Source organism: Bufo bufo, chromosome 11 (assembly GCF_905171765.1).
Source record: "Bufo bufo chromosome 11, aBufBuf1.1, whole genome shotgun sequence".
Classification (NCBI taxonomy): domain Eukaryota; kingdom Metazoa; phylum Chordata; class Amphibia; order Anura; family Bufonidae; genus Bufo; species Bufo bufo.
The window spans coordinates 91376015-91435256 of record NC_053399.1 but is presented as its reverse complement, the minus strand read 5'-3'; the positions used below and the strand labels follow the sequence as shown (position 1 = coordinate 91435256).

Below are 59242 nucleotides of genomic sequence, written 5' to 3'. Positions count from 1 at the left end.
GCAGGAATCAGCTTGGCCTGCCCACATTGTCTCGTTTGTGATTTGATTATTTTTTTTTTATATATATATTTCACCTTTTGTTTTAGAAAGAACTTAGGACTAGGCAACCACTGGCTCTTGACCAGTTTGGTCCCAGAGGCCAGATCCCTTTAAATCATATCTTTATGGCATATCCAGTAAATGTGGGAACAATTGTGGAAAATCAATTCAAACATTTGGAAGAAGACAATGTCTCAATCCCCTTGAGCTGTGGAGAATATTTTAACCTGCAGGTTCTGCAGGGGCGGAGCTTAGCTACAGTGCAAGCAGCAGGATTCTGCTTAACCTGCCCACATTGTCTAATATGCGAGTTGATTTTTCATGATTTTTATGTTTTGTTTTGGAAAGAACCTAGGACTTCGGTCTCTTGACTAGTTTGATCTCAGAGGCCAGATCCCTTTAAAGTCTATCTTTATGGAACATCCAGTAAATTTTGGAAATTTGTGGAAAAACCTTTTAAACATTTGAAATAAAACAATGTCCCAACCCCTAGTTCCCTTTTAGCTACTGATTTTATTTAGTCTAAAAAGGTCTAAAAAGTCCCTGCAGAAAAAATATTTAAGGAAGAAGATGATACAATGTGGTCCTTCATCAGGTTTTCATGATGTGGGTCTCATGTGATTGTCTATCAGATAACATTGTGACTACATCACATGATGTTTTAAATAAACCCGAGTTTCCTTGCTCTCAATTCTTCAAGATGATAACATATCACTTAACCACATAGAACATTATAACGGCTTTTTATTAAGTTTTTACCCAAAAGTCGCCAAATCAGACTTTTGAGTGAGTGGTAGATACCATGTGGACCTAGAGTGGCACACCAGTGGTGAAGAAGCTGCATACCAAACAAAGACTTAGTTCCTAGAGTCCATTATTTCATTGGTGCTGACTAACCTGAGGTGCAGGGTCTAAGATCCTCCCATTCTTCACACTTAACCAATGCAAGCAGTTGAACATCTAGTTCACAAGGGTAATCCCCATTAGAAGGTAAGGCTGCAGGTAGCAAATAGCAAGCTTGGTTAGGGATGTGGTCTAACAGTCCTAGGCAGTTGGTAAATGAATCAGTAACAGGGTTAGGAGTCAGGGCAAAGAGCATCTAGGAAACACATCAAGGGGACTGATAACCAGGTAAGGAACCTATGGAGCAGACCTTTTTAAAGGTCTGTGGACAATGACATCAGACGCAACGGTCAGGTCTCAATCATGTGGCAGGAGCTGCCTTAAGTACAGTTTAAATGGGGTTGTTCAGAATTTTTTTGAATACTTCCCCTAGTATTGCTCTACCTACTTGCTCCCTGCCACTCCATTCAGGCTCCATGTCACCCAAGCTGTCTTCACTAGACTTTCAGTCCCTGCATGGACATTTCCTGCATAGATAGGGTCATAGTGCAAGTAAGTATAGCACTGTTCACAGGTCCCATGGGGGCGAATGCAAACAGAAATCCTGGAAAACCCATTTATATTGGCAAGTGGACAAAGCACCAGACATCTGGTAGACCCCCACAGTCATAGCAGATTATCAGAGACTGCAAGCAGAGGCAAACACAAAAAAGGTGCAGATATTCCAGTTTTCACACCAGCCACTAGAGGGCACGCAATAAGCTGACTTTTCCTGTTTTCTGCAGCTAACTTGTAAGCTTTGCTGTGTAGACTGGGACACATCCAACTAAGGAGGGACAAATTCATCACAGCTATGGAAGCCTGTAACGGAACGCCTAGCACCCCGACCAGGTACCTCCGTCGATAGGTGCTCCTAGTGCTTCCAAAGGACTCCAAGCACTCCACTTGACACCGTCAGCACTGCAGACCCCACGAACCGCCGAAGCTTGGTGGAGGTCTCGCCGTCTCCTACCCACCCTGGACCTACGACAAGGCTCCAGGCTCCAGTGGGTGAACCTCTCCTAAATCCAGAGACAGGAACCAGGAGCAAGCTCTTACAAGAGCTTATACTCAGGGGAGTCTGTAGTTATTCCATCCCCCAAACATGAGCCAAGACTTCATGAAGGTATAAAACAGGAACACTTTATTGAGGGCTACCCGCCCGTATTTATGCAGGTCCCCATCTGGTGGACACACCCCTAGGGGACCAGAAGGAAGACGGTGACACAGGACAGATACGTAGCACTCAGGATACACAGACACAACACATCCCCACAATGCATCATGGTTTCCTCCTCTCTGCCCTGGAGACACCCGAGGAGCAATTCAATTATCTCTCAGGACAAAGGGAAATCGCCAATACACATGTGGAGACAACAGGACAGAAATCACCACCCAAACACACAATGTCACACCCCCACAGCAAACACAGACATTTAACATAGCCCCAGATAGCTCAAGTCTGAGTGCATATCATTAGGTGAATGGCATTCAGAATACACGAATACAATACAATTAGCTATCTGGGTACCCTCACATAACAAAATACAATTACAAAGACAGATTTAAGCTGTGCGGCCGGTCTGTCTTCTCCTTTAAAGTTAGTATGGGCCATAATCCTGAGGCAAGAGGCTGGTAAACAGGCCTCTCCAAAACCCAGTGGCGAGGTTGGTTTCGCCACACATCTCCCCCTCCCAGGGAAGACTAACCAGATACCTGACCTCATGCCGGTTGGTATCTGAGTTAGTCTGGCAGTCCACCCACAACCCAATACTGGACCTGTTGAATTTTGGGGCCTGGCTCTGTTATGTATGTCCCCAGCTGTTCAGGGGGCATCTGCTACTCCTTGCTTCCTTGTTGCTCTCTAGCTTGGAGCTGTAGGTACTTGGTGGGCAGAGGCCGACTGCGCCCTGCCCAGATGCCAGCTCTTCCGCTGGGGTAGCCTGTGGGAAGTCCGGCTCTGGAGAAGAGGATAGGGGAGGGCAGAGGCCGACTGCGCTCTGCCCAGATGCCAGCGCTTCCGCTGGGGTAGCTTGTGGGATGTCCGGCTCTGGAGAAGAGGATAGGGGAGGCCAGAGGCCGACTGCGCTCTGCCCAGATGCCAGCTCTTCCGCTGGGATGTGGTCAGGGAATCCTATCCCCAGGACCTTGTTGCAGATCGGCTGTGGAGAAGAGGATAGGGGAGGACAGAGGCTGACTGCGCTCTGCCCAGATGCCAGCTCTTCTGCTGGGGTAGCCTGTGGGGAGTCAGGCTCTGGATAAGAGGATAGGGGAGGCCAGAGGCCGACTGCGCTCTGCCCAGATGCCAGCTCTTCCGCTGGGATGTGGTCAGGGAATCCTGTCCCCAGGACCTTGTTGCAGATCGGCTGTGGAGAGGAGGAATCACTTACCTCCTCCTCCTGGCATTCCTGCAGGGTTGGTGGGGGATCTGAACCGGCCGTCCAGCATCCCGGTAGGCCTGGTGCAGAGACCGCGGTCGCATCTGCACCATCGGAGTTAGGGGTGCTGTCCCCCTGTGGTTGGGGAGAGAGATCAGTGGGTATCGCAGGCTCATCCCCTGCCCCCAGAACTCGGTTGGGAAGTAGCTGGGAAGGGGAGGGCTCGCTTACCTCCTCCTCCTGGTATCCCTGCGGAGATGGCTGGGGATCTGGACCGACCATCCAGCATCCCTGTAGGACTGATAGAGAGACCTCGGTCCCATCTCCACCTGCCATCTGTGGGTCCTCCCAGGACCAGTCTGTGAGGTCCCTCAACATTTGCGAGTAAGGACCACCTGCGTCCACACCTGGCAACTCCGGCTGCTGTTGAGGGTCTGGGCCAGCTGCCCAGCATCCCGGTGGAGAGACCTCGGTCCCGTCTCCACCTGCCTGTTGTGGTTCCTCACAGGACCAGTCTATGAGGACCCCTACTTCGGGTTCCTCTGGCCGCCTCAGGGGGGGACTGCTAACCTCCTCGGATGCAGCCTCTGCTCGGCTGCTGTAACACTCCTTCCGCTGGGCAATTTCTCTCTCTTTCGCCAGTCGGAATTCTCGTTCCATCCTTGCGTGTCGCTTGGCTGTGACCTGGTTCCAGAAGGCCTGGTATATATCCATGGACACATTATCTCCATACTGGGCCACCTGCTGCCTCACCTCGGCCAGCCAGTCATCTTCAGAGCCTTCCATACTTGTCTGCTCGAAGTCGCTGGATACCTCTGCTCCCAGGGGCGCTGCACGAGTGCTAGCGTTGCCCTCAATTTGTAACTCCACACGTTACCAGTGTCTCTGAGCTGCTTCTCCTCGCACTAGGACGCCATCTCACTGCTTGCCACCAATGTAACGGAACGCCTAGCACCCCGACCGGGTACCTCCGTCGATAGGTGCTCCTAGTGCTTCCAGAGGACTCCAAGCACTCCACTTGACACCGTCAGCACTGCAGACCCCACGAACTGCCGAAGCTTGGTGGAGGTCTCGCCGTCTCCTACCCACCCTGGACCTACGACAAGGCTCCAGGCTCCAGTGGGTGAACCTCTTTAAATCCAGAGACAGGAACCAGGAGCAAGCTCTTACAAGAGCTTATACTCAGGGGAGTATTGTGATATAGCAATCCCCAAGTCTGTAGTTATTCCATCCCCAAACATGAGCCAAGACTTCATGAAGGTATAAAACAGGAACACTTTATTGAGGGCTACCCGCCCGTATTTTTGCAGGTCCCCATCTGGTGGACACGCCCCTAGGGGACCAGAAGGAAGACGGTGACACAGGACAGATACGTAGGACTCAGGATACACAGACACAACACATCCCCACAATGCATCATGGTTTCCTTCTCTCTGCCCTGGAGACACCCGAGGAGCAATTCAATTATCTCTCAGGACAAAGGGAAATCGCCAATACACATGTGGAGACAACAGGACAGAAATCACCACCCAAACACACAATGTCACACCCCCACAGCAAACACAGACATTTAACATAGCCCCAGATAGCTCAAGTCTGAGTGCATATCATTAGGTGAATGGCACTCAGACTACACGAATACAATACAATTAGCTATCTGGGTACCCTCACATAACAAAATACAATTCCAAAGACAGATTTAAGCTGTGCGGCCGGTCTGTCTTCTCCTTTAAAGTTAGTATGGGCCATAATCCTGAGGCAAGAGGCTGGTAAACAGGCCTCTCCAAAACTCAGTGGCGAGGTTGGTTTCGCCACAAAGCCTATGCGAGGCAAGATAGCAGCACTATATGCCCAGCTATGGAAATGTATACAACTCACCCATCATTACGTGGTCTCAAGGGAAGGGTCTGTACTCCATCACTTTTTGGAGACTGTAATAATCCTTGAAACTTCTCTGTCAGTTGACTCCCATTCTTTGCAGCTGCCATAAAGTGCACACTTCTATACTGTGAACACAGACAATATAGGAAGGAAGGGAGATTCTCCAACATGGCCATCCCCAGGAAAGTCACTAGATGGAACCTGGCTATCCAAGGAGATAAACAGATCCACTTACTAAAAACCATCTCCTGGAGGCTAATGAGATAATTGAGCGCACATCAGCTACCAACCATCTGGGGCTCATTATTCCAGGATATCACACAGATTTTAGTTGTCATAGTGCCGAAGCATTAAATCTGCTACAGGAAGAGGGGGAGGGGGGAGTCCAGACCGGTCATGCCATGTAGAGAAGAAAAGCAGGAAATTGCTACCCCCACTTTGTGGTTACAAGAAAGCAGTCATAACAGTACTGTGCGGTGGGCAGAATGTTTTCTGGAGAGGATATACCCACGTGGCACGGCGGCATGTCAAGATGAGCTCATTGATGCCTCTAAGCTGATAAACCTGGCTGGAGATAGTTAGCTAAATCTGGTTTCTGACAAATTTGGACACCACATGGACCTTCTCGCGTAATAGTGATATATTGAGAGACTTGGCACTGCACTGCCAGAAGGAATCCTCATGTTGAATTCAATAGGTTATATGAGATTAGAACAACTTGGCTGTGTTCTACCAGAAACGTTGGTGCTCTTGTCCATACCTTTGTGCCTTGTTAGCTGCAGTACCGGACGCAGCCCATGGACAAGGGTGGCACTGTTTCTGGTAGAATGCAGCTCAATCTCATACAACCCTTTAATATAGGCAGTTACTATAAGTATGTGTGACCCACCAACCCCTCAAAAGTTTGGTCTTGTGTGAGACCTCAGCTATACCCCACCTCGCCGACCAGGAAATGATTACATCATTATGCCTATTGAGTTAATTGAGAATTGTGTAATACCTCATTTCTCCTGCGGCGGCGCTATCGGGAAAGTGAACACTTACTGCCAGGTTCTTCCACAGATTGCAAATGTTCTTGAGATACATCTCCCTTTATTGTGCAATTGACCTTACGTGCGCGGTGAAGGGAGGTATACCGTCCTCGCCTTCTTCAGTGTAGCACCTGATGGAGAAGAGTCCTGGACTCTTCCCCTAGTACATTAAATTTTCATTTTGCTATTCTTCAGTGGAGGATGGATAGGCTTGATTTGGCCATGTTTGGGACCCTAAATCCCAGTTGCATAATAGCATACTGGTGACCCCAAATCTGTTGACAGGTCCCTTTAAAAGGAACACTCCAGGCTGAATCTCTACGCGGTGTTATGGTTAATGCTCTGTTCCCTCAGGCCCTGCACTAGGCATAATACTTTGTATTAGCCCTGTCTGGAGTGCCCCTTTAATTGAGGGATGGAATCATTTCTGATCATTAGGGTAAAATGGTTTGGTAGAATCCCAGGAAACTTCAGCCATCGATTGTGCTGAGGGTAATTTCCTTTGCTTGAGGCTTCAGTCTTGTATAATGGATGCACATTGATCACTGCTGGACATCTCAGAGCACCTAGCAGAGCTCTTAATGGATGCATTATTGAGGAGCAGTGACGCATCTCGACCTCGGTTTCCAGGAACAGACGTCAATGGACATGAGGAGGCCTGGACTGCTTATCTTTCCGTATCTGGCAGTGGAGCTTTAATAATTTACATGAAATTCCATACACAGAGCAGGGTCTGGCACTAATGCTGGAGCGAGAAGCTCTGCAAGTCTCTGCAAGATAAATACTTACACAAGTGGCCGACATAGCAGCTGCAGTGGGGCCTAAAATCTAAATGTGCCCAAATTAACAAAGGAGATACAGATGTGTTCTTGTGGCATCACTGCATCTATTATATGTACTGTGACATCACTGTGTTTAATATCTCTGCACTGTGACATCACTGTGTTTATTATCCCTATACTGTGACATCACTGTGTTTATTATCTCTGTACTGTGACATCACTGTGTTTATTATCCCTGTACTGTGACATCACTGTGTTTATTATCTCTGTACTGTGACATCACTGTGTTTATTATCCCTGTACTGTGACATCACTGTGTGTATTATCCCTGTACTGTGACATCACTGTGTTTATTATCTCTGCACTGTGACATCACTGTGTTTATTATCTCTGCACGGTGACATCACTGTGTTTATTATCCCTATACTGTGACATCACTGTGTTTATTATCCCTGTACTGTGACATCACTGTGTTTATTATCCCTATACTGTGACATCACTGTGTTTATTATCCCTGTACTGTGACATCACTGTGTTTATTATCCCTATACTGTGACATCACTGTTTATTATCCCTGTACTGTGACATCACTGTGTTTATTATCCCTATACTGTGACATCACTGTTTATTATCTCTGTACTGTGACATCGCTGTGTTTATTATCTCTGTACTGTGACATCACTGTGTTTATTATCTCTGTACTGTGACATCACTGTGTTTATTATCTCTGCACTGTGACATCACTGTGTTTATTATCCCTATACTGTGACCTCACTGTGTTTATTATCCCTGTACTGTGACATCACTGTGTTTATTATCCCTGTACTGTAACATCACTGGGTTTATTATCCCTGTACTGTGACATCACTGTGTTTATTATCCCTGTACTGTGACATCACTGTGTTTATTATCCCTGTACTGTGACATCACTGTGTTTATTATCCCCATACTGTGACATCACTGTGTTTATTATCTCTGTACTGTGACATCACTGTGTTTATTATCTCTGTACTGTGACATCACTGTGTTTATTATCTCTGTACTGTGACATCACTGTGTTTATTATCTCTGTACTGTGACATCACTGTGTTTATTATCTCTGTACTGTGACATCACTGTGTTTATTATCTCTGTACTGTGACATCACTGTGTTTATTATCTCTGTACTGTGACATCACTGTGTTTATTATCTCTGCACGGTGACATCACTGTGTTTATTATCCCTATACTGTGACATCACTGTGTTTATTATCCCTGTACTGTGACATCACTGTGTTTATTATCCCTATACTGTGACATCACTGTGTTTATTATCCCTGTACTGTGACATCACTGTGTTTATTATCCCTATACTGTGACATCACTGTTTATTATCCCTGTACTGTGACATCACTGTGTTTATTATCCCTATACTGTGACATCACTGTTTATTATCTCTGTACTGTGACATCGCTGTGTTTATTATCTCTGTACTGTGACATCACTGTGTTTATTATCTCTGTACTGTGACATCACTGTGTTTATTATCTCTGCACTGTGACATCACTGTGTTTATTATCCCTATACTGTGACCTCACTGTGTTTATTATCCCTGTACTGTGACATCACTGTGTTTATTATCCCTGTACTGTAACATCACTGGGTTTATTATCCCTGTACTGTGACATCACTGTGTTTATTATCCCTGTACTGTGACATCACTGTGTTTATTATCCCTGTACTGTGACATCACTGTGTTTATTATCCCCATACTGTGACATCACTGTGTTTATTATCTCTGTACTGTGACATCACTGTGTTTATTATCTCTGTACTGTGACATCACTGTGTTTATTATCTCTGTACTGTGACATCACTGTGTTTATTATCCCTGTACTGTGACATCACTGTGTGTATTATCCCCGTGCTGTGACATCACTGTGTGTATTATCCCCGTGCTGTGACATCACTGTGTTTAGTATCCCCGTGCTGTGATATCACAGTGTGTATCATCCCTGTACTATGACATCACTGTGTGTATCATCCCCGTACTGTGACATCACTGTGTATATTATCCCTGTACTGTGACATCACTGTGTTTATTATCCCTGTGCTGTGACATCACTGTGTGTATTATCTCTGTACTGTGAAATCACTGTGTTTATTATCCCTGTACTGTGACATCACTGTGTGTATTATCTCTGTACTGTGACATCACTGTGTTTATTATCCCTGTGCTGTGACATCACTGTGTGTATTATCTCTGTACTGTGACATCACTGTGTTTATTATCCCTGTACTGTGACATCACTGTGTTTATTATCCCTGTACTATGACATCGCTGTGTGTATTATCTCTGTACTGTGACATCACTGTGTTTATTATCCCTGTACTGTGACATCACTGTGTTTATTATCCCTGTACTGTGACATCACTGTGTTTATTATCCCTGTACTGTGACATCACTGTGTTTATTATCTCTGTACTGTGACATCACTGTGTGTATTATCCCTGTACTGTGACATCACTGTGTTTATTATCCCTGTACTGTGACATCACTGTGTTTATTATCCCTGTACTGTACATTTTATCTGTGCTGTGATATCACTACACAATATCTTTGTGCTGTAACATCACTGTGTGCATTATCTCTGTGCACTGAGAGATCCCTTTGTGTATAATCTTACTATAGCGTCACAGAGTAGTGATATCACTATGTTCATTCTTATTGTACTGTGACATCACAATGTGCATTACTTAAGTGAAGAGCAGAGTCCAAAATAATCGTAAGCTTTTCATCTTACTGTTAAAGATGATAATGCTACCTAGAGTGGGGGCCCAATTCCTGGCTTTGCTATGGAGCCCCATGGCTGGGCTATTTTTACAGCTGTATTGTGCTGTCCGTTTTTGAGATCTGGCACAAGTTCTAAAAACTGCAGCACAACGCTTCGGTTTTGTCCCCATTCACTGTCAATCTGAACAAACTGGAAAGGAGCGCTCCAGAATGCATTTCGTTCCAGTTTGTTGCGTTCTCATGCCGGACAGAAAACCGTTGCAAGCAGCGGTTTTTTGTGTGCAGCATGGGAAACTGAAGAAGCCGGATCCGGCACCAAACACCATGTAGGTCCATGGTGCTGGGTCTTTTTTATTTACGGTAAATCTCTTATTTTTTATCTCCCTCGGTGCAGGTCATTTGTAAAGCAGTGAAGGATACTTCTATTGGTGGCAGTAGATCTGGGGTTACAACTACTACCTTTAGTTGCGATCATCTACCACCAGTATTGTCATGGTAGATGGGGATAAGAGGAACACCAAGTAAACAAACAGCAACAGGAAAACAGACTAGGCCCCAAAGCTAGGGAGGAGGGAATGGTAACTTCCTAACAATCTCTGAGCCTCTCCCTGACTGCTGACAGTATGAGCAAGTCCTGATGGTGAATAAACTCACACGCTGGAACCTAAGCCCTGCTGACACTGTCGCAAACCCTAACTTAGGGAGCGGGGAAAGAGACAGCCAGTACCTTCAACCGTGAAGGGACCAGCGTCTACCTGAGACCTAGAAGCAACACACGCACAAAGGAGAAAACAGGAGGACTTAGCTTGAGACGAGCGGGAAATCGAGGATCCACAAACAACCAGTATAGAACTCCAGAAGGAAAATATCAACTGCAAAGTCAGCAGTAAGAGGCAGACTTAAATAGAGCCTCTTAAACAGCTAATGAGCAGAACCTGTGGAGAGGTGGAATCCTGCCCACAACAACAAACAGAAAGGAAACACAGAAAGACCTGTCAGATAGACTCACGTGCTGCAAGTCTATCCGATCTTCTCAGATCCCTCACAGGGCAGGCAGTGACAAGTATACCCCCAAACTGGTACTTCTGCTAAGAGGTTTGATCTGGGGTAAACAGACAACCACCACCATCAGTGATGATCATCACAATCCAGTCCTGCTGTTCCCGATTACTCCTTAGGAGGACAACCCAGTATGCAGGAACCTGTCCCTAGACTGTCCCGGTCCCAATATGGATTAATCAGGAGATTTCCTTTAACGAGAAACCTTTCTACATGTTGTGTAGTCTGGAGGCATCTGACCTATGGGGTGGTCAGCCCTGATGTGCTGTTTTTTTTTCTGAGATAACCCCTCCCTAAAACTGTAGGCCAATCAGCCCTGTCCATGTCAGAGGGGGTCAGAGAAGGTCGACTAGTTCCTCATCCAATCAGGGGGGAGCAAGAACAGATTGGAGGACTGACGAAGGGGGTGGGGAGCAGGACAACCAGTTAGAGCAGGTGATCCTGCTACCATCCTCCCTGCACTGACAGCATCACATTGCCATTCACAGCAGACTGCAGTATTGGGATAAGGAGGATTGTATGGTATGGTCATGGTTTGTTGAAGAACATACACTCTGTGGGACACTGACCACTGTGTTAGGACACCCACAGAACACATCGCCCAAGTGCTGCTTAATCGTATTTCGCAACCTGAAAAAATTGTAGAAAACCAGCATTTATGTAGGTGCTGGAGTGATCGATTCTAGTGGTTTTATGGGATGTGAAAGAAGTGTGAAGTGTTAATATTTCCACTATGTTCTTGGAGGTCCTCTTCAGGTGCCAGACATCTTTTTAAGCGCTGGCTGGGAGGACACAGGTTCATTTACTAAAAAGAACAACAAAAAAATAAAGTTGAATACAAGTTGACATAAAAAGTTGCAAAAGTAAAATAAATAAATTTTTTATTAAATAAAAGTCATAATATAAAAAGTAAAAATGTTCAAAAGCAATAACTAAATTATGTTTAAATGAATATTTAGGCAAAAAAATAAAAAAAGGGTAACTATAGGGGATATGGAGGTTGCAGCTGCACCCGGGCGCTGACCTCATAAGAAGGGTCCCAGCTCAATAAATACCCTAGATAGCAATACCCTTTTAATTTACCCCTGGCTGGTTGGCAGTAAATACTGTACGGTAAACATTAGAAATGACATAGGCATTACATACCGCACTAATACCTCTCAGGCAATACTGTGCAAGTGCATCTACAGGTGAATATAGGGTTAAGATCACATAGCAATGAGGAAGGGAGGGGGGGGGGGGGGGGGGGGGGGGAGTGCAACGGACTGGAGAAATAGACAAGCCCGTACAGTCCCAGAGGGCAGCTAACCTGATCCTCATTTCACACACGGTTTGCTGTATTTAGCTTACGGATTAGGACAATTTCCTTTTTTTGCGTTTTTTTCCCCCTCTATGTCTTACAAGACCCATCATTTTGTTTTTCACTTTTCAGTCCACACCGCCTTACAAGGGCATATTTTTTGCAGGACAAGTTTTTAAGTTGCCACAAGCTAATTCTGGGGGTTGGTACGACTACAGACTACAAACATACCAAAATTTATATAGTTTTTATTTTAGTACTTTGAAAACAAAAATTTGCCATATTCTGACACCCATAACTTTATTTTATATTTCCATCTACAGAACTGTGTGAGGGTTTGTTTTGTGGCTATAGTTTTTAATAGTACCATTTTGGGGCATGTATGACTTTTTGATCACTTTTGTACAATTTTTTCCTGAGGGACAAAAGGTGAAGAAAAAAGTATAGAATTTTCTTTTTTGACTGCCAAAAAACATAATTTTTATATGTTAAAGAGGAAATTTTCAGATGCAGCAACACCTATTATATTTCTTTCAGTGTAATTTTTAGTCCCCTAAAAGGTCTTGAACATGCGATCATCTGATCGCTTGTACCATAGACTGCGAAAGAATGTTATTGCAGTCTATGGGATTTTTACTGGCTGCCTTCGGCACAATTCTGGAAGATAGCCCAGTATGTCAGCTCTGGAAGCCTTCACAAGCCCCCAGGCCAGCACAGTGATGGATTGGAGCTCTACGATTTTGCTGCTGGGGCTTTGATCAGTGGGCAGAGGGAGCCCCTTCCCTCAGTCTAACCCCACGGATGCCACGGTCAGTACTGATAGCGGCATCTGGGGAATTAAATGACCAGGATTCTCCGATCACAGTCATTGGAGCTGGATGCGGGCATCCATCTTCTCGTACAGGGATCAGCAACCTTCGGCACTCCAGCTGCTGCGAAACTACAACTCCCAGCATGCGATCATGCTCAGCTGTTCTCACAACTCCCATAGAAGTGAATGGAGCGTTTTGGGAGTTGTCGTTGAAAATCGGGAGTGCCGGAGGTTGCTGACCCCTGTTCTAGTGTCTAGCTATCTGTCTCATGGCCATCTATCCTCTCACATAAATTGACCATTACCTATGCCCATAAACTCCAAAGTTCTTCACCAGCCCCAAGTCCACATACTTTATAATGCGTGTGATGTCATACAATCTTTCCATGAACACCCTGAACGTTGTAAAAAAATAGCGGGTGACAGAATTCATGATGAGTGACTGGCAAAAAAAACATTTCTTGCCAACTGATGAGCAAAGTGTTGTGAGGTAATGCAGGATCCATGATGAAGGATGTATAACTAAGACAAAAAGGAAATAAAGACCCGATCCTCAAGGATCCACTTTGGTATATAGCTAAATAAAATGAAGATACAGGTCATGATCTTAAAAAGGAGTTGTCCACTTTAGGTATTCTCCCTTTGTTAGAAGTGCCCCCAAAAATAAGCTAATCACATTTAGTCTTGCTGCTGAAATCCCCTGTGATCACCCTTAATCTGTGGTGGAACTTGGCAGCAAGTGTTCAATTTTCCTACAGCACCACCACAGGGGATATTAGGTATTACACAGTGTCCACTGAAATCAAGGATCTATATATGTAATGCATAGCCATGCTGGGTCCTGCAGCCACTGTCCACTGTAGATAAAACATGAGGATCCTGGATGGGGCACCCAATCTTAACTTCCAGAGATCAGACAGCACCATAAAAAAAGATGCCACCACCATGTTTCTTGACAGATTCCACTGTGCGACACTACTGACTTCCTAGTCTTCTGATCTTCTCCACTTTCTTGTAGATAGTTAAGATGGTTGCACATGGGTGTTGCTATCCTTAAAATGAAAAAAGTTATACACGATCCATGGGGTGCTCCAGTAAGCATGTGGGAATAATATGCGGCCCCTGGGGCTTACACAAGGCAGCTCCAGCCTGGATATTGCAGCTTTGGTATGGAGAGGTGACCAATTTGTTCACATCAGCTGAACTTCTCCATAGTGGACGATGCTACGTTGCCACTTTCCGCGCTCCTGCATATTTTAACCATCACGTATAGATTGGTGGTGGATGTTGTAGAGTGGTGTACAATGTCTCAGCTTTGGTCCTTTTTGGGGAAGGCATTCCAATGTAGTGATCATTTTCCATATGGACTCTCTAGAAAATAGTGACAAGTTTAATAGAAAATTGTATAATCGTATGATCAGAGAGGGTCATATAAAAAAAACGATTGAACGTAATGGGCAGCTTTGATCAGATCCACATTTCAAGCTTAGAAGACAACAGGTGACCATACACATTATAGGCCGACAGCTCTCTCCCCCGATTCCCCAATACACATGCCAGCTGCTGCCGGTGGCTTAGCACTCAGAGAACAAATAGATCAGAAGTGTTGAAATCCTACTGCCTGTTCCTTATCTGCTGTCTCAGTAGAATCGGAAGGTCCACATATGCCTTAGATCGGGCATCCTCAAACTGCGGCCCTCCAGCTGTTGCAAAACTACAACTCCCAGCATGCCCGAACAGCCTACAGGTATCAGCCTACAGCAGGCCATTGTGGGAGTTGTAGTTTTACAACAGCAGGAGGGCCGCAGTTTGAGGATGCCTGCCTTAGATGGTCACTGGTCCCACCAAAATCAGAGATCTCTGCCTACATGTATCTTATGTGTTTGGTCAGCTTTAGGTGGTCATGAGAGCACTGAGGGTGACTTAACCTAGAGCCACGATACACTGTGATGAGCCCTGCACCTATATTAGCTGGACATGATCAGTAAATTATTTTAGTCTCTAGGTGTTATCATTGTAACTGACAGCAAACAGATTTTGAAAATGGTAAGACTTTGTAAAACAAAGAATGTCAGAGAACTCCGAAGTATCTCAACTGTCTCCTGATTGAAGATGTTGGGATAATGAAGAATTGGGCATGTTAAACTGGAATAGGGGACACAATAGCAAAAAAAAATTTAAAAAATGAAGCCTACTGATGTTGCCATCACAACCCACCATCCACAGAAAAGTCAGTCTAGATCCTTTAGTACTTTCCTTACCTTCATCCCATATGTTTTGGGGAGAGAAGAATTGTATGACCCTCTGACCATCTACATGTCACAGCTAAAGTTATTTAACTAAATCTATCAAATAAGTATAGACTTGGCTTCTAAAACAGAGTGAACTTCCTTGGGAATGAAGCATGCTGAAGTGCAACGGGCTCCACCATTTCCTCCATGGCCCCAGGAGATCACAAAGTCTTCCATCATCTTCATATTGACATCATATGTAGCCACACACCTGATGAAGGGTTTGCTCATACCCGAAACTTCGTGTTTTCTATGCACCCAAATTAAAGCAGTTGTCCTACGATGCATTACTGATAACCTATCCTCAGGATACCTCATCACAATATGATGGGTGGCTGTCCGACTTCCGGCACCCTCACTGATCAGCTGTTTGAAGAGACTGTGGGGCTCCTGGCCTCTTCCTAGACCAGTGACGTCATGGTCAATCGATCATATGGCCCAGGTGCAGTAAAATCCACTTCAAGTGAAGGGGGCTGAGATGCAATACCAAGCATAGCCACTATCCAATGGACGGCACAGTGCTTGGTAAGCTTCGAGGAGACCGTGGCGTTGGACACCCACCGATCACATGCTTATACTCTATCCTGAGGATAGGTCATCAGCATGAAACCCTTATACATATAACCCTTAAATCGCCTCAAGACTCACTGGAGAGCCGATCCATGCTATTCTTAGAAACCCATCATGCCTGATCCTTCTTTCTTCCCCTCAATGTCTGCTGCTGCAGGATGACCTAGAGACACTCCTACACATTAGCTTGTTGACTGATCTTTATGTCTGGCCTAGTTTCATCTAGTGTGTACGGTTAGTTTAACTTGTTAGGTGCCATTGCTATGACTGTAGCTCATGGGAGCTCTTCGCCACTTTATATACTCCATAGAGAAGAAGTATGGGGCTTCTTTAAGGGGATCCTATAGTATCTGCATAATTGGTCTACTCTTTGTGTTTGGCACTCTTGTTAGGATGTTATTCAGATCAGACTGTACTGCCAACTAAGAACAGCTCAAGGTTCTGGCAGGAGATTTTCTATTGTTCCATCCCTTATGTTCTTAAACAACTAGCAGGACTATTTCTATTCTAGGAAATAACATGGCCTGCAAGTGTTGTTGACTTGAATTTAGAGGTCTGGGTGATGATTTACAGTTCTGACCCGGTCTGCAGCAGGTTTTGGTATGGTATACAGTTCCAGCTATAGAGCTGTCACAACGCTGACCTGGGTACTGTGACCTCCTACTTTTTTTTACATTTTGTGTTAAAAACAGACTCCAAAGCATTTTCCAATTCGGCCCTTGTAAACGAACGCAAATAACTGATCTGCTCTTCTCAAGTTCAAAGGCGGACATCTGAGCTTCTAGCTCATTTACAGGATTGAGACTAACATTTCAAAGAAATGCCTTGATGTTCTGTCAATGGTTGTCAGATGTTCTTTAATTAAGATGGTGTTTACAGTATTAATGGGGTGTATCATGGCCAACCCTAGATGATGAGAAGAGTTAGCACCAAGCAGGAAAGTAGTTATAGTGATATAGTGAGTGCATTGCATCTAGGCCCTGGTTCCTCAGGGTCCCAAAGGCACCAGAATTATGTTGCTATGTATTATAAATAGCATCTGGTAGGTGAGATCCTGTTACAGGTTTGCATTATGACCCAGGAGCTTCAGGTTACACTTCTGGGACCAAGGGATGGTTCATAGAAATAAGCATACTTGTCAACTTCGTGCATGTGAAACCCAAGGCCATTTTCTTGGTCATCACTGTGGCCTTTTTCACAAGTTGTACTGCATTTTGCTGTTGACGCCCCATTTTAACCGATGTGGTGGAACCCCTTAAATGTGTGTTTAGACTCTGTGGTTGACTGATAACAACTGTCAACATAATGATGACCTAAAGCACAAATACATTGAATCCTCTCCTAAAAAACACCTCTTTGAGAAGACCACCCTTTTATCCAAACCAGATTTGTAGCTTTAAAATATACTATGGGTGGTCATCTCAAAGAGGCCCCACTGGGTGAGGTTGGTTTGACAAGGAGTAGATAATTACAGGCTGAGGTAGGCCTATACTATGGCAACAATAGTGGTCGTAACTTTAAACCGGCAGTCTGAACTTCTCTTCGACACCGTGGTCCCCCCCCCCCCCCCCCCTTAAATCAACATTAGAAGGTTTGAAGATCAGCCAGATTACTTGTCATAGACATGTACTAATCAGGAGCAACTACACTGTTTTTCAAGGTGATTTTCCAAGCATGTTCATGTCCAAAATTCCAGTGTGTAAACCCCCTCCATACATCTGGAAACAAGAGCCAAAGAACCCATGATTTATGCAGTCAGTAAGCTGGTCTGATGCTCATTATCGGCCAATTATATCCATATCCTGATATAAGGAAGTCTCTCTAATGAGAAATGCTCTGTATTAGAGTATGGGGGGGGGGGGGGGGAGTAGCTCATTGACACTTGTCTACAGTTCTTGTAGCTGAAGGGGTTTAGGATCTATATAAATTTCCAAAGATGACATCAACCAGAGCTTTGAAAGGGCTTTTTTGTCCTGGTCCAAGCTGAATGAATAGGGAAAGGAACAAAGACGAAGATCTCATGACACAAAGTTGATTGAGGTCCATCACATAGACAGTTCAAATTACAGCCCAAAGCCCGAGGCTGCACTACTGGGTTATTAGATGACATGTCTTCTTCTCATGAAGACCCTGTATTCAATCACCACCCACATCATTATATACATCCTAGGTGGCAGATATCGTGGACAGTGATGTGGAGGGCGAGTTTAATACACAATCATTCCTTGACAGCTCTTAAAAGAAATTTAACGCGGATATAGAATTAGTTAGTAGTGCAGCCGGGGCGGGAAGGGAGCTATTTGATGCACCATTGCCTTGACTTATGTTGGGAGAACAAAGAACCAAGGGAGTGTGATGGTGTCAGATCCTCCAGAACTTTTGAGAATGGCTCCGCCTGATTACATGACAAGCAGTACTGGGGAGGAAGCTGCACAGACATTACTGGAGGTAATGGGTGAGGTGTAACCAACTGAACACCATGAACAGAAAGTATGGATTAGCCCTTTGACTACCCTAGACCACCATGGATGCTGGCATCACCCTAACCCCTTCCATGAACCAGAATATCATGGATGCTAATAAAAACCATTACATTAACTGACACCTTCAGAGAGACTGGCATTAAAGGTTAAATCCCATTTTCAACATTTAATCTGTGGGACATCAAGAGAATGTATTGGCCAGAAAGGTACATGTCAATGGAGAGGTGGCAAGCAGCACTTTGTATAATTTCTAAGGGGATGTTGCCAAGTACCTTCAATGTACTAGACCAGCATACTAGCATGACCCCTTAACTATCCTAGACCACTAGACTACCATTAACTCTTATCCACCCAGGATAAAATGTAGTCACCACTAAGCCACCGGACTACCAGTGGTGCAGAGACCACCAGCTGTTTACAAAGTGCTTCAGTGCTCATGACCTAATGGCTGGAGATGCCGTAGGAGAAACACCTTCTCCTCCTAGGAGTGTGCTCATAACTGCAGAAGTGAGGCCCAACATCAAGTCCAAAGGGGCCTTCCTCAAGGTCCCTGAGGTAATTTAATATTGTCATCTGGTAAACAGAGTTTGGGAGTAAATTGCTGTCAGTTGAAATAACCTAAATGCCTAGTCCTAGCGTCACACAGCTGAGGAGCTGTTACACTGTAAGGCCTCTTGCACACGACCGTATAAGTTTTTCAGTATTTTGCAGTCTGCAAAAAACGGACCTGCAAAAAAATAGATGACGTCCGTGTGCATTCCGTTTTTTGCAGAACGGAACAGCTGTACCCTGATAGAACAGTATTATTCTTGACCTTTATGCGGACATGTTCTATCTTTAAACAGAATGGAAAAAACAGAAATACGGAAATGGAAGGCATACTGAGTACCTTCCATTTGTTTTGCGGATCCATTGAAATGAATGGTTCCGTATACGGAACGCAAAAAACGGAAAAAAGTTTGTGTGCAAGAGGCCTAACAGAGAGTGACTACAAAAAGTGCCTCTCTGGAGGACACAGAATATCCTTGTATTAACTGAACAGTCTATTGTTTTTAATGAGACCTGTAATACCCGATTCCTCCACAGGTGACACTGTAGGGAAAGTGAACACTTTACAGCCGGTTCAGACCTGAGCGTACTGAACGTACGCGCGATTGTACGGGAGTTTACAATCGCGCCGGCGGACAGAAGGGAACGCCCGTTGTCGCGCGTTCCCGGAAATCTATGTACTGGAACGCGCGACACTACGCCCCAAAGAATCTCCTGAACTTCTTGGGGCGTCGGGCGTTTTACAGCGCGATCGTACGCGCTGTAAAACGCCCAGGTGAGAACCATGCCGATAGGGAAGCATTGGTTTCTCCTTGTTGAGCGTTTTACAGCGCGTAGGAGCGCGCTGTAAAACGCTCAGTTCTGAACCGGCTGTTAAGGTTCCCCCACAGAGAAGGGAACAGCATTCACATGACAGCTGTTCTTTTCTATTTTTCAAAGCTGCTCACATGTTATTGCTCCAAATCCTCGCCATTGTCAAAATCTCTGCTTGCCTTTGGTAAATTGAAACATTCTTCATTTACATCCAGAGGCTGAAACACCTGCATGGCTTATGTTCCGATACAGTATTAGGAGCCCTGAAACCATCTTAGCAGCACGTCACCTGGACTGGCTTGCCGTTTCAGAATGTGATCTCTCACCTGATTGTCTTCCCGTTGACGTGTTGTCACCTCGATGTAGTGCATTTCTGTATTTCTACTTTCTGCGGGTTCTGCTTTAAGAAAAAAACAAAAAAATGTTTAGGGTTATGGTAGGAGCATCATAAAAAACTTAAAGGAAACAAGCTTCAGACTAGTTTTGGAGGTCTTTATGAAGCACACCATAGGGACCCTCAGCAGTTCTTCTGAACTGAACATATATCACTGTAGAACCCTGTAGTTATCCATTTTAGGTTCAGTAGGACCTCGGGGGCGAGGTGGTCTTTTGCCTGATTTGCATATGGCAAACATTGTATTCAATGTACCCATTTAGTAAGTCAGGGTCCTCTCCAAGATGTAATTGGATACATTATAACAGTAATGGCAGGGTTGACTACCTATGTCACTGGCCTGTGGCTAGATACCCTGTATTGTTGGGTATGTCCAAGTCAGCATGGACTGAACCAAGGACAAGAAAAAACAAACAAACTAGAATCGGGAAATGCAGAAACTAAACAACATGGTACAAAGCATACACCATATGAAAGAAACAGGGCAAAATACTTTAACACCCCTCTTGGACAATCCACTTACTCAGGTATAATGGCCAGGTTGGCATTCACCTTTAAACCCTCCCTCTCAGCCGATGTTGATCCATGGTCTTATCTACTGGGCAACGCTCACCTGCTTTTCAGCTTAGCTTCACTTGCGCACAGCAACATCATACCGGAGTCTTAGGCACAGTTTTTTTAATCCACCTTCTAGACTATCAAAGGCTCAGGCACCTCCTCCATCTGTCACCTATGTTTTATTTTGCAGCTCTGGTTGTTCTCTTTGGCTCCTATGTAGAAGCACAAGCTCACTGGGAAGATATAGTCAACCCAACCACCATTGAGAAAAATCAAAGATTATTAGGTACTAGCTGCCCAAAGACTGTGGCAATTGAGCCTCAATAAAGTAGGAGGACATTGCAGAATTGTATTGTTACTAGAGTCCCAGGAGAGTGAAAAATCAGCAACGGCCCTTAATTTACAAGAATTGGTAAGATGCATCACATGATGAGCAAATTCCATCAGGCAGGAGAACCACTATAATTAATGACATGCAGCTAGAGCCTGGTTAGATGTCCTGCAGAAGTGAAATCACAAGCTTAAGCAGGCCACACACTGGAGATTTTGGACGGCCAATGGTAGATATCTGACAAAAAGCTGATGTGTTGGATTTTTTAGTTTTTTGGTGGGTCACCCCTCTGCAAGCATCAGCACTGTGCTTACAGCAGTGAGGAAATCTGCCCTGCCCTACCCTCCGACCAAGAAATGCCTTCTCGGCTCTTCTTCTCATTGGGTTGCCAGAAGGTGGCGGATGATTTATCCCTAGTTCTGGCCTCTGGGCATCACCTGATGATAGTATTCCCCTTAGCAGATATTCTATTGTGATTGGCGTTACCTCGACTATGAGCTCTCGTTTCTGTCCTCCGTTTTTCCCTCTGACTACTTGTATTACTCTTGGATTTCCACCTGGTTCCTGAGGTCCCATATGGCATTTACCTTGGCATGTCCTGTCTACACGATTTCTACATCGGTTACCTCTGCTGACCACCCATTGTTGACTTCTGCTTGGATTCTGATCTCGCTTCTGCTATGCCTCCATCCCCACCCGAAATTACTCAGTCATAGTTGTGGTTGGTAAGTTTAGTATACCAGCTTTTCATGACAACTCATGACAGAAATTGAACTCTGACATGGAATTTGTCAGTAGCGCAGCCAAGGAAGCCCATCTGATCCCATTGCCTATACTCATGTTGGGAGAACCAAGGGAGTGTGATGGTGTGCGATCCTCCATATCTTTTACTTATTGACCAGATAGTATTTTTGAGAATCTCTCAACCCGATTAGCCCTTTCAATAGCCTAGACCACCAGGGATGCTGGCATCACCCACTTCATTACCCTAACCCCTTCCATGATCATCAAGGATTCTGATGAAAACTCTTACATTAACCTAGATCATCAGAGCCTGACATTAAAGGGTCATTCCTATTTTCATCTATTATCTGGGACATCAAGACCAACATGTATGCTAGCATAAACCCCTTCACTATCCTGGACCACTAGACTACCATTAACTCTTAGTCATCCAGAAAACGGCCGTCCGAGCACCCTAATGTGCTACCAGCTTTAGGCCAGAGATCAGAAAAGACCAAGTATAAAGGACACCAAGTAGTAGAAGCAGGAGCTACAAATACTGTATGTGCCACCATACAGATCTCTCTGGTTCAGATCCTAGGAAAAAAACATTACGGGTGATTACATACAGAATCTGTCTACACAAATATTCTTTCAGGGCAAAAATTTGAGATGAAAAATTTCCCTTAAAAAGGGATTGTCTAGTTTCATACACTTTTCTGAGTTAATAGAAGGGTTTCCTCTTTAGGACCTTCAGTCAGAAAGGTTACAAGGGACACCTCTCTCTCTGGAGGACCTGTCCTGCATTACACAGACAACCCACCGACTTGAATGGACATTGTGTAACTCTTCATGTCTCCTGTGGTGGCGCTGCAGGGAAATTGAACACTTACTGCATGTTTTCACCACAGTAGATGTAGAGGTCCCTTTAGGGGGACACCAAGATCATTTTATTGTAACTAGTAGGGATTGTCCAAAAGGCGCAAGAGCTACCTCAGCACCTTCTATACCTATGTCCCTGCCCGCCACCTTGATAGTAGAAATCGATGCCTACAGGAAGCTGCTCACATAGCGAGGTATGGTATAAACATATAATGATAAACATCTCCCAGGTGCAGGTTTTGGGGTTGTCCAGGACACCAACTATTGGTGGTCATCTTCAGGATAGCTTATCAGTATCACATTGGAAGGGGTAATACTCCTGGTTTGACTGCTGTGGCCTCTTCATTGGGTACAAGCACAGTGCCGCCCATTTTATAGTGGCTGTGCCTGGTATTACATCGTAGCCCCATTCACTTGAATGGGATTCAGCTGCATAAAACCCCCTTTAATGACTAAATACATTTTACTGTAGAGATTGTACACTGTTGGGATGGGCTTAGTAAATGTGGTTGTACTTACCTTTCCTAATTCCACGCTTCATCTTTATACATATCACTGAAATAATCGGCACCATTACCATCACGATTACAACTACTATGATTATGAGAGTATAATGACTCCTGGGGGCCAATGTTTTATCTGGAAACAGAGATTTGCATTCTGAATAGAAGAGCATATTCTAATAGACGCTAATGCAATGTAGTAAAAGAGTCAAAAACAATACTGTTAAGAGTTCTCCTAGCAAATAGCAGAATTGTGAATGCAGCACTGGATTAATATACTTTGTACACCAAAATCAGTCCAGGATAAGTAATGTATGTACACAGTGACTGCACCAGCAGAATAGTGAGTGCAGCTCTGAAGTATAATACAGGATGTAACTCAGGATCCGTACAGGATAAGTAATTTATGTACACAGTGACTGCACCAGCAGAATAGTGAGTGCAGCTCTGGAGTATAATACAGGATGTAACTCAGGATCAGTACAGGATAAGCAATGTATGTACACAGTGACTGCACCAGCAGAATAGTGAGTGCAGCTCTGGAGTATAATACAGGATGTAACTCAGGATCAGTACAGGATAAGTAATGTATGTACACAGTAACTGCACCAGCAGAACAGTGAGTGCAGCTCTGGAGTATAATACAGGATGTAACTCAGGATCAGTACAGGATAAGTAATGTATGTACACAGTGACTGCACCAGCAGAACAGTGAGTGCAGCTCTGGAGTATAATACAGGATGTAACTCAGGATCAGTACAGGATAAGTAATGTATGTACACAGTGACTGCACCAGCAGAATAGTGAGTGCAGCTCTGGAGTATAATACAGGATGTAACTCAGGATCAGTACAGGATAAGTAATGTATGTACACAGTGACTGCACCAGCAGAATAGTGAGTGCAGCTCTGGAGTATAATACAGGATGTAACTCAGGATTAGTACAGGATAAGTAATGTATGTACACAGTGACTGCACCAGCAGAATAGTGAGTGCAGCTCTGGAGTATAATACAGGATGTAACTCAGGATCAGTACAGGATAAGTAATGTATGTACACAGTGACTGCGCCAGCAGAATAGTGAGTGCAGCTCTGGAGTATAATACAGGATGTAACTCAGGATAAGTACAGGATAAGTAATATATGTACACAGTGACTGCACCAGCAGAATAGTGAGTGCAGCTCTGGAGTATAATACAGGATGTAACTCAGGATCAGTACGGGATAAGTAATGTAATGCATGTACACAGTGACTGCACCAGCAGAATAGTGAGTGCAGCTCTGGAGTGTAATACAGGATGTAACTTGGAACTGGTACAGGATAATTATAGCAATTGATTGGCGGAGTTACAGTTTATATGTATTATATTCTATCTGTAAACTGTAAAATGGTGGCCAGCTGAGCAGAGACATTATGGGGTTGCTAATTGTGACATATAGAAGACTTTTTATAGCTGTAACATCACTGGAGCTCTGGATGCTGGGTCTCCAATTGGGAGAATGGGTCCAGTCAGTTATTTTAATGCCTCCTCTGCCAATAATCAACGACAAGGAGGAGTCTCCAGATGCAACCACCTTCTTCCTTACCTCCCAACTCATGACCTTATCCTAATAATCCAGCCATTCTGAAGAGAATCTCACCTGTAAACATACAGGTTTCTTGTAGGTGGAAAGAGACATTCTTCTTGTCCACAGGGTTCTGGACTATGCACAGGATCTCCATGTCTTTGGAGTCGTTCTTCAGGAATATCTTGACTGTTCTTCCATTATTATATTGCTGACAATCAGATTTCCTATCTCCACATTGCCAGCTATAGGAGAAATCTGATGTGTTTGATGGGACAGAGCAATGAAGAGTAACATTGCATCTGTCTATGGCATTCTCCGTCACCTCAGTCCTTATACTTGGAAGGGGAACAGGCTCTGTAATGAGAGAACATATCATCAGGCACTGTAGACCTTTGTCTATGGCAGCAGTAGGAAGCTGAAGGCCCTGGGGATGCATATGGCCTCAAATGTTCTCCTTGTGACCCCTTATTCCATGTGGGCAAACACTCCAGAGACCCGTAAGGGTGGAAAGGTTGACAAAGCACATAACCTTTGACAGTATATATGGTTTGCTACTCTAAAATCACCAGTCTATAGACCAGCAGTGGTCAACCTAGAACATTATCGGGCCTACAGATGTCCTTGACTATAACCAAGTGCCACACAATACATGCAATGTCTTGCTTTCTCCAGTTTGAAGATCAGAGGTAGCAGGACATGGGCAGTCTCTCTGAATAGTAGAAAGGGACCTATATGAGGATGGGGGGGAGGGGAGAGGACCTTTTTTTGGGATGTGGGTATCATCAGTATTATTAAAGGAGCTTACCCATTATAGTCTCTGTACCAGTACTAAGTTCATGTGTCTCACAAGGAGGGACATGTGTGGCAATCCTCCAATATAGAGAAAGTAGGATATGGAAACAAGGGAGCACACTCACATGACGATGATCAGACGTACTGTGGCCAAACCGGACATTCATGGGATTGTTCAGATTTACCATCCAACAGCAACTTGCCAGACTAAACTGGAAGACCAGGGAGTCAATTTTTTTAAAATTTCTTAAAAATGGACTCCCTGGTCTTGGAGGAAAATTGTAAATGATTGGCGAAATTTAGCTGATCATTCCATACACTTGGTTTCAGCTGATCACATTTTCACCAGATAGAAGTCGGTCATCACCCATAGCATATGGTTGTTAGCTCTAATGTTTCAAATTATGGTCAGCCAAAATGTCCTAAAACACCAATTTCGGACAATATTTACCTCATGGGTATGGGCACCTTCAGCTCTTTCCTCATCTCCCCTGTATTCAGAGAGCCCTTTCATGTCCAGTCAACTCTAAATTTCAAACTTAAGTAGGATGCATGTCATTGAATGTGGTCCTTGGTCGAAGTCAAGGCTATCTGAGGACCTCCTAATGTTCTAGGTTGATCATCACTGGCGATTCTGATGTCAGCTCCCCGTCCATACACAATCCTCATGTCAAGAATTTTCTGGTTTGGAAACCCCTACTTAGACATGTTGAGAGATAGCGGGGTCTAGCGTGAATGGTAAAACACCAAAATGATGTGAGATAGTTGAGATGGTTCATGGGCTCCTTGTTGTGTTTGCAGACCTGGGGTTATCATCTACCATGACCAGATGGTAGTTATTTTTTTTGTTTTTTTAGAGTCAGATCATATTTCTCAATAAATGAACCACTAGTATTCAAACAAACATAATGGAGATCATTTGACGTTAGCGTGCACTGTTAGACGGGTCTAACATCTGGCATATCTCGTCAGTCAACAAAAGCGAGTGACAATGGCTTATGGTGGCAGTTAATGATTAGCCTGTAGGCCCAGCCATCTGGCGCACAGTATAGCCTGCTAGCCTGACATCATCACAAGACCTCTTCTCACTTAATTCAGAAAACACAGACTGACGCCTCAACTTTGCTCTCAGTTTCAAGAGGGCTGCTGCAAGGGATTACAATTTGTGCTGCTGTGCTCTTATCTCAAATATGTCAAGTTACATACGGTATACTATTCTTGCTTTTATATAAATGGATTTGCCCCCAAAAAGACTTAACCTGCCTCACTAGGAGGTCTCAATAACACTCCTTCGTCTTAACGGCAGCTTCTTTATCTGGGGTCGAGATTGGGACTGGTACATTCTTGGGAAGTAGCCTATGATGCCATAAACAGTATAAATAAGTACAGTATTGAACCGTGAAGTCATTAGTCAGGGTTATATTGTAGTATGTGGCCTCCACCAACCTCAGTCTACTTCAAATGTCCCACCAGGCAGCCATATTGCCCTTCTATAAAGCCCTGGTCAATGTTAACCATACCATAGACACATATGTTGTATCCAATAGCAATGGTTGTTAAATGGGCACTAACTAGTTTCCTGAATGGCACTCTTATGAGGGCACTATGTTGCCCTGCTTTTGACACAATGGTCCTATTATTTGGACAGTATAAGGAACTATTAATTGGGTAGTATTAGGACAGTACAGCAAAACAAAGTTTCCACCTTTCCAAACATACCCCCGATGGCTTAGGGGGCCACATTGGTCTGGCCTTGTTCAATGAGAAGGATCAGATCGACCTACAGTACCAGCAAAAAAAAAAAAAAGAACCTTTGGTGGTCCCAAGTTCTAACACCTTAATTGGCTACAAAAAGGACGGAAGACTGCTCGACAGTTTTATTTGGAGGTGACATTATAAACAATTACTCACCCCTGGGGGGGGATGGTCTAGGATTGGCCAGTATGTATGGTGCAGGGACTGTTAGGTCCACTACAGGAAATTTTCCTAAGGAACCCTAGTCTGAAACTGAATATGCATCATACATAGGGGCATGACATCCGTGTCTGCTCCATTAGGGCACAGCTACTGCATGGTCTAATAAGAGCAGCTCTGATTTTTCTGTGTGGCTCCTTAGATTAAAAGGATTCTGTCACCTCCCCTAACCCAAAATCGGATTTTAAAGCAGTCATGCAGCACAGCTTACCTTGAATCGGCTGTGCTCTTCTATCTTGTAATCCGTCCAGTAGTTTATGAGAAAAACGACTTTTATGATTATTATGTAAATTAGCCCTGAAGGTGCCCAGAGGGGCGTTTTATTCCCCTTAGTGTGCCCGGTAACGCCCCTCTTACAGTGCCCAAAACGCCTTCCTTCCGACTGCCTAACCGCCCACAGCCTCTCATCCCTCTCCTCCCCCTCCCTCACGGCCGAACGAACTCTCGCGCAGGCGCAGTACCCACTGAGGGCTGCGCCAGTGCGATCTGCAGGAGACTGAGGGCAGGAGCTTCATCCTCGTCACTGGGCATGCGCCGAGCCCAGTAATAATGATTTGTTTCCAGGAGGGAGGGTGGGGAAAGAAAATCGCTGGCAGGCAGGCAGGCTGGAGAAAACGCAGGGTGCAGCAGCCGATCGGCAATCCTCTGCGCTTCCTCCCAGGCTGACTGAGGGAAGAGCGAGCATCGGACGTCACTGGGCTCGGCGCATGCCCAGTGACGAGGATGAAGCTCCTGCCCTCAGTCTCCTGCAGATCGCACTGGCGCAGCCCTCAGTGGGTACTGCGCCTGCGCGAGAGTTCGTTCGGCCGTGAGGGAGGGGGAGGAGAGGGATGAGAGGCTGTGGGCGGTTAGGCAGTCGGAAGGAAGGCGTTTTGGGCACCGTAAGAGGGGCGTTACTGGGCACACTAAGGGGAATAAAACGCCCCTCTGGGCACCTTCAGGGTTAATTTACATAATCATAAAAGTCGTTTTTCTCATAAACTACTGGACGGATTAAAAGATAGAAGAGCACAGCCGATTCAAGGTAAGCTGTGCTGCATGACTGCTTTAAAATCCGATTTTGGGTTAGGGGAGGTGACAGAATCCACGGCCCCCCCTACATCACACTGTGCCCCCCTAACTAAAATGCCCCCCCAACTGAGCGGCTGCAGCCGGGCACAGGGAGATGAGCGCTTCCATTGCGCTCATCTCCATAGTCATCTGCCTGTGCTGCGGCGGGGCAGGGGAGGCGTGTCCCTTCCCCTTCCTCTGATAGGCTGCAGGCACTAGGCCGGCAGCCTATAAGAGCCATACAGCGCAGGACACAGGCCGGAAGAGGCTGCATCGCATCGCTGACATGGCGGTAAGTATAAGGGTTTATTTGTTTTTTTACAATAGTGTTACTGGCACATGATGGGGGGGCTCTTGTTATGGGGGGCTCTTGTTACTGGCACATGATGGGGGGCTCTTGTTACTGGCACGTGATGGGGGGGCTCTTGTTACTGGCACGTTATTGGGGGGCACTATAGGGGCATCTATTGAGGCCACAAAGAAGGAGTATTTTATATGGGGGGCTCTGTACAGTAGCATTTTATACTGGGACACATTATGGTGGGTACTATGGGGAAGGAGAGAGAGGACTACTATGGAGTCATCTACGGGGGGCACTAAGAAGGGGAATTTTATACTTGCAAATTATGGGGGACACTGAGGGCATCTACTGGGGCATTTTATACTGGTACATTATGGGGGCACTAGGAGGAAGGGGGGAGAGGAGCACTATGGGGGCATTTACTGGGGGCACTACAGTATATAGGGGTATTTTATACTGGCACATTATGGGGACATTAGCTCAACTGGGGGCATTACAAGGAGGTATTTTTTGCATTGTCACATTACAAGGAGAATTATTTCTACAGGGGGGCATTATGGTGGGCTTTATTACTCCCCCATGGTATGACCCCCTAGTATCAGCACCAGCCTCTCCCTGCTCTGCTATCCCTCTGCCCCTTCTCCAAATCCTTATTATGAAATCTCTCTCATTAGGATAAAACACATCAGCTCCGCCGAGCCCCCGGCCAAAGTGTTGAAGTGGTGTCCGAGACCCCCAAGGGCCAAGCCAAGTAATTGTAAGTTTTCATATGAAATATGTTTGTTATACACATATAGCCTACACTGTGCCACACAGTATACAGTATACCGCTACACTGTGCCACACAATATACAGTATACCTCTACACTCTGCCCCACACAATGTACAGTATACCTCTACACTGTGCCCCACAATATACAGTATACCACTACACTGTGCCACACAATATACAGTATACCTCTACACTGTGCCACACAATATACAGTATACCTCTACACTGTGCCACACAATATACAGTATACCTCTACACTGTGCCACACAATATACAGTATACCTCTACACTGTGCCACACAATATACAGTATACCTCTACACTGTGCCACACAATATACAGTATACCTCTACACTGTGCCCCACAATATACAGTATACCTCTGCACTGTGCCCCACAATATACAGTATACCTCTACACTGTGCCACACAATATACAGTATACCTCTACACTGTGCCACACAATATACAGTATACCGCTACACTGTGCCACACAATATACCTCTACACTGTGCCCTACAATGTACAGTATACCTCTACACTGTGCCACACAATATACAGTATACCGCTACACTGTGCCCCACAATATACAGTATACCGCTACACTGTGCCACACAATATACAGTATACCGCTACACTGCGCCACACAATATACAGTATACCTCTACACTGTGCCACACAATATACAGTATACCGCTACACTGTGCCACACAATATACAGTATACCACTACACTGTGCCCCACAATGTACAGTATACCTCTACACTGTGCCACACAATATACAGTATACCTCTACACTGTGCCACACAATATACAGTATACCGCTACACTGTGCCACACAATATACAGTATACCGCTACACTGTGCCACACAATATACAGTATACCTCTACACTGTGCCACACAATATACAGTATACCTCTGCACTGTGCCACACAATATACAGTATACCTCTGCACTGTGCCACACAATATACAGTATACCGCTACACTGTGCAACACAATATACAGTATACCTCTACACTGTGCCACACAATATACAGTATACCTCTACACTGTGCCACACAATATACAGTATACCTCTACACTGTGGAGTCTGTTCTATAAAGCACCCTTGTTCTGTGGCGGCGGACAGAAAATAATCTGGAAGTGCCCCTCCCGAGACCAGGCTCTGGATCCGCTCACAGGAGTGTACATTTCTTCTAAACTGTAATCCGTAACCTCTGACCTGCAGAAATCAGCACTCGCTCAGTAACAACTAACAGGCAGTACCTGTAGGCTGTAGCCTGGCCCTGTTACCGAAGCTAGCCGAGTGGTGTAAGGTTAAGGTACTAGTAGAGATGAGCGGCTGCTGAATCCTGATTTAAAGTTAAAGTTACTGCAGGGTATGGATTACAATTTAGAAATGTCAAATGTACACTCAGGTGAGAGGCGGGGAGGGGGATCTGTGGATGACACTGTTATAGGGAGGGGGGATCTGTGGATGACACTGTTATAGGGAGGGGGATCTGTGGATGACACTGTTATAGGGAGGGGGGATCTGTGGATGACACTGTTATAGGGAGGGGGGATCTGTGGATGACACTGTTATAGGGAGGGGGGGGATCTGTGAATGACACTGTTATAGGGAGGGACATCTGTGGATGACACTGTCATGGGGTGGATCTGTGGATGACACATATAGCATAAGATGCTATATAAGGTATGTGTCATCCACAGATCCCCTTCCCTATAAAAGTATCATCCACAGGCAACTAGGACATGTTGAAATCTGAGTGATTGTTTTTTTTTTTTTAAAACCACAGACAGCAGGACTTTACTTCCCTGTTGCGGTTTTAGGTATTGGGTAAAGTATCGCAGCATTTCTAAGCGTACTTGTGTAAATGTATCGTTGTTATAGATGGCCCCCCCCCCCCCCCCCCCGATTTTGTCCTGGCCCCCAGTGTGCCCCCCCAAAATTTGAAAGCTAGAGACGCCACTGGAAGGGTTCCCAAAGGATAAATTGGGTGTCCCAATCCCAAGTGATCAGCTGTCATCTGTGTGCAAAACCAGTGCTCAAGTCCAGTGTCGGACTGGGGTACCTAGGGACCACCAGTAAAATGTATTTGGGGGGGCCCACCGTACGGATACATTCAAATATAATAAATAATCTAACATTTTTTTATATGAACATAAGCTGGTTGAGGTGCTGTACATTGAATATATGTATGTAGTGTACTAAATCTAATGTTTTATGTGCCACTTGTGCAGGGGGTGGGAGACTAGGGGCCCACCTTGCTCAGGGGCCCACCGGGGGATTCCCCTGTACCCCTGTGGGCCAGTCTGAGCCTGCTCAATTCCACAGAAGGTCCACCTCAGGAGAAATGAAGCATTGCGCCATCGTCACTAAAACCAATCTGCTGCCCATGTGTTGTGCCACACAAAAATATCATCTTCCTCACGTGAAGGAAAGGTTTTCCACATTATACATAGCTGCAGTAATTATAGCACTGTATAGTTATTAACCCTTTATGGTTAGTGGACCTACTAGTAAGCTCAAGGATCCCAAGACTGATACTGTGACTACTTACCGTACACGGTGACATTAAATGAATAAGATTCTCGTACTCCATTTACATCTACAACATCAATGGTGTACATCCCACCATCTTCCATAGTCAGATCCACGATGGTCAATGTGTGTAGGTTCTCAGACAGTTGTAGCCGATCCCTGAACTTAGAGGGATATACATAATGTGGTTTCTCAGTGGTGTCCAGTATTGTGACTTGTTCATTGATCTTATCAAACCTCCAGGTAATTAATCTAATTGCTCCGATCTTCTGGGAAGGAGAATAAGACATCCTGAGCGATCCGTGCAGTAGAACGTTCTTGTGGACCTGGATGTTTGCTTCACCTCCTGCAGACACAACATAGAGATTACTGATATAATGTTATTTATATACCAATAGACTAAGTCCCACCCATGCCGTGTCTGAGCCAGCCCCCGAACAGTCTAGAACCACCCTAGCATATTGGCTTATGCCCTGCCTCTGCTGTCCCATTCACAGGACAATCTTGAAAACAAATGTCAGGAGGTGTAAGAAGAGAGAGTCCCTATGTCAAGCTCCTCGCTCTCCGACCCCACACTCCGATTAAGCTTGGAGTGTTACTTTAGCTATCACTTCTCCTTTGTGGCTCTATTGCCTAATTCTGGAGACTTCTCGCCTACTGCCTTCCACACAGTGAAAAATAGAGAAGAGGTCACCAATAGTAAGAGGAAGACAGCTGGGAAAGTGTCATCCATTATTACGATAATAGGAACAGATATGGTAGGGGTTCAAAGGTGATTGGTGGGCAAGCGACCAGTGTAACAGCGCGTGCCCTGGGTCTCCTCTGCGAGAGGCACGCGCGTGCTACGCATCCTATATGATTGGCATGTGTGCAGTATGCATCCTATGACAGTGGCCCATATGTGACAAATGTCTAGTATGAGAAGCATGTATCTCACATGTATCTTGTATGCATCCTATGTGAGTGGCATGTACATGAGTGCAGTTCCTGCCCTGCGTGTGCATGGCACATATGCGGCACGTGTCCGTGTATGAACGCCACATGTTCGGCATGTGTCCAGAGCACAAGGGTTTCGCAGCCGTCTCACACACAAGCCCTTTGCAGTCAGTGCAGTCTCTACTGCAAATGTAACTCCTGAGATCCCCCAGCCATCACTCCCCTATGCTTTACATCTCAGCTCTGCTTCTTCTGTTTGGCTCCTGGATATAGACACAAGCCCGCACACCATGCTCAATGATCTGATCAGTGGACGTCCCACTGTGATCAACCCCATCAATAAGGCTATATTCTGTAACGGCAAGCCGCCAGCAAGTGTTTATTTTCCATGTAGCGCCACCTCAGGAGAAATTAAGTATTACACGCATTTCTACATTAATTCTGGCATTTTATGGTTATTGACGTATGGAGAAGTAGTTTACAGCCAGAAATGGATAAGTATAGCAGTCCAGAGCTTCTTCACACAGAGTCCGCAATATGAATATGGGAAGTGCGGGATTATAGGTTCAAATCAAGGGGTTTTCCAGGATAGAATATGGATGGACATAAATCTTTGACCTGTGGGACCCCCACCCATCCACTGTGCTCCAACCCCATTGCTGCAATAACCGACAGCCCTGTACAAGGCAGTTCAAGTTCATGGCACAGAGCTGCAGTACCGGACACAGCCTCATGGTGAGAGTGGCGCTGAGCAGTGAAGGGGCCACAGGAAAAAAATGAATGCTAATTTTAAGAAGCCGTGAGAAAGCAATGGTGGTTTCTAGGACATAGGAAATAGAAAATAGCTCAATTCTGTTCAGGACTAATATAAAAAAAAAAACACACAGGAAACAGTCACAAATGAAAAAAAATCAGCGATCATGTAGCATCTGAGTGTATCCTCCTACTCAAAGGGACTGAGATTCGAAAAAAAAATGGCTGCCCTTGAGCTTGGCATTGCAGAAGGGGTTGAGCTTGGCATTGCAGAAGCGAGATTATTATTGGCAGCGAATGGCAGCATTGTTTAGGAAATATACGGTAGTATTATCTGGATGGCGGTATTATTTAGGCATTGTGCAAGTATTGTTTAGGAAATATACCGCAGTGATGAATATATTATACCTTTGTATTCTTTGGATACTGAGCAGAAGTATTATTTAGGAAATATATGACAGCATTAAGTGGGCGCTATACGGTAGTAGTTTTTGAATACTGGATGGAGGTATTATTTAGGCATTGCACAATGTCATTTTGGCACTGAGGAGATATACGGCAGTGTTATGCGGGTGCTATATGATAGTATCATCGGGATACTGGATGGAGGTATTATTTAGGCATTGTACTACGGGATTATGGTATTTTGGCACTGAATGGCAGCACTATTTAGGAAATATGCACCAGTGTTATTTGGGCACTATCTGAATGAGGTATTATTTAGGCATTGTACCAAGTTATAATGGCACTAAATGATTATAAATATTTGGGCAAAAAAAATGCACAGTGTCATATCAGACCCCTAAATATAATGCACAGAGCCTGCACTGGGTGAGGGCTGCACCAGGTGGCTTAGCTACGCCGAAATATTTGCACACGGCGCTTCCCTCCCTGTTTTGAATAGGCAAACAGCGACAGATGGAGAGCAGGTCTGCAGACAGTGTATTTGCCTACAGGGCAAACTGTAAACCTAAAAAGTAATTAAACACTAACCCCCCCCCCCCCTTATTCAATAAAAAAAACTGTGACATCACAGCATAGGGATAGCATGCACTACTTTTTTGCGGTGTGGACCGTCGGATGCGGATCATGGACCCCATTCAAGCGAATGAGTTCGTAGATGCCGGGCAGGCAGTCGATGCACGTGTATAGTAGACCACAGCACGGGCACGGCCGCTACACGGTCATGTGCATGAGGCCTTATGCTCACAGTGATGTCACAGTACACTGAGAATGCTCACAGTGATGTTACAATAAGGAGGGGGATAATGCACACAGCAATGTCACAGTACAGGGTGTAAGGGATCGCGCTCTCTCTCAGGGGTTTGCAATCACAGACTTCTCCTCCGACAACAAAAGATGCTTTATTTTGGCACTTCAGCACCATCAAACACATAAACATCAAAAATAATCCCCTGCCCGTCGGGGCTCTACCCAATACACGTGTTGTCTAACACACGGGATTAGATCCGGCTTCCTCAACCATATACGGTCCAGTGCAGCAGCCTCCAGGTTTGTGACCTTACCAGCACCCTTGGGAAGGGGGGGGGGGAGATGGTCCAAAAGTCCTCCCGACTCTGACCGTGGTGCAACCCTCTTTCTGTAGTCATCGCTGGGCCGCCCCCCAAACTTCAGCCTTTCTCCCTCCAAGTCATACACAGAGGGTTGTTTTATCCCTCCTTGATTACAGCAGTAGGCCTCACCTGCGATCACCTCCAGCCAAAGACATATTGTTGAATGGATTAGGCAGTGGCTGAGGGACAGACAACTGAGGATTGTAGTCAATGGAGTATATTCAGACCAAGGTCTTGTTACCAGTGGGGTACCTCAGGGATCTGTTCTGGGACCCATATCGTACTGGTACGTCCTAACTTTAAAACTACATTGTGGCCCGGCGGGGGGTTAATCGGAACAGGATGTCCACTGAAATCATTCAGCGGGCATCCTGTCACAACGCCGGCGATCGCAGCAAACCGCAGGTCAATTCAGACCTGCGGTTTCCGGCTTTACCTGAGGTTTGCGGCAGCGATCGGCGGTGCCATCGGGTCCCCATGCAGCTGTAGAGGGGACCCGATGGCATGGAAGGCAGCGCGATGCCTTCCTGAGGCATCTGCGCTGCCTTCCGGTGTAGAGCCTGTGAGATCCAGCCCCCTGGATCTCACAGGACGTAGGCTGTATGAGTAATACACACAGTATCAGGCCGAATGCACACGGCCGTTAGCGGTCCGTGGAACCACGGGCTGGATTCCTGCTGAGAGCAGGAGCGCACGGCGTCATTGGTTGCTATGACGCCGTGCGCTTCCTGCTGCCGCTGAGGTACATTCATACACTGGTATAGATCATACCAGTGTATTACTGTATTGCGGCGGCAGCAGGGAGCGCACAGCGTCATAGCAACCAATGACGCCGTGCGCTCCTGCTCTCAGCAGGAATCCAGCCCGTGGTTCCACGGACCGCTAACGGCCGTGAAACACGGCCGTGTGCATTCGGCCTAACTCATACAGCCAATGCATTCCAATACAGAAGTAAAGGGGATTAGACCCCCAAAAGTTCAAGTCCCAAAGTGGGCCAAAAAAAAAAAGTGAAAAAAAAAAGAAAGAAAAAGCTGAAAAAAAAAAAAAAATTCCACCCCAAAAATTAAAAGTTTCAAGTAAAAATAAACAAAAACGTCATTTACCCCATATAAAGTAAAAAAAAAAAAAAACAACATATTAGGTATCGCCGCGTCCGTATCGACCGGCTCTATAAACATATCACATGACCTAACCCCTCAGATGAACACCGTAAAAAAAAAAAAAAAAAAAAAAACGGTGCTAAATAAACTGTTTTTTGTCACCTTACATCACAAAAAGTACAACAGCAAGCGATCAAATATCAAAATAGTACCAAACAGTCACCTCAGCCCCTACCTGAGACAATCTCCCAAAAAATAAATAAACTATGGGTCAGAATATGGAGACACTAAAACATCATTTTTTTGTTGATATTATTGTGTAAAACTTACATAAAAAAAAAAAAAAAGTATACATATTAGGTATCGCCGTGTCCGTATCAACCGGCTCTATAAAAATATCACGTGACCCAACCCCTTTTTTGTCACCTTACATCACAAAAAGTGTAATAGCAAGCGATCAAAAAGTCACACGCACCCCAAAATAGTACCGAAAAAAAAAGTCATCTCATCCCGCAAAAATCATACCTTACCCAAGGTAATTGCCCAAAAACTGAAAAAAAATGATGGCTCTCAGATTATGGAAACACTAAAACATGATTTTTTTTGGTTCAAAAATGAAATCAGTGTAAAACTTACATAAATAATAAAAAAATAAAAAAGTATACATATTAGGTATCGCAGCGTCCGTGACAACTTGCTCTATAAAAATATCACATGATCTAACCTGTCAGACGAATGTTGTAAATAACAAAAAATAAAAACTGTGCCAAAACAGCTATTTCTTGTTATCTTGCCTCACAAAAAGTGTAATATAGAGCAACCAAAAATCATATGTACCCTAAACTAGTACCAACAATACTGCCACCCTATCCCGTAGTTTCTAAAATGGGGTCACTTTTTTGTAGTTTCTACTCTAGGGGTGCATCAGGGGGGCTTTAAATGGGACATGGTGTAAAAAAAAAAAAAACAGTCCAGCAAAACCTGCCTTCCAAAAACTGTATGGCGCTTCTTTCCTTCTGCGCCCTTCCGTGTGCCCGTACAGCGGTTTACGACCACATATGGGGTGTTTCTGTAAACTACAGAATCAGGGCCATAAATATTTAGTTTTGTTTGGCTGTTAACCCTTGCTTTGTAACTGGAAAAAAATTATTAAAATGGAAAATCTGCCAAAAATGTGAAATTGTATCTCTATGTTCCATTAATTCTTGTGGAACACCTAAAGGGTTAAAAAAGTTAGTAAAATCAGTTTTGAATACCTTGAGGGGTGTAGTTTATAGAATGGGGTCATTTTTGGGTGGTTTCTATTATGTAAGCCTCACAAAGTGACTTCAGACCTGAACTGGTCCCTTAAAATTGGGTTTTTGAAAATTTCTGAAAAATTTCAAGATTTGCTTCTAAACTTCTAAGCCTTGTAACATCCCCAAAAAAATTGAATATCATTCCCAAAATGATCCAAACATGAAGTAGACATATGGGAAATGTAAAGTAACAATTTTTGGAGGTATTACTATGTATTATAGAAGTAGAGAAATTGAAATTTGGAAATGTGCTATTTTTTTTTTTACACATTTTTTGTAAATTTTTTATAAATAAAAATAAATCTTTTTGACTTCATTTTACCAGTGTCATGAAGTACAATATGTGACGAAAAAACACAGTCTCAGAATGGCCTGGAGAAGTCAAAGCGTTTTAAAAAGATCAGTACTTAAAGTGACACTGGTCAGATTTGCAAAAAATGGCCAAGTCCTTAAGGTGAAATAGGGCTGAGTCCTTAAGGGGTTAAATACATAAAGGGAATCAACAAGGTAAAAGGAGAGAATATTTAAAAGAAGAAAAACTGCTACAAGAGGACATAGTTTTAAATTAGAGGGGCAAAGGTTTAAAAGTAATATCAGGAAGTATTACTTTACTGAGAGAGTAGTGGATGCATGGAATAGCCTTCCTGCAGAAGTGGTAGCTGCAAATACAGTGGAGGAGATTAAGCAGCATGGGATAGGCATAAGGCCATCCTTCATATAAGATAGGGCCGGGGGCTATCCATAGTATTTAGTATATTGGGCAGACTAGATGGGCCAAACGGTTCTTATCTGCCGACACATTCTAGGTTTCTATGTAGTGGAAGGGTGTGGACTGGCAGATCCCACTACCAAACCTATATCCCAGTCCACATGAAATCCAGCCCAGAACAACATGTAGACAAAACTGTCTCAGCAAACTACACTTTGCTGAAACCACTGTAGCTTTCTGGATTACAGTTCTCTCAACCAGCTGAGGTCTCTGGGTGGGATATACACGCCTCCCAGCACTTATACTGTACACATCACCACAATGGATAACAGCTGACTTCTCCTAATATTCCCCGCTTGTTCTGTGTCTGCAGAGCTTCCTCTGGTAATTTTTTAGCCTGAAAGGAAAATTTACAGTAGTTGCAGCAGCCCCCCTTCCACAGTCGTAACCGGAGCCCCCGCCCCACCACTCACCATTACATACTTCTCAATCCCCCCCACCCCCCCCCAAAAGCGGTCTTCACCTGGGGAACATGCCCAAATACAGGCCATTATCAGCATGACGCTTCCTGACATCTCTTCAGTGGAAACAGTTTTTGATTGTCAGCTCTTCCTTTCTTGCGCTGCCCTCGGCCATTGTTCTCATTTGCTTATACTGAGTGATTTTCTGCCGTTTCCACAGTCTAGGCGTTCTTCCGTTCCTCTCATGTGTTTCCTCCAATTGTTTCATGGGTGCCGACCCTCTTGGCGGGAGTATATATAGGTGACATTTACAGGGTATTCCCCATAACCACAAACCTGGTTATTCATGTTAAAGAACCCAAAAGTGGCATTCTGGTGAAGAAAAGCCCTGTTCCTCTACCATTTTAGGTGACTGAGTCAATAGAGAGGTGGTCTTCCCAGCCAGAGCAGGACATCCATTCATTACCTCGACAGCTCATTGATTTTTATGGTCATCGTGTAATGCTCTTTGTTCTTGTCGCACCCAAGATCCACTCATTTCTGTGGCCATCTTCTCCCTGGTTACGGTCATTGACAGGACCAGGTAGTGGCAAAGCAGAAAGGGATGGGCTGACCACAGAAAGGAGTGGAGATTGAGTGCACCCCCGTTGCACTGAAGGCCCACTTTGCATAGTATCATAACCTGAGAACAGGGCCTCCGATAAAAAAAAAAAAAGAAATAGCATTTTAATCAGGAGAAATACAAAAAATATTAAAGTTCTGGCTGCACTACATCTACAATCTTTTTTTTGGTGGGTGCTTATTAACTTCCTTTTAGTTATCATACCAAAGTTCTCTTAACTGGCATCCAACTGGAAAGGACATGGGGGTGGAGCATTGCTATCTGCTGCTTTCAGCCAATCAGCAATATTGGTAAGCTTTAAGTTGTTACCAGAACAGTTACCGCCCACTAGTCCTTTCCAGCTGGATGCCAGACAGTATACATCCTCTAGGAACAGTTGCATTTCATGTTCCAGAACAGTTTCTCTTCACAAAGCCCCGCCCTCAAGTCCTTTCCAGCTGGATGCCGGACAGTATACATCACTTCATGGTCATGCTGTAATCAGTCACGGCTATATGGCCTTACGTTTTCTCCTCATTTATCACACCGATTAAGGCTTTCCTGATACCTCTCCATCAGGCACACAGACTGCATACTAATGGACTGACAGATCTGACTTCACCTTGCTTGGAAAATATTAGTCTTCTTCACGGTGTCTGACATCGGCGAGAAACCCGCAGTTTTTGCAGAAAGGCTCCGACCACAGTCACTTCCCCACTTCTATCATTTCTTCTAGAATACGGAGCAAAAAAAAGGGTTTGTAAGATGGAAACTTATCCTCATGAGATCAGGAGAAGCGACTGATCGGTGGGGGGGTCCGGGTTTCTTCTGGGGCGTCTACTCTTATGACTATGTTGTGCCATTCCTCTGTTATTCCCACTAGAAGCTATGAATGAATTTCCAGCAATTTGCAATGAAGGTCCTGTTGGGTGTTACTAGTTGGGGTGTGTGTCCCTGCACAGTCTTAAGCTATTCAATCAATGCTGTCAGTGTCAGACTGTGCTGGGACCCCCCCCCCCCCCCCCCGGCGCGGGCACAGGGGTAATCTACAGTTGGAGCTAATTACCTAAAGATCAATGTATCGTGCAGATAACATTGTTAGCAATACACCAGATGGCAGGGCAGGTGCACACCTAAGCTGCAGGTGCGGTGGACAGGTATCATTAACTCTTTCTGAAGCAGAAATACTGCTTCAGAAATATAAGGGTATGGTGGTAATAAGCTGTAGTACGCCCCTGTGATGGTGCAGGAGCTGTGCCCGTAATGGTGGAGATCAGTGGGAATCCAGTCATTTAACCACCCATATTAGTAGCTGGACAGAGGGATGGGCTCCCATTGGCACCCCTGTGACATGATCACCAGGTGCCGATGTGTTGCCCGATTTCTCCATGTGACTTAATATATTTATTTTCTTATTATAATTTTTTTTACTATGCATTTCACACATTTTTTAAAATATATTTTTACTAGTATGTATTTCATACATTCATTAGATTTCATACATTTTTTATTTAATATTTTTTACTATATTATTTCGTAAATTTTTTATTATATATTTTTTTACTAGTATGCATTTCATACAATTATATATTTTTTATTATTATGTATTTCATACAATTTTTTTTTTACCATTATGCATTTCATACATTTTTATTAAATATTTTTTACTATATTATTTCGTACATTTTTTATTATATATTTTTTACTAGTATGCATTTCATACATTTAATTATATATTTTTTATTATGTATTTCATAAAAATTTTTTTTTACTATTATGCATTTCGTACATTTTTTATTAAATATTTTTTACTATATTATTTCGTACATTTTTTGTTCATTATCACTTTTCGTTATTTCATAAATTTTTATTATATATTATTTACTTCATACATGTATAACAAAAATTATTTCATACATTTCTCATTTCTATATTATATATACACTATTATTTGCTATTATTCATTTATGTCATACACGTGACTATCAGGCTCTGCTGTAGGCAACACATCTGATACACCGCCACGTAAAAACCTTGCAAACGATCGCATAATCAAGTCTAAAAGGCCACCTGAACATGGGTGCGAGTGAACGCACATAAGATCCGCACACAATTTTGTGCGTTTCGGCACCATAATTTGTAATTGCGGATTTTGGCGCGGATCAGGTTTTGCCTCAGATCTCACCCTTCCATTGAAAAAGTAATTGACGCTCCGGATTTGGAAAGGTGTAATCTCATACACTTTGCTGGTACCGTACTAGGTAGCGGTTTTTCACGACTTATTCCGCAAGGTGTGCAGGTGGCCAAAAAGGGCTAAGAAAAAAAGTTTAGACAAAAAAAAAAGAAATTAAAAATATTCCGAATTTTTTATTTTTTTTCACTTACAAAGCATAAAATATATACACATTTTGGTATCATTCGTAACAACCCGAACTATAAAAATATCACACAGTGAACACCATAAAAAAAAAAAAGCCAAAATTGTGTTTTTCCCCCCCCAAACTTTTCTCATCCCCAAAAAAATTAATAAAAAATGCTGCCGACAGTCCTCATACACAGGCTGGTACTGCACTAATCGGGCGACTCGTCATAAATTCTTGGAGTAGTTTTTACCACAACCGTTACGTGCGAAACGCAGGACAAATCGGCGCGTACCTCCAGCCTAAACCTGGCCTTCATGAGAGATGTGGTCAGGAATGGCCTCAGGTCTCGGCCTGCCTCAGGGGATACTGGGAAAGACGCTTCCAAATGTGGCAGACGAATGGCACTTTCTAAAAGAAAACCAGTCTGTGTTGCCCATAGTAACCAATCACAGCGCAGCTTTCATTTTTCCAAAGCCCCCTTAGAAATGAAAGCTGCGCCGTGATTGGTTTCTATGGGCAACCAAGACAGGTTTCATTTTAGGGCAGGTTAACATGCCGGATTTTGACCGCTGTGTATAACACGGCAGAAACGGCTGCATTTTCTGCTGTGTGTTCTCAATCTGGATGGTGCCGTCCCACTCTGAGGTGTCCGTCTGGTAACCGCGCCAAAAATGGACGTGTACAAGAAGTATGGCGCAGCCCCCCTTTGCAAAAAATGAGAGGCAGTTTCAGCGTAGTATTTTGCACCGAATCCGCACTGAAAACCCATGTAGAAAAACGTTATGTGAACCTACCCTAACACAAACTGGTGTAAAGGAAAATTGCCTTAGTTGCCCATAACAACCAACCAACCAATCAGATTCCACCTTTTATTTTTCAGAGCTCCTTTGGAATATGAAAGCTGGAATCTGATTGGTTGCTATAGGCAACTGAGCCAGTGTTTCTTTACGCCAGTTTTGATACCGTAAATGTCCCCCATTGTGTTCAGAGATCTCCAAATTGCCTTACGGCCGGGTCCTCATCCCACCATAGAACAGCTGTGGGATGAGGTAGAAATTCTCACCACAAATCTGCAATAATATCATAAAAAAAGGGGAATTCTGAGCTTCGTAAGATCCTGAAAACCCCCTTTAAGGACAAGCTCGCAAGCCTGGACTACCCTTTGAAGTGACTAGGAGACGCCCTTGTGCTGGACGATGCCATGTATGGTACCTTCAGCGTATAACACAGTCACACCTCGAGCCGTAGATTCTCTGCATACCGTTATATTGTGCCCGTGTCGAAAACTAATATACGTTATATTTTCTGATTTTGTTTTCGTTTTAATAAAGGGATAAAAATAAATTACTAATGAAAGAAAAAAAAAAAAATCTCTAGTACGTAGAACTCTTAAAAGACTGGAGGTCCAACACAGATTTTTCGGAATAATCCACTGTATAAATTACAAAGAATCCATAAAAATATACCAAAACAGCCCCCCATCCCCCTCGAAGAAATTCTCAGTGCACAGACTCACACTATTAACCCTCGACAGACAAGAGCATTTGAGTTTAGACATTTATTCACTCTTTGCCGATGTCTGGGGTAAGTTTCTCTGTCCCCTGGATGTCTCGGAGGTCTCCATCTATGAAGTTACTACTACCACCACCACTACAGACCATAATGCAGACCCTTAATGTGGGGCCCCTTTGAGTGAGCCACCACCTCAGTACATAGATCTAAAGAAGGAATGCTCTGTAAAAACTTACCTAAAGGAGACAGAACCAGAGAAACAAGACCAAGAAGTATGTCCAGCTTCATGATGATGATGGCAGCTGGACAAATAATCGGGGGGGAAAGAGGTCAGAGAGGAGCCTTTCTCCATAGAACAGCTGCAACTGATCTGCAGACAAAAGCCAGGATCAGCCCTTTACTACTACTCCTCCTCCCCTCCTCCCCTCTCTTCCTCTTCTAGAGCTGTGATAGATCCATAAAACTGAAGACCCTCACAGCAGGCCCACAAGATAAATCTAGATGCCAAAGCGAACCACCTGAAGAAATGAGAACCCTCAGACCACGGAAATAAATATAGATCCTCCTAAACCAGACCTCAGGCCGACCCTTACACAGATCTCAGACCAGACCCTCTTTGGGCCTCTTTCACACGAACGTTCTTTTTTTTCAGTTTACGAGCCGTTTTTTACGTTCCGTATATGGAACCATTCATTTCAATGTTTCCGCAAAAAAAACTGAATGTACTCCGTATGCATTCCGTTTCCGTATTTCTGTTCCGTTGAAAGATAGAACATGTCCTATTATTGCCCGCAAATCCCGTTTCGTGGCTCCATTCAAGTCAATGGGTCCGCAAAAAAAACGGAATGCATACGGAATGCATCCGTATGTCTTCCGTATCCGTTCCGTTTTTGCGGAACCATCTATTGAAAATTTTATGCCCAGCCTTCTATGTAATTACTGTATACTGTATATGCCATGCCCTCGTTTCCGTTTGCGATCCACAAAAAAGGGAAAAAAAAGGAAAAATGGAACAGCGAAACGGAACGGAACCGGAAACACTACTGAAACAAAAAACTGAAAAACGGATCCGTTAAAAACGGCCCACAAAACACTGAAAAAGCCATACGGTCGTGTGAAAGAGGCCTTATAGAGAATGGACATAGATTTTACATTACTGGAGGTCATACAGGAGGAGAGCCTACTTTTTCCTACTCAGAGGCAGCCGTTGGGGCTCATTTATCAAGCTTGCCTGTTTTTGGCAATAAAATTAGACAAGTGTATTTAATTTGTGTTTCTTTTGCAGAGTATTTATTAAAAGTCGCCCAGCCGTTGATGAATTAGACTCGGCGGATTGTCATCAGTCTGACCTCTGGTGGTTGTTTTTCAGTATGACAAGTTCAAATTCGCTTAAACTGGCCTTATTTGCGCATGAATAAAGTCCCATCTTTGTGGAGAAAAGTCTCCTTTCTCCCTGAAAGTAAGATTTTTAATAAAAAAAAGTCGCCCTTCACCACTAAAAACAGAGAAGTACGCCAGCCCTGGGGTGAAGTAGAAATTAGACTGTTTTTGTGACAAATTCAGGCGCAAAAAAAGGTGCAGCAACATAAATAGATCAGAAAAAAGTCGCAAAAGTTAGAGAATGTCTGAATTAGTCTAAAAAAATCAAAATAGGCGAACGAGGCACAAAAGCCTCCAAAACAGGCGCAATTTTAGTAGTAAATGCGACTGGGGGGGGGGTGCCAGAAGCAATGAGCGCTTCCATCACTACAGATGGAAGAGCTCATTGCTGGAGTGCCAGGAGCTGCGGTCCCGTCACTCAGTTCTCCACGTTCCTTCTCTCCTCCAGACCTTCTGCTCCACCATTCAGTCTGCCGTCCTGTGTGGGAGGAGCCTGCAGCCCGGGAATCTGGGTAAGCTCCGCCCACACAGTGCTGCAGAGCGATCTGTGTCTGCTGGGGAGAGCTGGATGTGAACTTCCGGAACGGAACAAGGTGAGTCGGTACTGTGTTTTTGATTTGTTTTTTGTTTTTAACACAGAGGGGGCAAAAAAGGCTTTACTACTATTAAGAGGGCACAATGGGCATTGCTACTATGAAGGGGGCACAATAGGTGTTACTACTATGAAGGTGGTACAATGGGCATTACTATTATTAAGGGGGTACAATGGGCATTACTATTATTAAGGGGGCACAATGGGCATTACTACTGTGAAGGAGGCACAGAGGGCATTACTACTTCGAAGGGGGCACAATGGACATTACTACTGTGAAGGAGGCACAGAGGGCATTACTACTGTGAAGGAGGCACAGAGGGCATTACTACTTCGAAGGGGGTACAATGGGCATTACTATTATTAAGGGGGCACAATGGGCATTACTACTATGAAGGGGCACATAGGGCATTACTACTACAGAGAGGGCACAGAGGGCATTACTACTATTAAGGGGGCACAATGGTCATTACTACTAGGGATGAGCGAACGTCATATTTTGAAGTTCGTGTTCGTGTTGGGGTATGTGCTGAATTGCGCTATGGATTCTGTTACCACGGACCATAACGCAATTCCATGACGGAATGCATAACGGAATGCCTTTAGAGGCATTCCGTTATTCATTCTGTCATAATAGAAGTCTATGGCCTGCATAACTGATCCGTCCGGTTTATGTTATGCTGGGGGGGGGGGGGGGGCGGGGGGTGCTAGAGAAAGGACCCGCCCCAGGTGCCAAACACCCTAGGCACGCCACTGTTCCGTGGGCTTCCGATACGTGCTTCCGCTCCACATAGTGCCTTCGCTTGCCATATCTTGTGGATTGCGGGTCCACATTCACAGCACGGCAAATAGCGGTCCGCAACATGCCAATACTATCGTGTGAATGAGCCCTTAGACAGTATTTTTGTTTAACTACTTAAATTGCGCCTATTTTGGAGGCTTTTGCGCCTTCTTCGGCTATTTAGATTTTTTTGGACTAATTCAGAAGTTTTCTAACTTTTACCCCTTTTTCCGATCTATTTTTGTAGGTGTGCCTGGATTTGTCGCTAAAACAATTTTTACGCCACCCCAGGGCTGGTGTACTTTTTTCTTTGTCTGTTTTCAGTTTTTTATTTATTTTATTTCCTGGAGACCTGTAACTTTTATCTGCAAAGATGCACAGATAAAATAGACCAGTCAAGTGAATATGATCCTGTAGTACTAAAAACAACCACCAGAGGTCAGATTAATAAAAATACGCCTAGTCTAAATCATCAGCGACTTTTAGTAAAGACTCTGCAAAAGAAAGGCAGCCAAATGAAATACGCCTGTCTACTCTTATGGCCAAAAAACAGGTAAGCTTCATAAATGTGCCCCTATAAGCGCACACAACAGCATAAATCACAGTGCAAGTTAACCCTTCAAAGTGCAAGAAAGTAATGAGTTGATGGCTTTGTGTAGTAGCAATAAGATCAAGTGTCCACAAAGTTCATGGTCCAAAGTACTCTTGGTCCAGGGCACTACATTTACACCAAACTGTAGGCCAGCAGTGAAGTCCAGAAGGCCCTGGAGATCACAGCAATAGGAAATCAACGTCAAGTAGGGTGGTGTTGTAGTCACACTTCGGAATAATTGATTTGGGACCATTTTCCACAGTTTGGATCGGATAGCTTAAAAAGGTGGTTTCACTGGAACCACGTCGGAACTGTTAACTGAAGTCCAAGAAGAACTGTATACATTGCCAATCTCTGAAGATACCTAGACATCAATCAAGAGGGAGTAGGTGGGTTCAGAGAGGTGTCCTTCAGTGACCACCACTGTAAAATGTACCACCTTGCTGCAAAAGTAACTGGAGATCATTTACAAAGACCAGCATTTTACGCTGCTAATTTATGACGAGGGGCACCAACGACAGTCCTTGTGCCAGGTGTGAAAACTACTCCGGCCTCTGACCAACACTTACGCCTGTAAGTAAATTTTCCGGGGCCAATGTTCCGGCCTCCCTACATGCCACTCGCAAGTGTGAAACGAGAAGTAAAAACTCCTAAGCAACAAAATGTTGGACGTAAAACGGGTCTGGCGACTATTTTTATGCCAAAAACTGGCGTACAAAAGATAGTAAAGGACCCTCACTGTTTTCCTTCTCCATCACTGCCGCACATGATTTTTTGTTTTGCCACACATACCAGAGCTGCTGAATTGCCAGATAATGGAGCCAAATATTTAGGCAGGTTTTGGCATGTAGTTTTCGGTTACAGAAGTCTTGTATACTTTCTCTCTTTTTATGATCCTGCAGTGGCCAGGTACGGGTTGTTTAATGTTCTGTATTTGTTGTGATGCCAAGTGCAGCATACGCAGGGTACTACCCCAGGGCCCTTCTAAGGTGTTATAACGCACGTCCCAGCTTAGGAATGCCAGAGTGGTGTGATTGCCTATAATGTCTCTGTAGAGTGATGATAATGGTGTCAATGGTGTCTCCTCTCTGGGATACGGCCGGACTCCTGGCTCACTTGCAATAAATTGAGTGTAGTGATAGTAGGAGTAATAGAGGAATTTTGCAGCAGAAATGATGTCCAGACCTTTAGATGAAGTTCAAACTTTTCTTTACTGAAGATAACTTGTATCCAAACAGCAGCTTTGGTCCTAACAGGTTTTGGCAATCATTGGCAGGAATAGAGGCTTCTGCTTTGAACTGTACCTTCTGCTTTGTGGGGACAGACTAGCTGAGGAGGAATGGCTTCTCCTAGGTCTCCGGACTTGACTCACAGATATATTCTCAGGGGTTGCTTTCTTCCTGGAATTCTGGAAGTTGTTTGCAACTTTCTGCTTTTTGTCGTCCAGCTGAGCTGCAGAGCTCAGACTGGGAATTTGATCAAGTCTCAGATCGAGACTTGGTCCTTGCTGTCTTCCCTATGCAGGGGAAGCTAGAACTGGTCCTAACAGTTTTTTTCCTCCCATGCTGCAGAAAACTGGAAACCTCCACTTCTCCTCAGCAGGGGGGCACAATAGCACAGGATTGTTCCACTCTGAACAGCCATAACATTAAGACTATCTCTACCAATGATGGTGAACATGGAAAATTACAAGGAAATTTACATTTAACATAGTTTTAAATGCACAGTTGTGAAGACATGAGCAAAATCATATCAGATGACAATATAAAAGCTCTTAGAAGACAGTAGCAGAGTAGAGGAGTGTAGTAACACAACTCTGGGGTGTTACATTCCCCCTTACTTTAAGGTAAGCCGCCCTCGGCTTATGTTTAGATGGGGAGGAACCAGCTCTGGGGTACCCAATTAATACAAAGTGCTGCATGTAATACACATAAGACATACAAAGACAAAAATATAACGGCTACCCTGAGGTTCCTGCCTGCATGAGTAGGGTGTCCTAAGTAACAGTTTCCCTCTCGGTATAACCAGTGAACCAAAGGTCTGCACAAAGCAATCACTACTGACTAACTTTGAAGTGTTCTGAGCTCTGTAAACACCAAAGGAAGCATGGGGGTGTCTTTATTCTGTAATTCCACCATTGTGTAATGAAATGCCCGCAAATGGAAGGGTGGCTTTATCCTGTATTCCCTTCCCTGCACCAAAGTCAAAATATAAGGCTTATAGCACGATCACTATGGTGACTATGGGTAGCTAAAATGGCTCTACGGTTGAGGCCTACACCTTAGGCAGAGGCACAGAAGGGGAGGTATCAGCTTCTCCATGCACTTCTGGCAATGTCACAGGAGGAGGGTATAGTAATCCCATGGAACTCCTGGAAGACACCTCAGAATGGGAGCAATCCTGAGCAAATAACAAACGGGAAGGAGGGGTCAAAAACTCCTCTAACCATTCCCGAAGCAGCGGGGTTACACGTGTAGTTTCTGGACCTGCCTGGGACTTACCACTTGTCTTATTTGTGCACTATGAGAAGGCCATTGGTATTAACGTCCGCAGAGGCAGTCCGTGTAAAGAGAATAGAGCTGTAAGGCAAGGCACACAAAAGTAAGGTGCTACATATCTGGCTAAAGGCAAATGTTAGGTGCAGTATCACAAAAAGTGCATAAGGGTCACATTGCGGCATCTTTAAAAGAGTCCATACAATGGGCATAACGTTGCTGCTCAAAAGGACATCCTTGTGTCTATCCAGGCCCTGTGCCAGACGGAGGAGAGGGAGTCTGAAAGCCGGACTGTCCGGCCTAAAACTGGACCTCTGGCCACCCTAGGGGCAGGCTACTGTAGACGTCACAGTTAAGGGGATGGTCCGCTATGGAGGTCAGTGTTAAGGGGCAGATTGCTGTAAAAGCCACTGTTAAGGGGGCGGGCCCCTGTGGAGGTCACTGTCAAGGGGGTGGTGTGCTGTGAAACTCACTGTTAAAGGGGAAGGCTGCTATAAAGGTCAAAGTTAAGGGGGTGGCCTGCTGTGGAGGTCCAATTTTAAGGGACGGGGCATTGTGGGGGGGGTCAGTGTTAAGGGGTTGGGGGGCTGTGGCGGTCACTGTTTTCGGGGCGGGGTGCTGTAGATGTCACTGGTATAGTGGATAGTGTTGATATCTTTTAACGACACGCACAAACATTAAATTAAATAGATTAAATATACCCGAGCGAAGCCGGGTCCAACAGCTAGTCATACATAAATTGGACTTGCAACTATTTAGCCTATAATTAGTCATGCAGATTCTTGTTACATAATTTTATTGTTATTCTTTTGCGCCTAAAATTCTAAATTAAATTTTTTATTATTTTGTTAGCATTTTGTAAATCCACTTTGGGCTTTCAACACTGCCTGAATCCTTCTGGGCATGCTCTCCATCAGATTCAAGCATGTCTTGACTGAAATCTGTTCCCAGGTCTCTTCTACGCGTTCCCAATGTTAGTGCATACTGGTCGACACACTTGGGTACGAATACAGCTTTTTCTTCAACTCTACCCACGTGTTCCATTGGGTTGAGGTCTGGGGACTGTGGGGGCCAGTCCAGCACTTCTACTTTATTGTCACTGAACCATTTATTTGCCAATCTTTACATATGCTTTGGGTCGTTGTCCTGCTGGAACACTGTCATCCTTTTCATACCCATAGTACCCGAGTGTACATCTTGTAGGATACTCACATATAGTTCTGCATTGAGAACGCCATCGATCCTGGTCAAGTATCCAACGCCTTTGGCTGTGAAACAACCCCATATCATCAGGCTTCCTCCACCGAACTTGACAGTGCCTTCAATCTCTCGATCTGTTTGCCCCCTTTTGCTTTGTTTCTTCCAGACCCATTTGCACCCATCAAAGCCCACCATTTCAGACTTGTGTAATGCGCGTTGCATGGTGATTGCATGGACATCTGTGATCTCATTATTACGAAGCATATGAGCTACCTCCACTGCCGACGCAAGAAGCGTCGGCCTTGTGATAAGCCAATTTATTGACTCCGATATTTTGGCTGGACGTCAACCTCCTGTCACGGCTGACGATGGGGAAAACCCTCAGCCGTGCGGTATCAGCAGATGGAGTCGCTGCAAGGCCAGGACAGAGAATTAGGGAGCTGGTCACCTCCTACACATCCCTAACTCTGACCCTGTCTCCTATCCGTATGAGCCAACCCTGAAGGTAGGAGGGCTCATACTCCGGAACCTGATATTCCTGCTCGCCCTCAGGGTGGCCCTGGACTAGGAGCAGGGTAAGACGACCCGTTCCTCCTAGACACGGAGGAACAGGAGTCTCACTGGCCAAGCTACATAGAAAGGGGGAACATAAACAGACATATAGCAATGACAGGTAAGTGAGACTAGTTCCACACTTACCTGCCACAGACACACAACCTGGAACCCACGTGCAAGTGCTGCTATCAACGACCAACATAAAGGACACAGCACACAACAGACATCACACGGGAACCCAGTAAACCATATGCTGCAATAACAGATAAGCCATAAACTAACACCAGACATAATGTTTATGACAACCAGGGTGGCCCTCACTGGCAGATGGTAAATAAGCAGGAGGATGTCTCCAGCAAGCATGGCTGAAGCACCCTCTCTGACTACTGCCTTCCACTGAGGCTTTATAGGGCCAAGTAGCCACACCCACAGTCAGACACGCCCAGTGCACACACACACACTAGGAAGGAAGTTAACCCTTCCAACACCAGGGAAGGGAAAACAACAACTTAAAGGGGAAGTGCACACAACACATATAACACCCCGTGCACACCGATAAAAGGCACACCTATAAAGAGAGGTTGCCAGGTGCAACCGCATGCCTACTGCAGCAAGCTGCCTAGCACCGCTCAGGCTGCTCTGCTGCCACATACACAATGTTGCCAGCGGCAACCACAGGTGAGGCAACATACTATAGCCCTGACCTGTGATTGACAACAACACCAAGACCGCAGGCAACTGCATGCGGTTACAGGAGTCACGACCTTGACCATGGCCGTGACATGCTTGCATGGAAATCTGTGATCTCACTATTACGAAGCATATGAGCTACCTCCACTGCCGACGCAAGAAGCGTCGGCCTTGTGATAAGCCAACTTATTGACTCCGATATTTTGGCTGGACGTCAACCTCCTAGCTCTGGAATGGATGGACTTCATTTCGTATTCTTCCAACTGTCATGGCACTCACATGATGCAGTTTGGCAATTTTCTTGGCCAAAATACCGCTATCGATGAGATGGATGATGTTGTTTCTCTATTCTTGGGAAATCTTTTTCATGGCTGCTCCTGGATTCGGACCAGTGACCTTTTGCTTGGGAATCAACCTACTAACACTGAACTATTAGGGAATATGAGAACAGGTTGTCATTTGTAGATTTCTTGAATTCACCCCTTTCTCATCCCTTAGTCAACAAAAATTTATGTATATGCCCTTATCATCTTCCACCTAGTCTACTGTGGCATCCCATCGGACACTCTCACAACCCTCAACTCCATTGTCAACTGCTGCTTAATTAATCCATCTCTCCCTTGTTTCTCCTCTCCCCTCTGCCAGTCCCTTCCTTGCCTCCCGGCTGCTCAATGAATTCCGTTCAAAATACTAACCATACACCATCTCGAGAAGGAATTGTAGGTGGACAGTGCGAGGTTCGAGACTGGCTGAGTTCGGTTGTAAGCGGTGGTCATGTGGGGTCAGGACAGGCAGCAGACAGAAGGCAAGAACTGAAGTCTGAGCAGTAACCTAAAGGACCTTATTGCTCACCCAGCGACCACTGTGAGATGGATTCTTGAAAATACTGGGGAACATTAGCATTAGCTAAATTCAGATGCCATTGGAGAATGAAGAGAACCTAAATCCTCCATGCAGATGTTTATGACCCAGTTCTGCAAGTCAACCACTCCATCAATGTACACAACATTTCTGCCCAAAATATGTTCCCATACTGTCACAGACAGAGCGGGTCCTCGAACATACACGGCTTCTTTGAAAAACCTAATATACTGCTGTTATGCTTGTTGCCAAGTGGGTCACCATGTGGTTTGTGGGCGATATATTCTCAAATGAAATGTAGGACCTAAGGTATACTTTAATTTACAAGTTTGAGTCACACCAAGTATTTGTCTTTTTATTAAGTCCTGAACATTAACCATACATAACCTAATAACCAATATATCTTAGCATGGTCTGAATTATTAAGCCCCCGGGAGACAGGTTTAATTTACATAGTTCAAGAAATGAGACTTTGCATTTGAAGCAGAAGTGGTCAGTAAAGGTTATGAGACGTGAAGCCACAGGATCCTGAAGTGCAGACTTGCAGACAGGAACTGGTCAAAGGGACTGGATAGAATGTCATCTCACAACAGTCCCACATGATGTCGAGGTGACCATCCCCATTGCTCTGAGCTTCCTGAGTGGTGGTGGTGGTCACCCAGTAATGTAGCACGTCTGCTCTACACATTGCAGAACCTGCCATTAAAACAAAGCTGTCAGTTTCCAAAAAAAATTACATTTTATTAAATATAATATGGCCCGGTGACCATCTGTAAAACTGGAGACTGGACACAGGGGTCCATCCAGTCCTACTCACACAGCTGCCGGGCTCGTTACAGTGTCTCAAAGCTTGTTCACGTCCTCACTACAAGAGATGTTTCAGACGAGTGCGTCCAGTGTGGAAATACTCATTATTACTGGCAGCTTATTAATGTGTGTACTGGCAGCTAATATGTGATATCAGAGAACATTAGAGGGAGGAGGCATGAGAGTAGACAGCTACAACTCTCAGCATTTCCTTGGCTATTACATTGAACCCGTGCTTCTTCACTTTCTTCTCCTCCATAAAAAACTGGGTCTTTCATGTCACGTGACATCATCACAGGTCCTTCACCACTGCTAAGCTCCACCTCCGCTTGCACTGATCACATGATGTTGATGTCACCCTAGGCCCTTCATCATCACTTCTCTCCACTGCTGAGCTCTGCCCCATCTGCACTGATTACATGATGGTGACATCATCACAGGTCCTTCACCACTGCTAAGCTCCACCTCCGCTTGCACTGATCACATGATGTTGATGTCATCATAGGCCCTCCGTCATCACTTCTCTCCACTGCTGAGCTCTGCCCCGTCTGCACTGATTACATGATGGTGACATTATCACAGGTCCTTCACCACTGCTAAGCTCCACCTCCGCTTGCACTGATCACATGATGTTGATGTCATCCTAGGCCCTTCATCATCACTTCTCTCCACTGCTGAGCTCTGCCCCGTCTGCACTGATTACATGATGGTGACATCATCACAGGTCCTTCACCACTGCTAAGCTCCACCTCCGCTTGCACTGATCACATGATGTTGATGTCATCCTAGGCCCTTCGTCATCACTTCTCTCCACTGCTGAGCTCTGCCCCGTCTGCACTGATTACATGATGGTGACATCATCACAGGTCCTTCACCACTGCTAAGCTCCACCTCCGCTTGCACTGATCACATGATGTTGATGTCATCCTAGGCCCTTCGTCATCACTTCTCTCCACTGCTGAGCTCTGCCCCGTCTGCACTAATTACATGATGGTGACATCATCACAGGTCCTTCATCTGTTGCTAATAGCTGTTAAAAGCCATTTGCTGAGCACTCTTACTACATATATTCAGTCTAGCAGGGGAGAGCCGGTACTAAAGGGCTGGGCCCCACAGCAGTCCCTACCGATGCTCCCACAGTAGTTCTAACAATGCTTCATATCTCCACTTCCTGGACCCGTGTCATATGGAGAGGTGGGACATTGTGGCTGGATTTGCGGCGGGCTGACTGTGGGGGCACTACTTGGGATCCCTTTAAGATGTTATAAGAGTTTTTGTCATGACGCCAGTTGCATTTCAGCAACGAGGGCACAAGGCCCCCTTTTAGTAGATGGTGGTTGCTCATGGGTACCCAGGGTAGGAATGCCAGAGTGGTATAGGGTGGCTTAATGTCCCTTAGTGGTGCTCCTACCTGGATACACTGGAACCCCAAGCGTGGCAGTCCGCTGCAGAAAAAGAGTAGTCGAATGGTGGGGGTGAAGAAATAAATTGAGTCCAGACCTTGTGATGAACTTGATAACAGCTTTACTTGAATAAACTTCCAAGGCAACAATCTTCCAACTTTATCTTGGTCACCAGCAAGCTTTGGCTTTAATTTCTGGCAGGCAAACACATTCAGCTCTGCTACATCAGTTACTCTTTAGCTCTGCTGTGCTGTCAGCATTAAATAGGAACTTTTCCTTTGCTGTATACTGCAACTTAACTTTGTCATCTGGTCTGTCTCTGTCTTGCTTTATCCAGGGGAGCTTTCTCTCCCTGGCTCCTGAGGCTTGTAGCTTGGGCCTCCAGGTCCAACAGAGCTGATGGTGCTCTGCTGGCTTAGGCAGGGCTCGCCCAGCAGGGACGAGTTCCCTGCAGCACAACCTCCCTTGGAGAGGGGGTAGGCCAGTCTCACCTTTCCCTAACTAAACTCCTCCCTAGAGGGAGAGAAGAGAATGGAAATAAGGTTCCATCCTCTGTCCCTGTAGCTCTTTTGCCATTGTTGCCGCCATCTGCTAGTGAACCCGGCACATTACATTTAACATAACAGTTGCATAAAAATACATATACACATTTAGCAGGATCAGGAAATAAGTGCATAGATGGTGTTATGTTAACCATAGAGGATAGTGGCAATGTGCAAAAGGTGGTAATGCAACTCTGGGGCGTTAAAGATTTTTAGTTTTTGAGTGATTTCTAGAAAACCCTTTCTGCAGAATGTTTTCTATATATAACCTGGAGAAGTGCTCACATTGCGTGCAGTCTGTTGGGGAAGTTACCGGATAGCAGGATGACACCAGTTTAGGCAACAGATGGGACTGTTGAAGATATTTCCAAAGAGTCACTATTGAGGAGCTGGCTTGCCTGGCTTGACTGGCCACTGATTTCAATCGAGGCAGTGTAATATATCATTACACTGCAGAAGAAGGAAGCACCTTCAGTTGGCCAATGGACCCTTTTATAGAAAGTGGTTTCCAGACCTTGGCATATTTGCAGTGTGACGAACCTGCATACAGCAGCTTAAATCTCAGCTTCCCGAAGTCCTTTGAAGATGACTTGGTTGCGAAGGAGACTCGAAGGTCCATGCTACCATGAGAGAGTTAAAAGTGAAGGAATGGAGGATCCCTTAGACTGGACTGCTCAGAATCTGTGAAGGTCCAAGAGGTCAGTAGACTAGAGTGGTTAAAGGGGTTGTCTCATCTGAGAGAATGGTGGCATATCGCTAGGATATGCAACCAATGTCAGATAGGTTCCACCTCTGCGACCTGCACCTATCTCCAGAACGGGACACTGAAAGTTAACACAAGCGGGACCAGCACCTATCTCCAGAATGGACCCCTAAAAGTGAACTCGAGTGAACACACACAGCGCTACATTAATTTCTATAGCAGTTCCAAAAATAGCTGAGCTTTGGCAGAGGTGGGACCCGCATCTATCTTCAGAACGGGCCCCTGAAAGGGAACGTACGTGCACCACACATGTGCACCAGGCTCTCCATTAATTCCTATTGTTGTTCCAAAAATAGCTGAGCACTGGCAGAGATGGAACCTGAACCTATCTCCAGAACAAGCCACTGAAAGTGCACACGAGTGCACAGCGCATGCGCGGCATGCTCTCCATTAATTTATATGCAAGTTTCGAAAATAGCTGAGCGAGCAAATAGCTCAGCTATTTTTGGAAGTCCCATAAAAATTCATAGAAGGTGCCATTCATGCCCGGTCTGCTCTTTCACTTTAACATGCCCGTTTTGAACATAGTGGCAGGTTCCACCTCTGCCAGTGCTCGGAAGTCCCATAAAAATAAATGGAGAACGCACTGTGCAAGCGGGGCCACCGCTCCTTTTGCTTTTAGGGGACTGCCGGAGATAGCCAAGCCAACTCTTGGAAATTTTCAACAGTACCATAGAAGTGAATGAAGGGCGGTCACGCATGCACAGCAGCTCTCTGCTCACCCTGGTGGTCCTGTTCGGGAGATAGCTGCAGGTTCCAGAGGTGGGATCTGTACCTACAGTATGTGACATCGGTGGCATATCTTAGTGATATGCTACCAATCTCTAAGATGAGAACACCCCTTTATCTTCACGCTCACACCACCTATGTTGTATCATGTGTTAAAGGGATGTTCTTGTCTATGACCTACGGGACTTCACCAGTCTTGAGAAATGACTAATGTTTCCTCCTAAGTTCTCCATGCACAGTGTCACTTCCAGCCCCAATAGGGAACTGAAGCCAACCCCATTCACAGAATGCGCTGTGGCCCCTTCATTCTTAGAATCAGTGGATTCCCAGTGGTCGGACCCCCACCGATCATAAAGTGGGGGCAGCCGTAGGGGGCCCCTGTATGTCCTCTCTTCCTTTGCTGTACACAGATCTGTGGCTCCACAACTGTCTCTGACAGGACGAGACCCCACAGAAGGTGTAGATTCCGCACCTAAATGGGAACTCCTACATCAACGGTATTGTTCCGTCCAGCTAGTGAGGCTGAGAAAAAGAAATACATTTTTTTTTAAGCAAAAAAATTGGACAAAGTTTAAAAAAATTAACTAAGGAGGTGATATAAGGGTTTACTTCTATTAATGTGAAGAACGTCTTAACTTTATTCTAAGATAGAGCTAAAAAAAGAAACAAAAACAAAAACTTTATTTCAATCTCTGATAAAAAAACCTGTGTTCGAGGTCTAACTGCCTATATCACATACAACAATGGGGAGACCCAATCCACCGCCTACCTTGCAATTACACCTTATTCAAATCTGGTGTGAGTAGGTGGTGTAGTTATTTTAATTATCACTGTGTTATAAGGGCAAGGGATGTCCAGCACACCCGATCAAAGTGTAGCCTAACAGCAGACTATGCCCACTTCTGATCACCTGGGCCTAAATCTTGGCACACTTGAATCAAAAGGCAACCAAGGTTTGCTACTTATAACAGGTACGTCCTGGTGTCAAAATTGATCATAGGACGGGCAAATAGAATGGCCAGATGCACAATCACACCCACAGCCGTAAATAAAACCTGAATTTACAGGTATCAAGTAGCATATCGAATAAAAATAGAGGTACATACAGGGAGTGCAGAATTATTAGGCAAGTTGTATTTTTGAGGATTAATTTTATTATTGAACAACAACCATGTTCTCAATGAACCCAAAAAACTCATCAATATCAAAGCTGAATATTTTTGGAAGTAGTTTTTAGTTTGTTTTTAGTTTTAGCTATTTTAGGGGGATATCTGTGTGTGCAGGTGACTATTACTGTGCATAATTATTAGGCAACTTAACAAAAAACAAATATATACCCATTTCAATTATTTATTTTTACCAGTGAAACCAATATAACATCTCAACATTCACAAATATACATTTCTGACATTCAAAAACAAAACAAAAACAAATCAGTGACCAATATAGCCACCTTTCTTTGCAAGGACACTCAAAAGCCTGCCATCCATGGATTCTGTCAGTGTTTTGATCTGTTCACCATCAACATTGCGTGCAGCAGCAACCACAGCCTCCCAGACACTGTTCAGAGAGGTGTACTGTTTTCCCTCCTTGTAAATCTCACATTTGATGATGGACCACAGGTTCTCAATGGGGTTCAGATCAGGTGAACAAGGAGGCCATGTCATTAGATTTTCTTCTTTTATACCCTTTCTTGCCAGCCACGCTGTGGAGTACTTGGACACGTGTGATGGAGCATTGTCCTGCATGAAAATCATGTTTTTCTTGAAGGATGCAGACTTCTTCCTGTACCACTGCTTGAAGAAGGTGTCTTCCAGAAACTGGCAGTAGGACTGGGAGTTGAGCTTGACTCCATCCTCAACCCGAAAAGGCCCCACAAGCTCATCTTTGATGATACCAGCCCAAACCAGTACTCCACCTCCACCTTGCTGGCGTCTGAGTCGGACTGGAGCTCTCTGCCCTTTACCAATCCAGCCACAGGCCCATCCATCTGGCCCATCAAGACTCACTATCATTTCATCAGTCCATAAAACCTTTGAAAAATCAGTCTTGAGATATTTCTTGGCCCAGTCTTGACGTTTCAGCTTGTGTGTCTTGTTCAGTGGTGGTCGTCTTTCAGCCTTTCTTACCTTGGCCATGTCTCTGAGTATTGCACACCTTGTGCTTTTGGGCACTCCAGTGATGTTGCAGCTCTGAAATATGGCCAAACTGGTGGCAAGTGGCATCTTGGCAGCTGCACGCTTGACTTTTCTCAGTTCATGGGCAGTTATTTTGCGCCTTGGCTTTTCCACACGCTTCTTGCGACCCTGTTGACTATTTTGAATGAAACGCTTGATTGTTCGATGATCACGCTTCAGAAGCTTTGCAATTTTAAGAGTGCTGCATCCCTCTGCAAGATATCTCACTATTTTTGACTTTTCTGAGCCTGTCAAGTCCTTCTTTTGACCCATTTTGCCAAAGGAAAGGAAGTTGCCTAATAATTATGCACACCTAATATAGGGTGTTGATG

At 44.7% G+C, this 59242-nt stretch overlaps 1 protein-coding gene across 5 annotated transcripts; it reads right to left on the bottom strand.

Moving 5' to 3' along the window:
* Window positions 1-12518: 12518 nt before the first annotated feature.
* Window positions 12519-43727, bottom strand: LOC120981656 (CD48 antigen-like). Of its 5 annotated transcripts, none has more exons than XM_040411252.1 (6): window positions 43580-43727; window positions 32056-32382; window positions 24674-24955; window positions 23050-23169; window positions 19969-20042; window positions 12519-14307 (listed from the first exon to the last, which is right to left on the bottom strand). In XM_040411252.1, exons 1-6 carry the CDS (start codon window positions 43629-43631, stop codon window positions 14200-14202), a joined length of 963 nt encoding a protein of 320 aa, XP_040267186.1. In that variant the 5' UTR covers window positions 43632-43727; the 3' UTR covers window positions 12519-14199. The 5 variants fall into 5 exon arrangements, with proteins under 5 accessions (XP_040267186.1, XP_040267187.1, XP_040267188.1 ...); XM_040411253.1 differs by having other exon boundaries at window positions 19969-20039; XM_040411254.1 differs by lacking the exon at window positions 23050-23169.
* Between the last annotated feature and the right edge of the window lie 15515 nt (window positions 43728-59242).

What these genes read in the sequence shown, in the direction of transcription:
- LOC120981656 (XM_040411252.1), bottom strand. Translation starts at nt 43,631, where the DNA reads ATGAAGCTGGACATACTTCTTGGTCTTGTTTCTCTGGTTCTGTCTCCT. An exon ending in TCTGGTTCTGTCTCCTTTAG is followed by an intron (nt 32,383 to 43,579) that starts GTAAGTTTTTAC and finishes TTGTGTCTGCAG; the next exon opens with GAGGTGAAGCAAACATCCAG. An exon ending in GTCAACGGGAAGACAATCAG is followed by an intron (nt 14,308 to 19,968) that starts GTGAGAGATCAC and finishes ACTATTTTCTAG; the next exon opens with AGAGTCCATATGGAAAATGA.